At 49.8% G+C, this 59,115-nt stretch overlaps 3 protein-coding genes across 12 annotated transcripts; 2 read left to right on the forward strand and 1 right to left on the reverse strand.

The window, feature by feature from the left end:
* Window positions 1–505: 505 nt before the first annotated feature.
* Window positions 506–6,708, forward strand: RFX5 (regulatory factor X5). 6 transcript variants are annotated; one of them, XM_059138011.1, is made up of 10 exons: window positions 506–662; window positions 1,543–1,671; window positions 1,933–1,966; window positions 2,609–2,691; window positions 2,953–3,072; window positions 3,268–3,387; window positions 3,526–3,607; window positions 3,868–4,069; window positions 4,311–4,411; window positions 4,554–6,708. In XM_059138011.1, the coding sequence occupies exons 2-10, from the start codon at window positions 1,556–1,558 to the stop codon at window positions 5,544–5,546; spliced, it is 1,851 nt and encodes a 616-aa protein (XP_058993994.1). In that variant the 5' UTR covers window positions 506–662; window positions 1,543–1,555; the 3' UTR covers window positions 5,547–6,708. The 6 variants fall into 6 exon arrangements, with proteins under 6 accessions (XP_058993994.1, XP_058993995.1, XP_058993993.1 ...); XM_059138012.1 differs by having other exon boundaries at window positions 622–722; XM_059138009.1 differs by lacking the exon at window positions 506–662 and adding an exon at window positions 758–928.
* Window positions 6,709–15,508: 8,800 nt separating this feature from the next.
* PI4KB (phosphatidylinositol 4-kinase beta) lies at window positions 15,509–43,254 on the forward strand. Of its 3 annotated transcripts, none has more exons than XM_059138006.1 (12): window positions 15,509–15,903; window positions 23,750–24,686; window positions 29,060–29,104; window positions 31,503–31,730; window positions 33,848–34,075; window positions 35,651–35,760; window positions 36,283–36,387; window positions 36,590–36,713; window positions 37,746–38,011; window positions 40,736–40,868; window positions 41,115–41,235; window positions 42,375–43,254. In XM_059138006.1, exons 2-12 carry the CDS (start codon window positions 23,778–23,780, stop codon window positions 42,554–42,556), a joined length of 2,451 nt encoding a protein of 816 aa, XP_058993989.1. In that variant the 5' UTR covers window positions 15,509–15,903; window positions 23,750–23,777; the 3' UTR covers window positions 42,557–43,254. The 3 variants fall into 3 exon arrangements, with proteins under 3 accessions (XP_058993989.1, XP_058993990.1, XP_058993991.1); XM_059138008.1 differs by having other exon boundaries at window positions 15,521–15,903; window positions 37,860–38,011; XM_059138007.1 differs by lacking the exon at window positions 29,060–29,104 and having other exon boundaries at window positions 15,511–15,903.
* Window positions 43,255–43,498: 244 nt separating this feature from the next.
* ZNF687 (zinc finger protein 687) lies at window positions 43,499–52,855 on the reverse strand. 3 transcript variants are annotated; one of them, XM_059138004.1, is made up of 9 exons: window positions 52,718–52,855; window positions 46,942–49,067; window positions 46,643–46,821; window positions 46,096–46,272; window positions 45,845–46,007; window positions 45,358–45,690; window positions 45,155–45,267; window positions 44,775–44,916; window positions 43,499–44,629 (listed from the first exon to the last, which is right to left on the reverse strand). In XM_059138004.1, the coding sequence occupies exons 2-9, from the start codon at window positions 49,048–49,050 to the stop codon at window positions 44,132–44,134; spliced, it is 3,714 nt and encodes a 1,237-aa protein (XP_058993987.1). In that variant the 5' UTR covers window positions 49,051–49,067; window positions 52,718–52,855; the 3' UTR covers window positions 43,499–44,131. The 3 variants fall into 3 exon arrangements, with proteins under 3 accessions (XP_058993987.1, XP_058993985.1, XP_058993988.1); XM_059138002.1 differs by lacking the exon at window positions 52,718–52,855 and adding an exon at window positions 52,046–52,188; XM_059138005.1 differs by lacking the exon at window positions 52,718–52,855 and adding an exon at window positions 51,841–51,932.
* Between the last annotated feature and the right edge of the window lie 6,260 nt (window positions 52,856–59,115).

Below are 59,115 nucleotides of genomic sequence, written 5' to 3' on the forward strand. Positions count from 1 at the left end.
AGAGGAACGTAAGCCTGTGTTTACAGATTTGTTGTGGAGAGCCAGTATGCTGTGATGACGGCGGGGCGGGGGGCCGAGGGTGGAGTGCTCAAGTTGTTTTCATCAAAAGGAGGTTATATGAGCTTACAGCGAAACTCCATTACTACTACCCATAATTTTCTAGCTTTTTTTTTTTTTTTTTTTTTTTTTTTTTTAAATCATCCGTTGATTTTCTTCCAGTAGCTCTGACGACCGAAGGCAAAACAAACCCGGAAGGAGAGGGCAAAGGAAAAGAAAGCTCCAAAGCGAGCCCTAGCGCCCGGTCTTTCGTCCTGCGGTCCCTTTAAGAGAAGAATCTCTTGGGACCGGCAGTCCCAACCGACCCCAGTTTTAACCGAAACCTAACCCGGACTTCCCCCTCTTCACTCAAATAAGACCAACTTTGGATTTTCCCTCCCCTATTGACCAATCAGAATCTGTTACCAGGCAGACTTTAGCTGCCGCCGGTGCGAGCCCGGCGCCTTCTGGCTCCGGGTGGCAGCAATAACCAATGAGAGAGCAGGTCGTCCGAGTATCTAGGCAGATCAGGACTGTTCCAGCCATTCAGAAAAAAGAAAATAAAGCAACGCACAAGCCGGCTGGGCCAGGACCGTGGGCTGGGCTGGAGTGAAGGTGGCTACGAGGTAGTTTCTCTTTCTCCCTTACCTTTATTGTTGCTTGTGTTGGAAGGCGACTGTTCAAAGGTAGGGAGGGGGCAGTATGAGTTGGGAGGACAGCAGAAAAAGATTTTGGCTGTATTTTCAACAGCTCCTTCACCCATGTGCACGTGCCCTGAATTTGGGACCCCGTTCCCCCAACCGGGTTTCCTACGCCCAGCCCAGGAGTTCGCCGCCCTGAACGCCCCCACCTTGCAGCAACGCGGGACTGATTGCAGGGGGAAGGGAAGGAGGTGGGGGTGCGCCTCAGGATGGGAGGTTGAGGAAGATGACGTAGGGATCGGCGACGTGGGGAGGGGGAGCGGCGGGGGAAGCCGTGGCGAGATTAAGTACTGAGAACTTGGGCCCGGTGTTTTCCAAGGCTGGAAGGGCAGAATATGTTCGTATCCTTTCTGACCGCCCAGGAAAATTCAGGCGTGAGGAGTAGCTTAGAGAATTGAAGAACTTTGCTTTGTGGTTGTTATTGTTTTTATTATTATTATTATTTTTTTTTTTTTTCTTAAGGGGATGAGGGCAGCGGGGTCAGAGGCAGAAACGGACCTGTCTAACGTCGACTTCCGTTCCCCCTATCTCTTCCTTTTCAGTTTTCCATATTTAGGAGACTGCAGAAAGATGGGGCAGATAGAATGGGGATGGCAAAGATCTCTTTGAGTATATGTGGGCATGGAGAAGTAATGGGATAATTTCTAATTTTTGGAGAAGGCAAGTGATAAAAAAAAAAACCACTGAGGCAATTCAGAGCCTTTCTTTCTGTTTCTCTGTGTTTCTGGGTAGGGAGATAAGTGCCCCTGGGGCCTCCAGGGAAAGAGAGGTTAAATTTTCATGCCTGGTCTCCTCTCAATTCTAGCCCTCATGCCGGGATGGCAGAAGATGAACCCGATGCTAAGAGCCCCAAGACTGGGGGAAGGGCCCCCTCAGGTAGTACTGAGGCGGGAGAACCCACCACCCTTCTTCAGAGGCTCCGAGGTACCATTTCGTAAGTACTCATCTCCACCTCCAAATCTTGCTCCAGAACCGTAGCACTTCCTCTGTAGATGAATTGCCTCTCTCTGAGCAAGTGCATTCTTCATGAATGATTCTTCATCATTCTGGAAGATTCAACATTCATGAAAGATTCTCCATTATGGGAATTGTTTCTGAGCACCTATTAAGCATCTCATCCCTCTTCCTCTCCCTAACAATAAGACACCAGAGAAAATCTTGTGTATGACCTCCAGCTTTCTCCTCTTTCCCACAGCAAGGCTGTGCAGAACAAAGTCGAGGGAATCCTGGTAAGTATTTTTGGGCAGAGGGCAATAGAGAGGTGGACTTGCAGGGAATGAGGATGATGAAGATAGGAGTAACTGAAAGGCCTATGTGGGACAGGCAGTATAGTCTTCCCCGTCAGAAGGTAACTGGCTTTGCGACTCATTGCCAGTTTGACCTTGAGCATCTTACTTCATCTGTCTGTGACCCGTTGTGTAGGTGCTCAGTAGGCATAATATCAAAGCAGATCCCTGCCACTCCTTCTCTCAACAAGGTAGCTCACTAGAGCACTCCTTGTGCACAGTGAACACAGAGCCCCAAATCACTTCTGGGACGCCTGGGTGGCTCAGTTGATTGAGCAGCTGCCTTTGGCTCAGGTCATGATCCCGGTGTCCTGGGATCGAGTCCCACATCAGGCTCCTTGCTCGGCAGGGAGCCTGCTTCTCCCTCTGCCTCTGCCTGCCATTCTGTATGTCTGTGCTCGCTCTCTCTCCCTCTCTCGCTGACAAATAAATAAAATCTTTAAAAAAAAAAATCACTTCTAAGGTCCTTTTTTTAGTCTGACGGTCTCTAAGACAGCTAGACTTTGGGGGAAGGATTAGAAGATCCTATCTTACATCCTTCTTGGCCTCATTTTTTCTTCTGCCTCTCTCTTCCTCCTACCTCAGCAAGATGTACAGAAATTCTCAGACAACGACAAGCTGTATCTCTACCTTCAGCTCCCCTCAGGGCCTAGTACTGGAGACAAAAGGTAGGTTTGGTGTTAGAGTTTAAGATAGCAGAGGGTTCTGCTTCTTAAAGGGAGGCTCACTGGGATGGGGCTGGGTGAATAGGAATCCTCATGACAGCTGCCTTGGTGAGAAGAGTAGTCCCTGTCCTGCCCTGGTTTACCAGGAAAAGCTGGATTCTGGGCAAAGTGATTTGGTCCAGCACTGCTGAAGCGGTGGTCTGGATAGAACTACGACAACCCTTAGGATCTGAGTAAAGCTTGTCCCTTTCACTTCTCTTGCAGCTCAGAGCCAAGTACACTCAGCAATGAGGAGTACATGTATGCCTACAGGTGGATCCGCAACCACCTAGAGGAGCATACTGACACCTGTTTGCCAAAGCAAAGTGTTTATGATGCCTATCGGTGGGTGAAGGGGGGGTGGTGTGTGGGTTGGCGGGCATAGGACTACCCCCTCACCTCTGGAGAGCTCCCTGCCTTGACAGAGTCTGGCTTCTTAAAGGGTTTCCCAAACCTGATGCCAGGGACCCTCCGAATCTAACCATGACCTCCTTCTCTGAGTGTCTTCCCACTCTGCATTCCCCCTAACCATTCACTCAGGAAGTACTGTGAGAGCCTCGCCTGTTGCCGCCCACTCAGCACAGCCAACTTTGGCAAAATCATCAGAGAGATCTTCCCTGACATCAAGGCCCGAAGGCTTGGTGGCCGGGGCCAGTCCAAGTATCCTTGAATGGAGAGGTGGGGTTGGAGGACCCAGGGAAGAAAAATTAGGGTGTGGAGGGCCAGGAGTGGGAACAGCCTAGCCTTCCCACGGGTCTTGGAGATCCCCATTGTTGGCTGCTCTTTAACTTGCCTCAGATATTGCTACAGTGGCATACGAAGGAAGACCTTGGTTTCAATGCCACCCTTGCCTGGACTTGACCTGAAGAGCTCTGACAGTGTAAGTAACAACCAACCCTCCCATCGTACTTTTCTCTCCAAGGTGTGGGCTGACACAGCCTAGGTCATTCTGCACATAACTTCTGGTACATAAGATATGCCCTTCCACGTACCCTATGGCTCAGGCAGAGGACGAATAGAATTTGTGGGTTTCTGGGATGAGTTACTCCCATATCCAGTCTAGTCTTAACTAGGGTTGACCCTAGTGTCTGAAGGGGGCCAAATTTGGAGTGTGAGTGGGCATGTCCTTCCCCACTGCAGCCAGAAATGGGCCCAGAAGTAACCCCAGCACCTCGGGATGAGCTGGTGGAGGCAGCCTGCGCTCTGACCTGTGACTGGGCAGAACGGATCCTGAAACGGTCCTTCAGTTCCATCGTTGAGGTTGCCCGCTTCCTGCTGCAGCAGCATCTCATCTCTGCCCGATCTGCGCATGCCCATGTGCTCAAGGCCATGGGGCTCACTGGTGGGTGGAGACCCTCACATGTCCCAAGAAACTCTCAGCCACTTTCAACCTCATAGGCCCTCCCACCTACTCAGACAGAGACACCTTGCATTTGTCTTCTGTTCCTAGTGACCCTTATGGGAATTGGGATGTGCCTTAGACTGCCTTCTTCCCCCTTCTCCACCCGTCAGTCAGGCTGTCCTCTCCTGACCATTGTTTCCTCCTCACCCTCGCCCTATTACCTTTTCCCGCACCTCTGCAGAAGACGATGAACATGCCCCTCGGGAGCGGTCATCTAAATCCAAGAATGGTGTGGAGAGCTTAGAAGGTGGAGCCCCTAAGAAACCAGAGAGAGCAGCCCAGGTAAGGAGGTTAAGGCCCCTGACCTTACTGCCCTGGGCTGGGGGCTTGGTATCCTCTTTCCTCTATTTTCTTACCCTCCTGTGTCTGTGTTCGCTCCAACATCTAGGCTTCCCATTTACTGTGTCCTCTCTTTACCTTTTAGCCCACTAGGGAGCTGGAAGCCCGGGCTGGGGCTGGCACCCCTGCACGCGGTGAGCGGAAGAAGAGTGTAGTGGAGAGCCCAGCCCCAGCAGCCAATAACCCACAGGTTAATGCCCTGGTGGCCCGGCTGCCTCTGCTCCTTCCCCGGGCCCCTCGCTCACTTCTTCCGCCAATCAGAGTCTCTCCACCCATCCTGGCCCCCAAGCTTTCTTCAGGCCTGAAAGTGGCTACGTTGCCTCTGCCCAGTAGGGCCGGGGGGCCCCAGGCAGCTATGCCGATCATTAACATGATCTTACCGACTGTTCCTGCTTTGCCCGGACCCGGACCCGGACCCGGGCCTGGGCAAGCCCTGCCTGGGGCGCTCGCTCAGCCGCAGGGCCCAGAGAACAGGGAAGCAGGCATAGGTGGTGACCCGGGACCCCATGACAAGGGTGTCAAGAGGACAGCTGAAGTACCTGTGAGTGAGGCCATTAGGCAAGATCCACCTGCTAAAGCCGCAAAGCTGGATAGAGAGGATACAGGAAGCGATGCCAAAAGAAAACGGGGGCGCCCTCGAAAAAAATCAGGTGGAAGTAAGGAAAGGAACTCCCCCCCTGACAAATCAGCTGCCATGGACTCGGCCCAGTCCCCGAGGTTACCACAGGAGACGTGGGCCTCTGGAGGGGAAAGCAACTCAACTGGAGGGTCAGGGAGGCCAGGGCCAGTGGGAGAGGCTGAGAAGGGAATGGTGCTTGCCCAGGGTCAGGAAGAGGGTGCTGTTGCCAGAGGAGGAAGGGGCCCCAGTTCCCGGCATGCCAAAGAAGCGGAAGATAAAATTCCTCTGGTCACCTCAAAAGTGAGTGTCATCAAGGGCAGTAGAAGCCAAAAGGAAGCTCTTCATTTGGTGAAGGGCGAGGTAGACACCGAAACACAGGGTAATAATGACTTAAAGGGGCACAGGCTTCAAAATTCCTTATTCCACGAGGGGAAAGACCCCAAAGCAACACCCCCATGATAGGTATGTGGCAGAGAGTGTTTATAAACACACTAATTCTGCCTGCCTAGTAGAGGCCCCTCTCTGCACTTGCTTCTCGTTTGGCTCTCCTTTTCCTAAGAGAATTCATTCTCATGTCCAGACAGCTGAGGCACCCTGTCTTGCACAGTGTCCGGCTCCTGCTTCTGACCTTTCCAGCTCAATACCCTTGGCTTTAGAGTCACTGATAAATCTGTCGTGACTGTCTTAACCTGGATCTCTGGGCTATCCTGCGGAAAGATAGGGATGGAGTTAAGTATGATGAATGTATAGGTTAGGAATCTTTTCGTTTTAAAACGTAAAAAAAAAAGAAAAGAAAAAGAATAACCTAACTTTATTTTAAAAATAAAGACTTACGGGCTCAACCTAAATGGCAAGTCCAGAGGTGGTACTGGCTCCCAGAAAAGCTGATGCCTGGCTCAGTGTGTCTCTAAACACCTGATTGATTTCCCCTCCCTGCTGCTACCTTCTGTAGGATCATCTTAAACCTGGGCCACCTAGTGGCTGCCAGAACTCCTGGGGTTACACGTTCTCTCCTTTATATCCAACCAGAAAGGGGATGGGGGGGCGGGGGTGGTGATCTTTTGCCTGGCATCCTAGCATAGCCTTAAAATGGACTCTGATTAGGCCAGGCTGGGTCACATGCTGATCCTTAGCCAATCACTGTGGCCAGAAAGATGGGGTATACTAATTTGCTCTTTCTACATCAGGGGCGGGCTGGGATCAGCCTCAGCATCACACAGGTCTCTAAAATGACAACTGTCACGGGCAGTTCTTGAGGAGACAGCTGACCCCTGGCCAATACCAGGAAGTCCGTGTGGTTTTAGCTTGGTGAGGCTGGGATCAGCAACACCTGTTTACGTTTCCCCTCACTGTCTTGCATTTTCCTTACTGCAGCTGTAGCCTCTTCCCTCTTGCAGGCTCAGAAGGAATGAGAGGGAAGTCACTCTCCTTTAGGGACTATCTCTTTCATCTCCTTTAGATGACTATCCCTTACATTTCAGAGATGGAGATCCTTCCCTTTCCTGTTTCTGAATGTTTTCTCCTCATTCTGCTTCCCTATCCCCTGACCCTACAGCCACTTTCACCAAGTGGAGTGAAAGATTTCTTTCCTAGTCATTTTATTAAATCCATTCTGTATCCACCAGGTGTCAGTGTCTTGTCATACATGTGTCAGGATTTCAGCCAGGGTTGTGGGGCTTAGGCTAGGTATGCGGCAGGAGGGAGCTCTGCACAGCAGCCGGCACCAGGAAGAAGGGAACCCAGACACTATCCTTCGAAAAGCAGTAAACCATCCGATATTTACTGAGGACCTACGTGGTCTTCTGCATAAAGGTAGCTTCCGTCGGGGAATCTCGACTCTGCCCAGGAAACAGGTTTGCTTTCAGGGAGACTTCACTCATTTGTTTTCACCACAGCAGATTTTTAAAGATTATAATATGTAATATTTGGTATCTATAAAGGATATATTTAACATGAATAAATTATGAAACATAATATTAAATGAATATCTTTGGCCCATCACCCAACTTATACATTAAAACATTAGAAGTACCATTGAGTTTCTTGTATTCATACCCAGTCCTATCCCACTGCCTCTCCCTAGAGGTAACCACTGTCCTTAATTTTGTGTTAAGTTGCCTGTGTTACACACACACACACACACACACACACACATGTGTATATATTTAACCATATATGTATAATATTCTTTAAAAATTATTGTTCAGTTTTGCTTTAGCTTTACAAAAATTTTATACTCTAATAGTGCCCTGAAGTTTTCTTTTTTTCACTTAACATTATTTCTAAGATTCATCTATGTTGTAAATAGCTGTAAACCAGTGTAGTACCCCAGCAAGTACATAAGCCACAAGTTATTTATACATTCACCTATTAATGGACATTTGGGTTGTATCCAATTTCCTGCTATTCCAAACAATGCTGCTATGAACATTCTTGTATCTGTTAGTGCCCTTTTTGAAGGAAGATTTCTAAAAAGGTTTCCAAGATGGTTCATTTGGTCTGTACACCCTCTGAGTTGGGGACTGTTCCCTCTTTTCTAATTCTCTGGAAGAACTGACATCAGATTGAGATGAGCTGTCCCTTGACAGTTTGGCAAAACAGCTATCAAACCTATCTTTGCCTAGCATTTCTTTTTGAGAAAGATTTTAACCATCAATTAAATTTCTTTAATAATTATAGGCTGTCTGGCCTTCCAGTTTCTTTTTGAGTCAATTTTGGTTGTTTTTCTGGGATTTTGTGCATTTTCTGTCCTTTTTAAAAATGAAAAATTTTTTTTTCGCCTCTGCTCTCTGGGCAGTTATGTGCTTCTATCCATTTCTACTATTTACTTTCACCTTCTTATTTCCTCCTCATCAATTACACCAGAAATGTGCTATTTTACTTGTTTATGTAGCTACTACTTTGGTCTTTGACAATCTTCTCCCTTGTGTATTGTTTTCCATTTCATTAACTATGGATATTATAATATTTCCTTCTTCTGCTTTCTTTAGATGAATTTTATGTTCTTCCATAACATCTTAATTTTGACACTTATCTAATTTTCAAGCTCTGTTTTTTTACTGTAAGTTTTTAAGGACCTGTTTCTCTACATTCCCCCAATATATTTTTTTTTGCTGTATTTTGATTATAACTTCACCCTAAGAATATTTAAATTACCTGTATGACTTTTTAAATTTATGAGTTATTTAGAAAAACAGTGTCTGGTTATTTAAAAGTCTATCCTTTTTATATCCATTTTCAGCTTAACCCATTTGTGCTCAGAGATGTGGTGCTCTGATACTAAACCTTTTAAATTTGTTGGGATTATATTTCTGTAATCCTGGCTTGATATCTAAATGGTTTGTTTTCTGCTCACTCTTGCCTGTGGTAGTTCATTTCCTTGTATATTCTCCATTTGGGGATTTTGAGCTTATATTTTGTTAAACTTAGTCTATGGTAATTCAGAGAGCCTAAATTGGGGGTACTTTCCTCCAAAGAGGATCTGCATTTGCTTGTGCCAGGAGTCAAATGATGCTCCTGACCTGGGACTGTGTGAGCCCCTCAGGAATCTCAGTTCAATCCGGCAATCCCAGGTTTTCTCCTGTTCTGTGGCTAGGCCCAGGGCCTAGCGCCTGTTTTACAAAACTGATACTGGCATTTGACCCCAAGGCAAACCTGTTGCTCCTCCTGCATGTTGCTCATCTTTCCTATAGGTTTCAGCTTAATGTTATTTTTTTTTCTTCCTTTTGTGATTTCTCTTACTTTCTAATGAGCCCAGCAATGTGTTAAACATTATGTTTCTTGTAATTTATCCAGGCTCAACTTGTATTTTAATGGGAGAGCCCTTTCTCTTCCCCAGGCTGCCAGAAATAGGCACTACTGCAGTTTTTATATTTTCCTTCTTGTTTTTTAAGTTCCAGGAACTTACTAGAAGCCAACTGACATAGGCTTGACTTCAAGTCAATAATGATCACAGCACAGTGGAAACCTAACAGTTATGTTAGCTTTAAGCACAGAGAGCTGTGGGGGCCCAGAGGAATAGCATATAGGTTGGACAGGGATCAGTAAAGATGAGTAGGAGTTAGCTAGACAAATCTAACTCATAAGGACAGGACAACATAAGACATATGGTAAAAAGAGTTAAATCATAGTACTTATTCTGTGTAAGAGCTACGGTTCAGAGAGATCACTTTGGGCTGAATAATTTGGGAAGGTTTCATGGAAAAGATATGCTTAAGCATATGCTTAGGCATATCTTAAGCCTTTAAGGTATGTGGAGCGTAGGTGAAAAAGGGGAAGACATTCCAGGAAAAGCAGGGGTCAGGGGATGTGAGATGTAGAGATGTGACTAAAGGCATAGCAGAACAACTCCCCCACCCCAGGATGGAGATCTGGCAGGCAGAAGGGGTGTCTATAAACAACACTGAGAAGTCAACTTGAAGAACACACAACCATTATTATAGGTATCTGTGGACTGAATGAATGGATGAAAGGTATAAAGTCTCCATTAGAGGATGAACTAACTGGAATCAGAAGGAACAAGGCAGGCAGATGGTTCCATGTGGAAGGAGAAGAGGGACTGGGCCGGGTTGCTGACACATTAGAAGTGACAGGTATACAGGAAAATAAAACCACTGGTGTTAGAATAGATGGAAGCATCCAAGGAAACATAGTCCTTACCTTGGTTGAGCCTGAGGATGTATCCATTCATTCTGGGAGACCAACCCACCCGAGGATTTGAAATTTACATGTTGGGTGGGTTTTTTTTTTTTTTTTAAGTTTATTTTTTTATTTTTTTTTTTTTAGTAATCTCTGCACCCAGTGTGGGGCTCAAACTCATAACCCCAAGATCAAGAGCCGCATGCTCTTCTGACTGAGCCAGCCAGTACCTGGCCCCCTACCATGAGGTTTTTAAGTAACCTATTTTTAAAACCTATTTTAAAAATCTAACATGAAGAGCGCCTGGCTGGCTCAGTTGGAAAAGTATGCAACTCTTGACCTTGGGGTTTTGAGCTCAACTCCCACACTGGGTGTAGAGATTACTTAAATTATGTAAGTAAATAAAACTTGAAAGAAATCTAGTATGAAACAAGTTTTTGTAGTTTAGGCAATCTTCAGTTTACTAGATTAAAGGTTTGGGGACTACCTGCTGCTTCCTCTCTACCATACCTTATTCTCTCCCCAGGACCCTACTCTGTACTTCTATGACCTCACCCACCAAGTGTCATTTTTTTTTTTAATTTTAGCCCTATCATAAGTTGAAGATAATTTATAACTTACTAAAATTGAAATAATCATTTACTATTAAACCAAGACAAGCTATACATGAATAAATGAACTCACTATTTTTGTGGATAATAAGCAGCTTTCTTCAGAAATGAAAGCAAATGCCACATTCACTCATATACTAAACAGAGGACTAATGTCATTTTATATTTGTCTAAGTGTTTCATCTCACGTTATGGTTCCTCAGTAGGCCTATTCCTTCTTTGCCTAGGATTGTCCTGCTGGCTTTATACCATGAGATAAAGCTAAGCACAACATATATAATGTATTATTTAAGAAATGTTCATGAGAAGGTATTTGTTTGCTGGAAAGAGCATGAATTCAGTTCACATCTTCGCTTTACTACTTATGATCTCGAACATTTATTTAGTCGTTTTTCAAACTGTAGATTGCAACCCATTCGTGGGTTGTGACACTGATTTCGAAGGATGCAAAACAAGGGAAGAAAAAACACATGTTTGCAAAAAAAGAAATTAAATAGAATAGAAAATATCAGAATGCATTGCATATAGTTAGGGTATTATTTCATGAAACCTTTATTTCAGTGAAGACACATTTGTGTGTTCCTCAGTGATCATGATATAAGATGTATTTTTTATTGTGGGTTGAAATAAAAAAAAAAAACAACTTGACCATTCTGAAGCTCAGTCTCCATAAAATGGTATATCTCTTTCACAGGATTGTAATGAGGAATAAATGAAGTAATGTTTGCTTTCATACACAGTAGAGGGTTGGGCAGTAACTGCTGGCTTCTTTTTTTTTTTTTTTTTTTTTTTTTTTTTTTTTTTTTTTTTTTTTTTTTTTAAAGATTTTATTTATTTATTTGACAGAGAGAAATCACAAGTACACTGAGAGGCAGGCAGAGAGAGAGAGAGAAGGAAGCAGGCTCCCTGCTGAGCAGAGAGCCCGACGCGGGACTTGATCCCAGGACCCTGAGATCATGACCTGAGCCGAAGGCAGCGGCTTAACCCACTGAGCCACCCAGGCGCCCCAACTGCTGGCTTCTTATCTTTTCTCTGAAAAAAACTCCAGGGGCGCCTGGGAGACTCAGTTAAGCATTGGACTCTTGATTTCAGCTTAGATCAGGATCTCAGGGTCCTTAGATGGAGACCGCGTTGGGCTCTGTACTCAGTGCAGAGTCTGCTTGTCCCTCACTCTCTCTGCTTTTCCCCCAGTTCCCCGCTGCTCACACTCTCTAAAACAAATAAATAAAATCTTTAAAAAATAAATAAAAATAGGTTCAGCGTGGTGAGGAGTTTTAGAGAATATCATAAATATCATGCTTTTAATTTAATATAGGGAACAAAGATAGCATTCAGTGTTATAATCTGACAATTGAGATCAAGAAAAGAAAAGCAAGTAGGAAGAAGAAAAACTAGTCAAAATCTTTACTTAATATTTTTAATTTATTAATTCATTTATGAAAAATAACTTTCCCCAAACCAAAATAAAGTCAGTTAGACAGTTGGCATTGTTTTACATTTTTGGAAATCCCTTTAATGCCCCACTGGATTCTCATATCTGCTTCTGCATTCCATCTGTTGCTATATCAACAAACATAATTTTTTCTCCATGTGGTAGAAACTAAGGATACGGCTAGAATACGAAGATTAATCCTATCCTGTCTTGAGTTTAGACCAGAGGGGTTTGGAAACTTCTAGAAACAAAGAATGAGTGAATGAGTAGGTGAGTGAGTAAATAAATAAATGAGTGAATCAATCTCTAGAAAAAGAAAGACCAAATCATACAGAGATGCAAAGAAATTCACATTTGAGCCCTTAGAGCTATAAACACAGACACTCAATACTCTTTTGCTTAATATTGTGTTTGTGAGGGGAGGACAGGGGAGGTCTCACTTGGTTAATAAAGGTCTTAATAGGTGCACATGGGTGATTCATGTAGTTAATCATCTAACTCTTTTTAAGGTTTTATTTATTTAATTGACAGAGAAACACAGCAAGAGAGGGAACACAAGCAGGGGGAATGGGAGAGGGAGAAGCAGGCTTCCCTAATTCACGGCTTGATCCCAGGATCTGGGGATTATGACCTGAGCTGAAGGCAGAGGCTTAATGACTGAGCCACCCAGATGCTCCAGCATCCAACTTTTGATTTCAACTCAGGTCACGATCTCAGGGCTGTGAGATCAAGTCCGCATAGGGCTCTGCACCGGACATGGAGCCTGCCTAAGATTTTTTCTCTCCCTGTCCCTCTACCCCTCCACCACGCCTCTCCCCCTCTAAAAAAATAATAAAGGACTTAATAACTGTCTGTGGCTATAAAAAGTTCCTACTTAAAGTTTCAGCAGAGATGTTCCTGAAATCTTGTTTTGTTGTTGTTGGAAAATAAACAATTTCCTACTATAAAAAGTAGGGCTTTCCCATCCCTTTCCACAATGTTTCAAAAACTGGCCTTAAGGGACGCCTGGGTGGCTCAGCTCCTTAAGTGTCTGACTTCCACCGGGGTCATGGTCTTGGGGTCCTGGGATGGAGCCCCATGTCCAGCTCCGCACTCAGCAGGGAGTCTACTTCTCCCTCTGTCCTCCGCCCCCACTCATTCTCTCACTCTCTTTCAAATAAAAAAATAAAATCTTTTTTAAAAAAGATTTTATTTATTTGTCAGATAGAGAGAGAGACAGAGTATAAGCAGGGGGAGCAGCAGGCAGAGGGAGAAGCAGGCTCCCCACTGAACAGTGAGCCTCATGCAGGATTCAATCCCAGGACCACCAACTGAGCCAAAGGCAGGTGCTTAACTGACTGAGCCACCCAGGCGTGTCTAAATAAATAAAATCTTTAAAAAAGAAAGAAAGAAAAAAAGGAAAGAAAGGGCCTGGAAGGGAGGAATATGTGATACTTTAAACTCTAGGCTAAAGCAGGATCATTATCTCTTGACCCTGACAGCAGATTGGGAGCTGGCCACAAGTTATAGGACCTGACAGGTGGACTGGTGATTCCTGCTCCAGACCAGTGGTGACAAATTCAAACTATCTTTGGCACTCTTGCCCACTTTCTCTGCTCATCTTTCACTACTGTACTCCCGCTTTAACCTAGTTTATCAGCTTTCCCTCTCCTCATGATTCAAGCAAATTCCTGTATTTCTATTCTTCAACATACAATTTTTTAGTCTTCAGAATGCTCTCTCCTCTTTTTTGTTCTGCTGGATCCTGCCCAATATTTCTTCTAATACTTGGTTTGCAGTATTTTTCAGAGGTCTTCCACACATTCATTCGCCATATACTGAGTGGCTAGGCCTTCTGTATTAATCATGCTCCTTTTTTTAAGATTTTATTTATTTATTTGACAGAGAGAGAGGTCACAAGTTTGCAGAAAGGCAGGCAGACAGGGGTGTAGGGTGGGGGGCGGGGGACAGGCTTCCCGTTGAGCAGAGAGCCGGATGTGGGGCTCTATCTCAGGACCCTGAGATCATGACCTGAACGGAAGGCAGAGGCTTAACCAACTGAGCCACCCACGTGCCCCTAATCATGCTACTACTTTTTATTCTGCCTCCCTTTTGCCTCCATGTACTTTTATCTTTTAAAAGATTTTATTTATTTGACAGAGATCACAAGATCACAAGTAGGCAGAGGGGCAGGTGGGGCATGGGGGGGGGGAATAGGCTCCCTGCTGAGCACAAAGCCCAATGCAGGGCTGGATCCCAGGACCCTGGGATCATGACCAGAGCAGAAGGCAGAGGCTTTAACCGGCTGAGCCACCCAGGTGCCCTGCTTCCATGCATTCTTAAAATTTCTTCTTTAATTTCCTGATTATTCTGGAAATTCATTCTATTCTGCCTTCACATTAAATACAAAAGCAGGGATGCCTGTGGCTCAGTCCGTTGAGCCGCAGGGAGCCTGCTTCTCTCTCTGCCTCTGCCTGCCACTCTGCCAACTTGTGGGCGCTCGCTCTCTCTCTCTCTCTCTCCCCATCTCTGATAAATAAATAAATAAAATCTTTTTAAAAAGCAGAATGTCATAACAACCTTGTCTTCAAAAAACAAAACAAAAGCAGTGACCCTTTTCTTTCATCGTTCTATATTATTGTCCCAATAATAGTAATGTAGTGCTATGGCTGTAAAGTGCTATGGCTGTAATCTGTATTCCCTTTTAATCCTCACAAAACCCTGTAAAGTGTTAATATTCATGGATCCACTTTGCAGACATAGAAACTGAGGTTCAAAGAGGTTACTTCAGTCCTCCCAAATCAAACAGACCTTAAGTGGCAGGGAAGGTGGCATCCACCTTCCCTGGGCTAGCCTTAGAAATCTAGCCTCAACGTTAATATTAAGTAAAGCCCTATGAGGATTGGGACAGAGATTCTGAGGGAGAGGGCTCCCAATCAATAATACTGACAAATACACAAAACTCAAACCACAGGTCCAGCTTCAGGGCGTGTTTTTATTTGTTTAGCTGTACATGGTTTGTTCTTGTTTGGAAGAAGGGGTTACGGTCACTCACCTCTCCCGACCTTGCGCTGGCTCTGTCCAGCCCCTTCCTGGAGGAATCGACGTCCGGAGGCTGGAGGCCAAAGCCTACCCAGGTAGGCGGTGACCTCGGAGGCAGCACCACGGCCTCGAGTCGCGCCGCTAACGGCGAAAGACTGACGCGGTTGGACCGCGCCATTCTCGAAGCGATAAGGGGCGTAATCTTGGCAGCGTCCTTAAACATGAGTACGAAAAGGGTGGTGAGGGTAACCATCTTCCCCGCCCGCTCTTTCTCTTTCTCCGCTCCCCGCCGGGCCTGCCATCCCACAGCCTAATTTACTAAGAGAGTCTTGTGGAATAGGCGGGGTGGGGGGGAAGCCACTCACAGCAATTATGGTTACTTGGTTGCTAACACAAACTGGCTCATTTACATATAATTTGCATATTCGGGTACTTATGGAAGTACCGGACGTGTCTGTACTTCCTTTCTAACAGGGCACCCGCACCCGCCTACGGACCTGCCGGTCTCCGCTCTAGGACAGCAGCCCCTTTCCCTTATCCAGTAAATTTTACTACCTTCTGGGTTCCCTAGCCTCGCAAACGCTACCTCTTAACCTCACGAACATTGGCCCCTCCTCCCACCCGTAGGATCCTCCCTTCATCCTCTCCTCCCTCCCCAGCTTCCAAACGCGTCTTCCCCGCCCCCTTTTCTATTTCTGAACAGGCATGTTCGAGGCAGCTTACCCGACTCCTTAGATTGCTATGGGATTGGTAGGGTCCTGAGCGTCTGAGAAACAGAAAGGCATATCCCAAGAAGGGTTGCTGGGACTCACAAGAAGAATTGAGCCCTTCTGGGATTTTTTTTTTTTTTTTTTGTGGGGGTGTCTCGCTTTTGCGGAGGGAAGGCGAGGAGGCTGGGCGGCCGGGTCCAACTTGAGGCAGTGCGAAGGCCCCCTCAGGCGGCGCCGAGGGCAGCCCCTAAGCTGGGGCTTGGCTCAGCCTCCGCGGCCGCTGTCAGGGAAGCGCAGGCGGCCAATGGAACCCGGGAGCGGCCGCTGCTGCTGAGGCGGCGGTGTCGGCAGCCCGACCCCGACCGCCCGTACCCCCTCCGTGGGGGGGGGGAGGTCCCCAGGAGGTAAGCGACCCCTACCCCGTTAGTCCTCCTGGCCCTGTGAGTTGTGGGGGGGAGTCCCTCTCCCACCCTGTCCCGCGCAGCCTGCCCCCGCCCCCACACTTGGGTTTAACTACAAAACTGCCCCCTGGGTGGCAGCTGCACCCCGGTGCCTTCTCCACCCTTTCTCCTCAAGTCTAGGGTCTCCTCTGCTTTTTTGGCTTCCTCTTCTGATTAGCTCCTCCCTCCGCCCCGGGATCTCCCCCTCCCCCTTATTCCTGTTGCCTCCGTCCCGAATTATTTCTCCTAAGTCACTAGCCCTTTTCACATCAGGGTCCCTTTTGTAATGTCCATCCTTGTTTGCCCTTCCTCGTTATCTGTGTTGCTGCCCCCAAACCTTTGCCACAGCCTTCGCCTTCATCCCTTTTCCTATTTTTGCCCCTCTCCTCTTGTCTCCGTGCAGCGCCAGCACTGGATCCCATTTCCCTGAGCTCTCTTCCCTGTGGCCCTTATTCCTCTGTTTCTGATTCCATTACCTCACCCAGCTTCTAGCTTCCAAGAATTGCCTGTTCCTCTCCCCTTAAGGAATCTCGGGCCCTCATTGTCATTCCCAAAGTAATATTGACACTGTACTTTGACTTTAATCCTTATCCTTCTCTAGAGTCCTTTATGATCCCTGTAACTTTCTGTTGCTTCCCTTTCCCCCATCCTCAGTACCCCAACCTCTGGAGGTTTGTTCCCATAGAAAAGATCTGACAGTGCCTCTTCCTATTCAGGATTTCCATCTCTGGCACCTTGTCTCTTGAGTTCAAGGATTTTGCTAATCCTGTGATCCTTGGTTCTGCTTTCCCTATGGTCTTTATGTGTTTTCTGTCACATTCATTATCTCTACATATCACTTATTTCAGGATCAGCTAAACCTTGAACTAAGAAGAAAATATGTTGAGAGGACAGACAGGGGGAGGGGGAAGCCTCAGCTGTTTCACTCAGGCTTTTCTGGACAGAAGTGTGTTTCTGAAGGATGGAGTAAGTTTTGAAGTTCATATCAGGTTACACTTTGTTGACTACCCAGGATCAGCCACTAGGAGGGATGAACAGGCCTGCATGGAGACTGTGTGAGATTGTGAGAAATTTTGTTTTGGATTATTTGATTTTAGGCTTGTCCTTAAGAGATCACTGAGTAGAGTGTCTTCCAGATCTACAAGGAGTCAATTTACTGTCTGTGGCTTACTGGAATAGTTTTGGTTGATTCCATAAGGGCTTAGGCCTAGGGTGGAGTTGGGGGTAACTGGAAAAAGGATCTAAGACATTAGAAAGAGCTTGGACATTCAAAATCAGGACTCCTGGGTTCAGCATGTGACTTCCTCAGTTGACCTCTAGAGTGACCTTTTTGGTAGAAGGACCCACTCTGTAGGCATCAGTGCAGTAATAGGCTACTTGTAGGATGTGGGTTGGGGAAAATTAGACTTGGTTTATTTGTTTACAAAACATTCTGAGTTTCACAGATGAAGGGCTTTTTTTTTTTTTTTTTTTTAAGATTGTATTTGTTTATTTGACAGACACAGAGAGAGAGATCACAAGTAGGCAGAGAGGCAGGCAGAGAGAGGGGGAAGCAGGCTCCCCACTGAGCAGAGAGCCCGATGCGGGACTCCATCCCAGGACCCCGAGATCATGACCTGAGGCTAAGGCAGAGGCTTTAACCCACTGAGCCACCCAGGCACCTGCAAAAGGCATTTCTTAGTAGTGGTTTAGCTGACCTGAGAGGTTTTCCTTCATTATGATCTCTCTATTGGGTCTTTCTAGTCAACAGCTGTGGTAGTAAGGCTATTTGAAAGACAGGCTCCAGGCCTGTTTCCTTTGTCTGCCTTGCCTTTTTTCTCCACTACATGAAGTTGATGACCACCTGTGCTGTTCCTCTTGGACTTGATCCATAACTCCAGATTCTATAGGTGGAAAGCGTGTTTGTGGGAAAGCCTTTTGAGGAAAACGGCTAGAAAAGAGAACTTGGAGTGAAGCGGGGCTCAGGAAACTAGTTGCTCTCTGGTATGCCATGTCTCTCTTGGCCTGTGATAGTGAAGAGGGCATGTGAAGTTGCATTTATCTTCCAACTCTAGGTCTTTTTGGATGTAATCATACTTCCTCTTCTCACTTCTCCCTTGTCTCTCTCTTAACTGTTACCCAGGGTGCAGTCTCCTCATTCTCCTCCTTTTTAGGAGCAGTTTCACTCCTTGGAAACATCCCCAAAGAGAAATTGTATTTCCCCTAGTTTCCCTGCTTCATTCTCAGAGCTGGGTCCATACTGCATGAGAACATGTTTGCTGAAAGCCATCCAAAGCAGCAAATTGAGATTCTTTGATTTGGGGAAGAAGTTTGGGAGGAACCTTTCAGTAACTGGCATGAGACAAGAGAGGGCCTAGTACAAGCACATTTGGGGCTTGCTGCAGGGAGGAATAGTTCAGAGCGAGGTGAATGCACAGGTTACTTTCTTTGCCATCTCTCTGTTTCAGCAGGGGCTCCCAGAGCTGGCTTGGGCTGTCTGACTGGATCTGCTTATATCAGCTCCCATGGCCCTTCACAGAGACTTCTCAGCTTGATTCAATATTGACTTAACTACCCTGAGACCACTGCCTTCCCTGCCTTTCTGCTGCTAGCTCGAGAATGCCCTCTTCCCTGATGCTAGTCCCCCACTGGGGCCTCGGGGAAGCATTCACGTGATTCCTGCTAGGACCTGAGCCTACTTCCTATTTGGCCCCAAGTTTTATGAGGAAAAAGTAGTACTTGATCTTCACTTTGTCCATTGAGGTCAAGGGGGAAAAATGAGCTGAGACCCTTTTAACAAAAGGTTTGAGTTAGACTTTGAGATATGAGGAGGAACTTCTCAACAGCTGAACAAGCAGCCTAAGGTGATGCTCTTTGGAAGAGCAACTTCTTTTTAAAAATTATCATCAAAGGTGGGGTGCCTGGCTGGCTCAGTTGGTGGAGCACAGAACTCTTGATCTCTGATTTGTAAGTTCAAGCCCCATGATGAGTGTAGAGATTACTTAAAAAAATAAAATCTTTAAAAGAAAATTATTATCAAAGGCAAACATGCACCTGGTAATAAATCCAATGGTACCTAAGAGTTTGTGGTGAAATCAGCAGTCCCTTTCCATTCTGCCCAGTCCTCCTTTAGAGTGAACATCTTAATTATCTCCATGTTTATTTCTGAAGTTTATCACCTAGCATTGGATAAAATGCTTGTGCCTCTATTTCTTGATTTTTTTATTTATTAATTGTTACAAAAGAAGAGTGAACATTAGAGGATTTATACTTCTTATTTATATAATTGTCATTATTATTTATTAGCAGCCCGTGTAATTTTAGATAACATATGTGAACTTCTCTTTCTTTTCCATGAACTCGTAACAGCCTCTTTTAACTATCCACCTTGTAGGATGAAGATAGTGGCTTCACTATCCTTTTTTCCAACTCATACGATCCATCTCAAAGGGAGGAAAATTGAGCTTGCCTATCTGCTTGGAAATCAGATGATCTCTTAAGACAATTCCATGAAAGTACAGGAACCTTTAAAAACACGAGGATTTGTCTGAACCAATTCATAATTTTTCTAGTCCCCCAAGAAGGGAATGGTCATTAGCCTGGTGGGGGGATTGATTTGGGGCTTTCTGCTATCTTGTCTCAGCAGAGATCAATCCAGGAAACCCTTTAATGGAGATCAGTGGGGGGTTGGAGGGCTCTTTGCCTGGAATCTTTTGAGGTGATGAGAAACAGAAAGCCAGGTTAAACGTCCCCCTCCCTAGAGTTTTTGCAGACATTTACTTAAATGCTAAGTCATACAGAACACAAGCATGTAGACCTTCTCTGTCCTCTGTAGCCACTGCTGTGCTCAGCCCTAAACAGCCCCCTGATGCATGGATGAGGATTCCCTGCATTACCCAGACAGTTAGCTGTGGAGCCCGACCAGTTTACTCCTCCGCTCCCAACCCAGTGCCTAGAAGCCAGCTGCTAGGCTGGGGTGGGGAAGGACTCTAAGGGTTCCTTCATCATCCAATTGGAAGACCAGTTTAGGCTCCCAATGTGAAATGTGAAGCCTCAGTTGTTTGAATGTTCTTGAGAGCATAAGAGCCATCTGATATGAAAGGTTTGGATTGTCGTCTTTTTTCCTGTTTTCTTGCAAGGGGAAGGATGATGAATATAGGACCTCTTCCTTTTTTCTTTTGCTTTCTAGTCTTTTCGCTTTCTTTAGAATGGTTCCTTACCAAAGCTATATTGTCTTTGCTTTTGAAAATGAATGAATTGATGTTGAAGATTGTATCAGGACTTAGGTGTTGGAGAATCCCTTTCCTATTTCTTATTGTCTAAATTGGCAAGTCAACACCTCCTCTCCCCATGACTTGTTTCAGATATAGCCAATCCTTGAGGCTCAGGAAGGCAAGGGAAGTCCAGCTCCAATTTGGTAGTTTCTAGTGGCAGAGCCACTAGAGAGGAGTCCAGCTTCCCTGCATCTCTTGACACCATCTGGTTCCCTGGGGAATAAGAACTGTGAGATAGGGGTCTGTTCAGTGGAAAATTCCCCTGAGTGCTGTGATGTGGGATTCCTGGCTAAGCTCTGGGATAAGAAATAATAATAATAATAATAATAATAATAATGGCATCCTTCCCTCCCCTCCTGGTGCCAGTAATAATCCCAGTAGTGATCAGTTGAGGCAGGCATCTGCTGAGGATCCTGGGAGGTCTGAGGTGCTGTATATGGGAGGCTATCTGAACTTCATGTCCCTTGGAAGTTTTGAAAAGTGGATTTCAGGAGCTTTTGATAACTTGGAAGTCTCTGGAGTAGAGGGAAGGGGAAAGATTTGCCAAGCATAGAGACACTGAGGGAGAAATAAAAGCTGGTTGTGTAAAATGACTGAGGCTATCATGTGAGTTTTTCAGCAAACCTAAAAGGTGGTGGTCTCAGTTGAATTAGAATGACCCACTGGTGCAGAGTGCTTTGCAGAGTTGTGGCAAGGAGTGATTAAAGCTTTCTTATTATTTCTGTGTAACCTAAAGTTGGCAAGTAGAGACAGCTTCACATAGGCAGCCATGCTGGTTCTACTACTCAGAGGGCTCTGCCTAATTTTAGGAGAGAGCATGATGAACGAGTTGCCAAATTTTTACTGATACCAAGCTTAAGCTGCATCAGAGAAATTAAATTCAGGGATGCGAACTTCTTGTTTGACAGAGTGGGGAGAAAGATAAACTGAAGTAGCCTTATTTGGTGATCTCTGAGAACAGAAGAATCCCCCATCTGTCTTCCTGCAAGACTTTAATAGTGACTGCTGGGAGGCAGGGAGCTAGACTATAGTATGGGCAGAGTAGAGTAACTGACTTTTTTTTTTTTTAAGATTTTATTTATTCATTAGAGAGAGCGCAAGTAGTCAGAGCAGCAGACAGAGGGAAAGGGAGAAGCAGACTCTTTGCTGAGCAGAGAGCCTGATGCAGGGCTCGAACCCAGGACCCAGGGATCGTGACCTGAGCCCAGGGCAGCCCCTTAACCAACTAAGCCACCCAGGTGCCCCTGAGATTAACTGACTCTTAACATTTCAGAGGTGCAAGAAGAGGCACTGGAAGGGTGGTGGTGGGAAATGGGGCTTCCTGCAGTGATTAGAGAATTTGTATCTCAAGCCTCCTTTCACCAACCCAAAGTTATATGCACCCAGCCTTGCATCAAAGGCAACGTCACTAATAGTTGGAAACTACCTGCGTTTCAGCTCCACAATAGATTCTGCCTTCCTATTGCTCACACTCTTGAGTTAATCTTAGATTCACTCTCATTTGTGTTTTTGTGAAAAAGCCTCTGAGCCTGTTGTTGACTATAGTCAGGCTCTGGAGCTGGGTTGATCTGACATCAACAATGTGCCTCTCCCAGTCTTTGCTTTGAAATTTCCTTCTGTTCTACTATTCTAATCCAAATTTGGTGGGGCTCAGGAGAATCGTCCTAGGAGGGCAGTGGCTTTTGTCAGCAATGTTCTCTCACCCCAGAGAGGGATTCTTGGTGATGTGATACCTGTTCCTCCCTGTTCTTTGGATGTTAAAGACCCATGAGCTCTAGCTGAATTCTTTTTGCCTTCTTCCAGCCTTTCTAGTTCTTAGGCTGTGTGTATGGTAATGGAGAAAGTAGTGTTGGGGGTAGGAGAGGGGTGTCATGGGAGATTCTTAGACAACAGGTTTTTGGGAGATTCTTAGACAACAAGTGTAACTCTGATTGACTTATTTCCTTATAAACAGTGTATGTGTGTGCACACACACACTCGTACACATACACACTGTTTCCTGATTTGTTAGGTGATTAGGATTCACCTAATATTTATTGAGTACTACTGCGTGCCAAGGACTGCGCTAGATCCTACACTCATGAAGTTTTCCCGCACAGCAGTAATAAGAAGCAGTAATAAGATGTGTTTTTCCCATTTTGCAGTTGAGGAAACAAACTCAGAAGATATATGCTTTGCGTAAGTTTACACATCTGATAATGGCAGAGCTAGGATCTTGAATCCCAGCACATTTGACTCCAAGTTCAGGAGTCTATCCACTATAACTAACTGCTACAGCACAAGAGAAAGGGGGAATGACGTCATGAAGCCAGACAAGCAAAGAATGGCACACTTCAGCAGGGGTGTTGATGGTTGTTTTAGAACTGTTTTCTTCTGGGACGCCTGGGTGGCTCAGTTGGTTAAGCAGCTGCCTTCGGCTCAGGTCATGATCCCAGCGTCCTGGGATCGAGTCCCACATCGGGCTCCTTGCTCCACGGGGAGCCTGCTTCTCCCTCTGACTCTGCCTTCCACTCTGCCTGTGCTCGCTCTCACTCTCTCTCTGACAAATAAATAAATAAAATCTTTAAAAAAAAAAAAAAAAAAGAACTGTTTTCTTCTCAGTGAAGCCTGGATGTTATTTGCTGGCCCTTATTCCTTGGGAACTTTGAGTATGAAGGGAAGGTAAGAAAGTATCTGTGTCTAGAAAAACACATCAGGACTTGGATACGGAGGGGGGCATCTGGCTGGCTCAGTCGGAAGAGCATGGGACTCTTTTTTTTTTTTTTAAGATTTTATTTGTCCATTTGACAGACAGAGATCACAAGCAGGCAGAGAGACAGGCAAAGAGAGAGAGGAGGAAGCAGGCTCCCTGCTGAGTAGAGAGCCCGACTCGGGGCTCGATCCCAGGACCCTGGGATCATGACCTGAGCCGAAGGCAAGGCCCTAACCCACTGAGCCACCCAGGCGCCCCAGCATGGGACTCTTGATCTCAGGATCTTGAGTTCCATCGAGCCCCACATTGGGTGTAGAGATTACTTAAATAAAAATAAACCTTAAAAAAAAAAAGACTTTGATACCAAATGGAGGTGAGAGATGCTTAGTACCTGTGTCTGGAGTGTTAGAGGAGTAAAGAAATACGATTTAAAGAGGAAAAGAGACAGGTATTGGCAGGCATGTCAAGAGAAACCACAAGACCACAAAGATAGAAAAGCATTTGAAGAATGAGAGACAAGGGAATAAGACCAGAATTGCTTCCCAGTGTACCTGAAGAATTTGTAAACCTATGTAAACATAACATATAAAGCAGCATTTTGCAAATGCAAGTTAGGAACAGAGGCTAAGCGGATAGCTAAGTGCAGAAGGAGGGGAGAGTACTGTGGTGATCAGCAGTGGAGGTAGTCAGGGAAGGCTTCCTGGGAGATGACTTCTCATCTGATTTTGAAGGAGTCTAAGAAGACAAAAGAGAGGAGGGGCCTGGGAAGGTTTCATGGTGGGTGAAAGGAAGACCGGAGGATGCACTACTAACCATTATGTATGTGTCTCCCTTTCTGTCCCTTTCTCCCTCCTTCCTCCTATAGCTTGGAAGCTTGAAGTCTGGCTGTGGCCATGGGAGACATGGTGGTGGAACCTGCCCCGCTGAAGCCAACTTCTGAGCCCACTCCTAGCCCGCCAGAGAATAATGGGGGTTCCTTGCTAGGCGTCATCACAGAGGGGGTCGGGGAACTATCAGTGATTGACCCTGAGGTGGCCCAGAAGGCCTGCCAGGAGGTGCTGGAGCAAGTCAAGCTTTTGCATGGAGGCATGGCCATATCTAACACAGATACCCCACTGGAGTTGGTCAATGGGGATGTTTTGGACAATGCGATCCGTTGCTTGGACGATCCACCTGCCCAGATAAGGGAGGAGGAAGATGAAATGGGGGCCACTGTGGCCTCGAACACAGCCAAAGGAGCAAGGAGGCGGCGGCAGAACAACTCTGCCAAACAATCCTGGCTGCTGAGGCTATTTGAGTCAAAACTATTTGACATCTCCATGGCCATTTCATACCTGTACAACTCCAAGGAGCCTGGAGTACAAGCCTACATTGGCAACCGGCTTTTCTGCTTTCGCAATGAGGATGTGGATTTCTATCTGCCCCAGTTGCTTAACATGTACATCCACATGGATGAGGACGTGGGTGACGCCATCAAGCCCTACATAGTCCATCGCTGCCGCCAGAGCATTAACTTTTCCCTCCAGTGCGCCCTGTTGCTTGGGGCCTACTCTTCAGACATGCACATTTCCACTCAGCGACACTCCCGTGGGACCAAGCTCCGGAAGCTGATCCTCTCAGATGAGCTGAAGCCAGCTCACCGGAAGAGGGAGCTGCCCTCCTTGAGCCCAGCCCCTGACATGGGGCTGTCTCCCTCTAAGAGGACTCACCAGCGCTCTAAGTCCGATGCCACCGCCAGCATAAGTCTCAGCAGCAACCTGAAACGAACAGCCAGCAACCCTAAAGTGGAAAATGAGGATGAGGTAAAATGCCTGGGAGGGGCAGCAGGGCAAGATGGCATGGAGACAGGATGTCTGACATATAGTTCCTCTGTCCTTTTCTCTCCTTCCCTCTGTTTCATTTCACTGATAAAAGCATGGGATGTCAGAGTGGAAAAAGACCTTAGAAATCATGTATCCTGTCTCATTTTACAGAGGAAGAACTCAGAGACCTAGAGAGATAGAAGTGACTTGCCTTGCTAACAGCAAGGCTTATAATCCTGACTCTGTCTAGTTGTTTTTACTCAACTTCACTGCCGTTCCATTAACCACCTACTTACTGAGAACGGTGGCAGAGACCCTTTCCACCCTGACTTGAGACCTGGGATAACTACCAGAACCTCTCAGAATAGCAGCCCTCAGGGAGGAAAAGGGATGGTGTGTGTGCTGGGGGGAAGGGTATAAATAGAGCCTTAACTTCATTCTCCTGGTCACTCCTCCTCATAATCCTCTGCCCCACTTTCCAAAGATCCTGCTTTTTGTTGACTTAAGAATAAGGTTCCTTCCCTGTCACTGAGGTGTCTGCAGAATGCCCTCATCCCTGCCTTTCCTCGGGGAAGGGATATCTTAGCATTTGGGAGAAGCACAAAGGGAAGAGGGAACCGGTCTTGGTGTAGAGGAAATCTTGGGCATGTCCAGAGACTAGTCAGAGACCTGAAAGCTGGAAAGAAGAGGAGGCCACAGGAGCATTTGGGGGTGTCCAGAGCAGGGAGGAGATAAGCACATCAGAAGGTTATGCCCACCTTCCATTCCATATCTGGACTGATAGCTTGGAAGTTGCCGCTGGACAATTGTCAGTGACCTGGTGTCCCAGCCAGACAATGATGCCCCAGTCCCCCCTCTGACTCACCACTGGCCCAGCTCTCATCCTGGCTGCCAGCCCAGCCTGGGAAAGAAGGGAGAAAAGAACAAGGAATTTGCACTTGTTGGAAAATGCATGTTGCTGTGGTGGTGGCATCTACCCCATGGGGCACATAACCCACCTACAGTTTTGATACAATGGGACTTCTTTTCAGCTTCTTTGAATCTGAGTGACCAGGGAAGGGAAAAAGCAGGACAGAGGGAGACTACAGAGCTTGCTTTCTGGGAAATTTCGGGTTTTGTTAGGATAATAATAGTGAAGCTAAAAGAGCTGACATGTTTTGGGCTCCTCTTAAGTTCGAAGTGTCGTGCCAAGTACTTAACGTTTCACCCTCAACAGTCTTAGGAGACAGGAATTATTTTACCAATGAAGAGACAAGCTTAGAGAGGTGAGGTGATTTGCCCAGCGTCCCTCAGCTGAGCCTCACATCAGGTGTTGCTCTTAATCATTCAGCTGAGCCATCTTGCTTATTTCTCAGCATCTGCATTCCCAAGTCCTCAGATATCCACTTGGGGAAGAATGGCCTAAGCCCATCTAGGTTTCCACAATTCCCTGCACAGGCAGAAGAGCACAGACGTTCTCAGAACCAAAATGGACCATTTTCTTTTCTGGTTGAGCTTGCAGGGAAGTTCAGAGTCATGAGGGAGGTTGTTGCAGAACAAGAAGAATCATTGACATCTGGTGGGACTAAGATCCTGAAGGGTTGGGGGCCCCTTCTCTTGGGGTCAAGCCTGTAGCAGTATATGTGTGGCAGCTGCAAGTGAGCCCCTTGGTGCCTCCTGTCAGGCATGGCTTTTCTCTATACTCACTTGGTAGTTGCTATCTTAGGACCAGAAAAGCTGAAGCCTCGGGCCTACTCAGTGCTGGTCCTTGGTCCCTCTTCCTTGGATCTAACTCCTTCCGAGGATGGGATTATAGGTGACTATGAGACACAGGTATTATGTGAGGTATTCTGTGAATTCTTTGCTAAATCCTCTGGGGTGGCTTCTCTGGCTGCCATTCTTCCCTTATCATGGATTATTAGATCCAGGAAAGGAAGGAGATACCAGATCCCTAGGCATTCCTGGCTTATCTGATGCCAGCAGAATGAGATACCTCAATCCACTGTGTGTTCTTAGGAAACGTGAGAGCAGGAGTGAGGGAATAAATATGAATATCTCTGGGGTCTGAGCATTGGAGTCTTCAGCACAGAGGTCTGTCCGAACCCCTCTGGCAGTTTGAGGATAGGTCTGTCAAGGCTTTTGTTCCCCACATACCAAGGGAATTGGTTTTCCTCCTCCTGCTCCTCCTTCTCCCCTGTTATGCAACATTCATTCACACATGCCAGAGGCAGTGAGGGATGAAGGATGAAGTGCAGCTCTTCCCTCCGAGAATTTGTAATGTGGAGACCCCATTTTATCTACAAGTCCATGTAGTGTGTATACTGAAACTTTACAGAATTTATCTGGTGGAGTTTTTGACTCTCTTGAAAGCTGTTTCCTGCATATAAGGAGGAAGTCTACAGTTTACTAAACAAAGCACATCATTATCTAAGGAGAAGTTCTGGAGGATAAAGTGAGGCCACTGAGAAGAGGCCCCTGCTCACGTAGCTCTCTTCCTGCCCAGAGTCTTCCTGCATGGTCCATTTCTGCCCAGATCTCACATGGAGGTTCTGTTTTCTTTTAATGACGGATCTTTCACATTCTCCACAAGCCAAGGACTCTAGCACAGATTTCTCCCAGCCCCCACTGTTTCAGCCCCCGAAGCCTGCTGCTTCAAAGCAGATTTTGTCAGCCTAATTGGAGTAGTCTGCTCAGGTAGTCTTTCTTCCCATTAGTAGCCAAATGGTAAACATTTTGACCTAGAATGGGGGTCCAGGGAGCAGAGATGATTTAGCTACCGCCCCACCCCCTGCCCCACATCACGACACTCGAGTAGATCAGCTCTGGCTTTTCAGGACTATAACCTTTGTACAGAGAAATCTGTTGAGCGTCACACTTGAAGCCCCAGTGGGCCTTCCAGCCTGATGTGGTGTGATGTCAGCTTCTTGGCCTCAGCTTTTCTCCTGGAGCTGACTCAGTATGAGTGACTCAAGCCTACAGCGTAGGAGAGAGGAAAGGATCATAATATACCTCCCTTCCCCCAAGGCTACTAATGAGTCAGCCAGGCCCTGTCTGTGGAAGAATCAACTGGAGCATTGCCTGCTGTTCCTTCCCCAACCACCTCATGGATAGAAATTGAACCACTAAGTCCGAATAGGCCCTGACCTCCTCACTGCCTGAGTTCTTCCTCCCATCTCTCGCCAAAGCAGAGGAGTTGTTGCCTTGAGATAGTATTTGGCCTGCCTTCTCCAAGTGCCCCTCTTCTCAGATTCTTCGAGGAATATCCTGACTATAGGACCTCCAGCTAGAAGAGAATGTAAACTGTGGAATAGAATTAAGTAGATGCTTGAAATGCTGATTGGAGAGTAGAAGCTCAGTGACAACTGCCCTCCTGCCCTGGGAGCTCCCAGGACTCTAAGTCCAGGCCCCTGTCCTCCTGCCATCTGTGCATGCATATTGCCACCTTCTCCCTGCCCTGGGAGACCTTGGCAGACAGAACTCAGATTGGGCCCATGCACAAGCTGCAGTAGAGCTGCTGGTGGCAAGTGTGATCACCAGCCCTTTTCCAGTAAGACACGGCTGGGTGAGACTCAGATAAATCTCCTAGGCTGGAACCTGGACATTTGCTGCCCTGCTGCTCAGCTTTCTCAGGTAGATGGAGCTAGGTCCAGCTCCCCAGCTTATGTCCAAAAATTGTAATGTACTGAGTGTGGCATGAAACAGATAGGAAGCCTGGGGAGGTTAAGTAGATAGGAGAGTTAGCCATCTTTTACACCTAGCAACACCTAGCCCAGAAGTCTCATGCTGTGGATCTGGGGTGTCCCTTCTCACATGGCTCAAGATTGGGACTGGTCTTCCCAGGATGATAATGAGGCTGGTTGGAAAGGAGACACCCCTGGTACTGAAGTTTAGTTCTTTGACTTCCACCCCAACATTTGCAAGAAGCTGGAGGAATGCAGGCATTCCAGTATGGGGGGCCATGCAGCTTGTTAAATTCAGTTTCTTTGTGGCGGCTTCACAGAGAAGGGTTTGGTTGGGAGCATGTGAATGGCTGAAGAGAAAGGAGGCAGCTAGGCGGTGCACTTACTGCCCTGAGGCACCCAGTTGTAGGGTATGTCCTCGAGGGAGAGCTTGGTGCAGGCCAGGAGAGAAGGGGAGAAAGTGAAAAGCCCAGGCCCTCTGTCTCTTCAGCCCTTCTGACCCTATGATCTGAGCCAGCCCTCCAGCATCTCCCACAAGTTTCAAGAATTTGGGCAAGTGGTGTTTCTGGGTTGACTTTCTCTCATTAAAGCAGCCAGACAGAGATACACGAGAGAAGCAGTTGCAATCCAAGTTGGAGCTAAATTCTTTGCCTTTGTCTCTCTCCCCTCCCTCCCTGCCTTTCCTCCTCCCCTTGTCCTCTGGCCCTTTCCCAGGAGCTCTCCTCCAGCACCGAGAGTATTGATAATTCATTCAGTTCCGTAAGTGGGGCCAGGCTGGGACTGGGTGGCAGGCTCCCCTCTGTGGCCGCATTTCCTCTCCGTCCCCAGGTCTTCTGAGTCCCCAGGCCAAGGCTGGAGTTAAAAGGTGCCTTTTCTTCCTGGGAGATCAGCCCTTCCCTCCCAGGACTCCCCAGCCTGGAGGAGTCCCCTGCCCTTTGTCACCAGTGCCTTGAGCCTAGGCTTAGTCCGGCTCAATCCTTCTCCCTGATGGAGCTGGGATGCAGTGCGACTCAGTCCTCAGTTCTGGGTCTCTAGAGCAATCAGCTGGGAGAGAGGTAGAATTTACCCCTGGACTGGAATCAAGAACTGCTTGGCAGAAACCCCCGGGATCCTATTTCTCCCACCCAGAACCCTTTCCCCATGGTTTCTGCCATCAGACCATCAAATATTTATTTGGTTCTTCTAAATGCTAGGTGCTGTGCTGGGGAGCAGACCCCAAAAGCAAACAGGATTTGGCCTGAAGGAAAGTTTTACCTGCCTACAGCCAGTTTTCTTTTTTAGTTTCAACCATCCTTCTTCTAGGTCTGAGTTCTTCCCTTTCCCAGCTCACTGCCCAGGAGGTTCCTTAATCCGCATTCTCCTTTCTTGTTCCCTCTGGACATAACCCCTGACCCTCTGGTCCCACAGGGTCTCAGACCTTGTTGCTGGGCAGAGACGTGAGAGGAAATGCTGGACCCTCTGGGAGTTTGGATGATTTTTTTACATTTTCTTTTTTATTTATCTACCCAATCAGTTTTCTCCCTTCTATGCGGTTCCCCTTTCAATCATGATTCCTATCTCCTCCCATGTGGCAGAGCCTCTCTCAAGGCCTGGGGTCACATCTCCAACATGCTGAAGGAACATAGCTCCCCCCCTTACCCAAATGCTCCTTTGAGGATGGGAAGGAATTCTGCCTTTTCTTATCTGAGTTGAATATGAATTGGTTAGGGTGGAGGGTCCTTGGAACAGTGACCATTTGCCACCTGAGTGGATAGATTAGGGATCAGGATAAATGAAGGAGTGAGTTTCCAAATTTCCTCTTCCTTTCTTTTGCTTTCTCCATGAGGCCCCTGGGATATTTCCAGGGACCACAAAAGCCCAGTTCTGCTGTCTTCTTTTCTTGATCTCTTTTCAACCCTGTCTCCCAAGGGCAGCCCCATTTGATTCCCCATACCCTGTTTCATTATTATGTGGGACCCTGAGCCAGTGCCCAGTGAGGCAGAGGCTGAGAAATGAGCTGTTCCTTTGAACCTTGGCTCTTTGCATATGCAGAGATGGACCCTGGTCCTACCCATCTTTCAAAAAGAAGTTCTTTTTTTGCAGTGTGAGGGTAGAAATTCTCAGTTCTTAGGAAACTAAGCAGGACCCACAGAGAGGGAGAGAAAGACCTGGTGAGTGAAATGCTGTTTTTTATAAGAAAAGGAAATACTGTTCTTACCTAGCTGAGGGGAGCTGGGATAGGGATGCTGGTGGTTACCTTGATGAAGTACCCCAAATGGTAGGACTTAGGCTCTGAAAAGGGCTCTTCTTTGTGTCCATCTTTCCCCCCACCCTCATCTCACTGCCCAGACGGACTTTGCCCTCTCTGGGAATGATGAAGTGCCCAGCCTGAGGAGCCAAGCTCATAGTAGTAAGTTAATATGGGGAGCCTGTCCCTGAGAGGTAGGGAGAGAGGACCCAAGGAGGAACCACTGAAGGAGACAGACCTTCAGGGCCCTTGTCAAGGGCTGACAGGAGCTATTGCTTTCTCCACCCACTCCCCACACCTACCTCCCTCTGTCTGCTTTTTCTGTCCGGGTTGATTGTTCCCTCATTAACACAGAGTCTGCTCATCCCCTTCAGATCTCCTGCATGTGCACTGACACCTTGTCAGAGATTGTAGGATGGATAGGGGGATGCTGTGAAAGGTAACAAAAGTTATTTGAATGGATTAAGTCCTTCTTTGAAAGGAGTTGTAGGGACTTAGAGTGCCCCTCCCTAGTTTGGGGCACTGGCAGAGGCCCTCAGCAGAGACTCAGTCCAAGGACCTGGAGATAAGTGAAACGCATCAAGTATAAGCAGCTCTTCTCTCTGGATGTTGTCCCCCCACCCATTTTGAAGCCTTGGGACAGTTCGTAACAAATTCAGGTCCAAAAGAAGAGGGGTACCTCCAGTGACACAGGTTCCCACCCTCCTCACCCTCAAGAATCAGCCTGTGGAGGAGTGTGCTGGCTTTTCTACCTTTGCCCAGCTGATGTTGTCAGGGGTGGAATGGTGGCATGTTCCACCAGTGCTGAAAGATCGCTCCTTCCCTAGCATTCTCCAGACTTTGGGATCCATGGCTAGGAGTGGCTGAGTGGGCGGGCCACTTTTTTTGTGGTTTCTTCACCATCTTTTACTTTGCCCCAACCCCCTATAGCCCGTCAGACTGGCTCCTGAGCGAGAATTCATCAAGTCCCTGATGGCGATTGGCAAGCGGCTGGCCACGCTCCCCACCAAGGAGCAGAAAACACAGAGGCTGATCTCCGAGCTCTCCCTACTCAACCATAAGCTCCCTGCCCGAGTCTGGCTGCCCACTGCCGGCTTTGACCACCACGTGGTCCGTGTGCCCCACACCCAGGCTGTTGTCCTCAACTCCAAGGACAAGGTAGGTGAGCTCTGGCCCATACCCTACTCCCTATTTGACTCTTCTCCTGTGGTTGTCAGGTTCATGCGTGCACCCAGAGATGCTTCACCAACATCCTGGCCTCCACGGTTCATGTGCACACGTCAATCTAGACTTTACCTCAGTGCTGTTGTGATTCTGAGGGCCTTTTTGTCCCCCTTCTTTGGGCCTTGGTTTTCTGGACCAAATCTTTTTTTGTTTTTTGTTTTTTTTTAAAGATTTTATTTATTTTATTTGACAGACAGAGATCACAAGTAGGCAGAGAGGCAGGCAGAGAGAGAGAGAGGAGGAAGCAGGCTCCCTGCTGAGCAGAGAGCCCGATATGGGGCTCGATCCCAGGACCCTGGGATCATGACCTGAGCCGAAGGCAGAGGCTTTAACCCACTGAGCCACCCAGGTGCCCCAAAGAGGCCTAATCTTTTCAGCTTGCCTCTTCTTCCCATGTCTCAGCAGAGAGTTGCTCTCCAGTCTCCTTCCAGCCCTTTGGTAGCTCTTCCCCAGCCCTTCCATAACTCTTAGGCTTTCCAGATACAGTGACAGTGGGAGTAGAGACAGCTCTTATTTCTAAGACCTTTGCTGATCAGAGTGGAAAGGTAGAAGGAGAGAAGGATGCCGGACTCACGTTGGAGAGAATTAGTTGTCTGCTGATTGGAATGAGTACTAATGGTTCAGATTCTTCTTTCAGAAAAGTATTGAGGATTAGAACCCTGCTTGGAGCAGTGCCTAGCTTTTTCCCAGTCTCTGTCTTTGGACAAGCCCCCAGATGGGTTTCTAGGCCTCTCTGAAAGTGGTAATTGATAGTTTTACCCGAGTATATCATCTGTACATGTTGAAGCTCAGCTGGAACTTTTTTTTTTTTAAGATTCTATTTATTCGGGTCACCTGGGTGGTTTAGTGTGTTAAAGCCTCTGCCTTCGGCTCAGGTTAGGATCGAGCCCCACATCGGGCTCTCTGCTCAGCAGGGAGCCTGCTTCCCCTTTCTCTCTGCCTGCCTCTCTGCCTGTCTTTTTTATTTTTTATTTATTTTTTTATTTTTTTATTTTTTTTTTTTTTTTTTAAGATTTTATTTATTTGTCAGAGACAGAGGGAGAGAGAGCGAGTGAGCACAGGCAGACAGAGAGGCAGGCAGAGGCAGAGGGAGAAGCAGGCTCCCTGCCGAGCAAGGAGCCCAATGTGGGACTCGATCCCAGGACCCCGGGATCATGACCTGAGCCGAAGGCAGCTGCTTAACCAACTGAGCCACCCAGACGTCCCTCTGCCTGTCTTTTTTTAAAAAAAGATTCTATTTATTTATTTGACAGAGAGAGACAGCAAGAAAGGGAACACAAGCAGAGGGGGGGTGGGAGAGGGAGAATTGGGCTTCCCACTGAGCAGGGAGCACAATGCGGGGCTCAATCCCAGGACCCTGGGATCATGACCCAAGCCAAAAGCAAATGCTCAACTGACTGAGCCACCCAGGGACCCCATCAGCTGAAACTTTTTTTTTTTTTAAGATTTTCTTTATTTGAGAGAGATTGAGAGAATGAATCAGAGGAGGGGCAGAGGGAGAGCAATGTGGGACTTGATCCCAGGAGTCTGGGATCATGACCTGAACTTGAAGGCAGGCACTTAACCACCTGAGCACCCCTGGCACCCATTGGCTGAAACATTTTATTTTATTTTATTTTATTTATTTATTTTTAATATTTTATTTATTTATTCGACAGAGAGAGATTACAAGTAGGCAGAGAGGCAGGCAGAGAGAGAGGAGGAAGCAGGCTCCCTGCTGAGCAGAGAGCCCGATGCAGGACTCGATCCCAGGACCCTGAGATCATGACCTGAGCCGAAGGCAGCGGCTTAACCCACTGAGCCACCCAGGCGCCCCCTTGGCTGAAACATTTTAAAGACATATGCACTCTCTTGCCCAAATTCTTGAAATGTATGTTCATAGGACAAGTTCCTGCCCTGAATGTGGTGTTCATAGTATCAAGGGACTGACAGGTGAGGGCTGGAGCTGGGAGTGGACAGCTGGAAGGACTGTGTCAGCTGAGTTGAGATTTGGGGCATGGTGGTGGAGGGAAGTTGGAAATACTGTTCTCACATACACACTGCTCTTCCAGGCTCCCTACCTGATCTATGTGGAAGTCCTTGAATGTGAAAACTTTGACACCACCACGGTCCCCGCCCGGATACCCGAGAACCGAATTCGGAGCACACGGTCGGTGGAGAACCTGCCCGAATGTGGTATCACTCATGAGCAGCGGGCAGGCAGCTTCAGCACTGTGCCCAACTATGATAACGATGACGAGGCCTGGTCGGTGGATGACATCGGCGAGCTACAGGTGGAGGTGAGGGAGCTCCCGGGAGGTGGTACTGGGGCCCAGCACCCGTTCTCCAGGAACTTTCACTGTATTTGAGACAAGGCAACACACCCTGAGGCAGGCTGAGGCAAGTGCCTGTGGGGACGAGGGGGAAAGCTCTGAACACCACTAGTCTGGAATATTCACATAGTCTGGAGCTCACTTTCCTGCAGAAGGAATTTAGGTTAAATATAAGGATGAACTTCTAAGCCCAAGGGAGTGAGAGAAACTTAAAATGTTTCTTGAATATCTGCTATGTAAAGTTGTCTGAGGAAAGTAGAGAATAAGTCATACATTCATTCCTTCAAGAATTGTTTATAGAGAGCCTTCTTTATGCCAGCCTGGAGTACTGTGGACTAGTGAACAAGATGGCCCCTGCCACAAGGAGTTCATGACTTAAAGAGAAAGCGAACAAAGCCAGTTAGCAGGTAGCTGTAGTATGGTGAGATCCAGGTTGTGCTGGGTCATTATGCCACCCCTGAGGGTGGGGATAGGATGATCTCCAGACTTGGGCCTGGGCACACCTTAAGTGATTCCCTGAGGAGCAGATAATGTCGGCAGGGCCCTGAAGATGGGTAGGAATTCGCTGGACAGAGCATTTCCTGCAGAGGGAATAGCAGATGTGCAGACTGGAGAACAAGACAGCTCAGCTCGTTTGAGGAACCAAAGGACAACATTACCTGTGGCTGTGATGTGCAGTGTGGGTGAGAAGTGGTGAAGAAGGAGGCTGGAAAGGTTGGCGTGAGCCAGATTGTAGGAAGGATTCTGTCAACTATGGAAGGAGATTTGGACTTGGTACTGAGGTTGTGAAGAGCCAGAGCTGCATTTTATGTAGGACTGTGACACAAGCAGATGTCACTTTGTGAAGACATACTCTGTCCTTGAGCTTGCAGTCCAGTTAGGCAGATTGGATGCAGACATTTAAGGCAAAAAAATCTGTTTCCAGGATATACAACAAGACAGTGTGCAGTAAGTGATCTGCTCCGGAGGAAGAAAGGAAGGGCCTTGCTGTGGACCCTGGGGTCTGTTGGAATATTTTGTATTTGAGAGAGTTGGGAAGATTAGACTGAATGGCTGAGACTGAAGAAATGGTCAGAGGGTCCTAGTGGTGGACCCTGCAGGAGAAGGGAGCTGTATCCAGGGAAAACTCATAGTAGAAGGCCGAAAGTACAGCTTTCTCTGGAGGTCGTGACAGTGGTGTGCAAACCTGAGCACACTGGGGATCTTCTGGAGAACTTGTTACAAACCCATTCCTGGTAATTCTGCTTCAGACGGATGGTGGGATATGGTAATCTGTCTTGTAGCAGCATCCCAGGTGATCCTGATGAGGTAGTTTACACTTAGGGAAGCATTGCTGTAAGGCCCGTGTGAGTGCCCAGGCATTTGGTATCCAAGTGGTGAGGATGGCGTGGAAGCAGGGCAGGCCTTCTGGAACAGAGTCCAGAAGTTGGGGGGCTGTCATGATGCAGAGGCGACAGCAAGCGTGCAAAGTGACTGGAGGAGCAGGTGACGGAAGTGAGCCTGTGTTTGGCGCTTCTGACCTGTGGTCCCCTGCTCTCCCAGCTCCCTGAAGTGCACACCAACAGCTGTGACAACATTTCCCAGTTCTCTGTGGACAGCATCACCAGCCAGGAGAGCAAGGAGCCTGTGTTCATAGCAGCAGGGGACATCCGGTATGGCCAGACTGCCCTGCCCCGCGTTCCTCCTCCTTCTCAGGCACTGCCTGTCTCTGTCCTTTCCTGTCTGTCAGCCTCTCTTTCCCTCTTCTCTCTCCTTACTCCATCCTTGTCCTGAGGCCACCAAAATTGAGGCAGTGAAGGTACAGGTTGAAAAATTACTGGGCTACCACAGAAGGAAGTTACATTTAAGAGAACTCCATAGGGAGTAGCATTTCTTGGAGTGGGTCTGAGGATTACATGTATCAGAATCAAGGGAGAGGGAGGAGAGCTTGCTGGAGATGCAGATGTGGAGCCACACCTGATCTGAATCAGAGTCTCTGTCCAGAAATGGGGAGGGCCTAGTAACCTGCATTACAACATGAATGCAGAACACCAGATTAGCAAAACTCTCAGCCCAGGTTTCTATCTTTGTGTGCCCAGAATCAAGGAAGGAGTGCAGGAAATGCCGGCATAGACAGGGACATGAGGCTCTGGGGTTACCTCCTCCAAGCAAATGATACAGTTTCTTCCTGCTAGACGGAGGCTCTCGGAGCAGCTGGCTCACACCCCCACAGCCTTCAGACGAGACCCGGAAGACCCTTCTGCTGTTGCTCTCAAAGAGCCCTGGCAGGAGAAAGTAAGGTGAGTTGGATGGGTGTGGTTTCCAAAGCTTGGAGGTGGCCTTAGGTACTCACTGCCCCATCTGTCTTGTCCGCCAGTCTCTCCCAAACTATCAGGCTCCCAGGCGTCTGAGTCCTTGCCTTGTGGGAAGTTTGATTTGGACTTCAGGCGGAAAGCAAGTTCTGTCCTCCACCTTTGACACCTTTTGTTTCTTTCTTCACAGGCGAATCAGAGAGGGCTCCCCATATGGCCACCTCCCCAATTGGCGGCTCCTGTCAGTCATCGTCAAGTGTGGGGATGATCTTCGACAGGAGCTCCTGGCCTTCCAGGTGTTGAAGCAACTGCAGGTAAGAGAGGCAGGGAGGAGAAAGGGGAACTCGGCCCAGCTGAGGTGAGCATGCAGGTTGTTCCACAAGTTGTTCCACGGGGAGCTCTGCTAGGGACCAGCTTCCTACCCAGGTTTAAACTAGATGCAGACCCTGCACCGTTCCTGGCTTACGTCCCCAGGAACTACAGCCACAAGAACAGCTCCACAGCGACCCCTCGTGGCCCTTTTGTGACCTGCTCCTGCTGTGATCTCTGAACTCTGGGAGGCTAGATTTGTCCTTTTAGTCTAACTGGTCTGTGGCAGCTGGTTTGCAGGGTGCGGAGATGTTGATCCCCTGAACCTTTGGACTGGTTGCCTGCAAGCAACTTTACTTGTCAATCCTATTCTTTCTATAAATACTGTCGCTTTTTTTTTTTTTTTTTTTTTTTTTTTTTTTATTTTTTTGAAGATTTTATTTATTTATTTGACAGAGAGAGATCACAAGTAGGCAAAGAGTCAGGCAGAGAGAGAGAGGAGGAAGCAGACTCCCTGCTGAGCAGAGAGCCCGATGCGGGACTTGATCCCAGGATCCCGAGATCATGACCTGAGCCAAAGGCAGCGGCTTAACCCACTGAGCCACCCAGGCACCCTACTGTCGCTTTTTTAAGAGGATTTCTTTGGACCTAAATCCTTTCCTGTTTTCTTCGTATTATTTGAATTTGGATTAATGGCTCACATTCTCTAGGCCTGTGAGGTGTCAGTGTGGTTTCCTGTCCTCCCTGCCTTTTGGGGGCTTTCTACCTATACGATGTCTTTCTAACGTACTTCCCTATATCTTGTCGCACCCTGGGGCACGAGGGGCAGAGAGGTGAAGGAGGAGCAAGGGTTTGAGCAAGGGCTTGTCTCAGAACTCCCTGGTCCTCAGGGGGATCGATGGGTTTTACTCACTTGATGACCTGGAATCCAAGGCCACAAGGATAGGAACTGTTCGTGGTTGCAGACAGAGGGGGATTTTTGCCTCCTCCCCTAGTTCGGAAAGATGATAGTTGTGTGCCTCTGTGTCTCCTCACAGTCCATTTGGGAACAGGAGCGAGTGCCCCTGTGGATCAAGCCATACAAGATCCTTGTGATTTCTGCTGACAGTGGCATGATTGAACCTGTAGTCAACGCTGTGTCCATTCACCAGGTGAAGAAGCAGTCCCAGCTCTCCTTGCTTGATTACTTCCTGCAGGAGCACGGCAGTTACACCACTGAGGCATTCCTCAGTGCACAGCGCAATTTTGTACAAAGTTGTGCTGGCTATTGCTTGGTCTGCTACCTACTGCAAGTGAAGGACAGGTGGGTGAACTCCTTATCCTAACCTCATCCCTTTGTGAGAGTTCTCACTTATCTCTTCACCACCTCCCATTGCCTAGATATAAAAGTGGAATGAACTACACATTTTAAGCAGAGACGTGTTTGTGTGCCGTTAAGCAGTGAGGCAGACCAGTTAGTGCCAGGGTACAGGGGCAGAGAGGTGAAGGAGGAGCAAGGGTTTGAGCAAGGCTGATGAGAACAGAGACACCTGTGAGGGGAAGGACGCTCCAGGTGAGAAGGCAGCTCAGGGTGCTGGAAGATCAGGCTACCCTGCCAGGCTGGTAAGCAGGCAGTGGCTCCGCTCTGTAGGAGAGCTGAGGTCAGGTGAGAAGGGCAGTGGATATGAATCTGAGGAGCTTTATTTTGTAGGCAGAGGAGTGATGAGAGCCAGCCTGTGTTTAGTGACTGCCCCCAGGACTCAGAGGGTGAGAGTGGGTGTACCTGGGTCTTCCACAAAGCAGGAGGTCCTGAGGCCTGGCCCGATGGTAGCGGCCGCCCGCAGAGCAGAAAAGAGAAGATGGGTATGAGGAACAATGCTGGATGTACAGTTGTGCTCCCAGCCCTGAACTCTCCTTCTTGTTCCAACATGTGAATTTCAAAACTTTTAAGTATCTCTTGTTTTGCCCAGAGCTGTCATTTCTTCCGATATCACATTGACCTTTGTGAGCTCCAGCTTCATATATAGGTGAGCACGTCAGACAGAATGATACCACCTGGGGTCTTGCTTTCTAAGACCATCTCCAGAGAGTGACTCAGGGTCAGTGTCTTGAGTGCTCCTGTGAGTCGTGCCTCTCACCAGGCAGAGGGCAGCCTCCTGAAAAGGCCGAGACGCGGTGGCCTGTGCTCCTTCGGTTCCTAGTGACATGGCAGCACATGCAGACCTAACTCACAGGTCTGCATATCAGAAATCTAGTTATCGGTTAAGTGCCTGCCATTCTTATATGAAAACCCTGTCAGGCAGACATTTCCTTGTGAGGGAAGTAAGGGCCGGGGAGCTTTCAAGACCTGTGGTTATTCTCCACTGCCCGCCCTGTAAATGAGCCCGGCAGCAGCTCTGTATGCACAGGCTGACGGGAAATGTAACTGTTGATAAGGAGTTTGGTTGCAAGCTTTAGATTGTCCCTGAAGAAGCAGGGTTTTGAATCTAGGGCCAACGGAGCCTAGACCTGAGCCCCAGATTGAGTAAGTGGGTGGCATGGAGGCAGGGGCTAGTCAGGCCTCTGGGCTTTCCTGTAGAAAACCAGTATGTTGGGAAGGTTAGAGTCCGTCCCTTCAAAGAGGGGGATGGTACTGCAGCTGATAGACCTTTTATAATAACTTGGAGAAAGAACAGATGTGGTGAAGCCAGGAATGGAATCTGCCAGTGGAAAGAAGTGGCAACAGTGAACGGGCCTCAGACTGGAATCAGGTGGGGGGTCTCCTTAACTGCTTCAGGATGAGTCCCAAACAACTTTGCAGCTGGAGCTAACACCAGCTAACACCAGGAGAGAAGCTGCCCCTCCATAGCCTTGGGACCTTGTGTACAAAAGTCACTTTTCCACCCCCAGCCTCTGTTTCGTCACCTGTAAAATGAGACGTTGGACGAGGACATCTAGAACCTTTCTTACTCCCAGGATTGTGTCCTTGTTGGTAAATTTGCCATGCTTTCCCCAAGGGGAAAGGACTGAGTAGGGACTGGTTCTCTCTCCATCCCCCTCTTCTGGCCAGACCAAACCTAGAGAAGGTGGCTTCAGACCTGGGGCTCTTAGCCTAACAAAGCCTCTCTTGACACAGAGGCTGTCTCTTATGCTGAATGGGCCAGTCTCACATGCTTAGCATTTTAAAGATTTTATTTATTTACTTGACAGAGCGAGATCACAAGTAGGCAGAGAGAGAGAGAGAGAGAGAAGGAAGCAGGCTCCCTGCCAAGCAGAGAGCCCGATGCAGGACTCGATCCCAGGACCCTGAGATCATGACCTGAGCCGAAGGCAGAGGCTTAACCCACTGAGCCACCCAGGTGCCCATCACATGCTTAGCATTTTAATTGTTCTTTCTTCTGCTGGCCATTCATGTGGGAATCACAAAGACCTGGGGTTTATCTCCCTCTAACTCTTCTTCCTGCAGCTTCCCCCTAGTAATTGCTTCCTGAGATTTTTAACATAAGTGATCTTATGGAATGGTTAATGCCTACTCCTCTACTCCTTGGAGCCCCCACACAGTAATTAACATTTAAACTCCACCCAGCCGGCTCTCTTGTGGAGGGTCTCTGCTCTGCAGCAGGCTGACAGGAATTACCAGTAAAACTCAGGTAAGCAAGTTAAGAGTGGAGGCCTCCCACTGAGCTGAGGGCTTGGCCTCTGAGAGGATTGGCTAGAACTAGAGTCCTTCCCTTGCTTCCAGGTTCTCTACTCGGGATTAGTTTGGTTCCTAGAAGCATGCTTTTTAGAAAATGGAAATATTCTTAAACTGGTTTTAAGTTGTTAACAATGACAATTTCAACAAAATCATAATGATGGCAATTTCAGACCCCAGAGCCTTTGACAGCAGTTTACTTTTCTGATTTTCCTTCTTTGCTCTGATTAGCATTAGGTCATGAGAGGTAGGCAGCAACAAACTTGGCAGGAAGCTCACTTAACCTGGTATCACATGGCCGGGGTGTTGCAGCTTGAGGCCCCTGCCTCAGTCAGACTGACGACTGCCTCTTTCTCTCCTCTGCCCCCTCCTCAGACACAATGGAAACATCCTTTTGGATGCAGAAGGCCACATCATCCACATCGACTTTGGCTTCATCCTGTCCAGCTCACCCCGAAACCTGGGCTTTGAGACGTCAGCCTTTAAGCTGACCACAGAGTTTGTGGACGTGAGTCAGGAAGGAGAGGTGCCTCACTGTGTTCTTTCTCTATCATGGGAGAGGGAGCTGTGGGCTCCCCCCAAATTAGGGACCAACAGAACAGAAATGGCAGCGAGTCATGGTGAGGATAGGTGTCCTGGGAGGCTTCCTGCCTGATAGGAGAGTGGGGAAGTTGGAGTTTGGCATGTTTGCCCCTATGGAGGAAGTCCTGGCTGGCTTGTGAACCCCCGTGCACACATACATCTCCCTTTGCAGGTGATGGGGGGCCTGGATGGTGACATGTTCAACTACTACAAGATGTTGATGCTGCAGGGGCTGATCGCTGCTCGGAAGCACATGGATAAAGTGGTGCAGATCGTGGAGATCATGCAGCAGGGTGAGTGGGGAAGAGGCCTTGTGTTTGGGGACAGGGCAGTGCCCACAGTGCTTCAGGTTTCCCACTTGATGTTGAGGCCCCAGGGCATGGAACCTCCAAAAAGTGGATTCCACCTCAAGACTGGGGACAGTGTTTCCTAGGGGGTGCCATTTCATTTGTCCTTTGGGAGTCCTCCTGACTCCTGACGGAGCTGGGTCCCAGGGATGGGAGAGGTTGGGGGGGGTACACACTGCGGAAACTATCCCTTAGGCACCCTCAAGGAGAGAACAGCTCCATCTCCAGTCTCCTGGTCCCTGTCTCCCCATCCCTTGTCCACCTGATTTTTTGTTTCCTTCCATCCCTCTGGCTCTGCTCTTTGCCAGCCCCGGTGTTTCCAGTAACCACTTGCCTCCCTATTGGCCCTTGACCACTGACAGCCCTGTCCCCAGTGCCCCTTCGCTGTCCCCATACTTACTCCCCCCTGTGAGCTTAAAGTATTTCCTCTCCACTCTTCTTGATCTATTCTCCCTGAGCCATTTCCTCACTGCCTTGCAACCTAGAGTCTCTTCTCTCCGAGCTCTTTCGGGTCCTCGTCTCCATTCCCCCCTCCTCAAGGCTGCCATGTACACTTGGGCTAAGCTGCCAGTCTCCTCCTCCTCCTCCCCCCATCCCTGCCCCCATCCCACAGGTTGTCGCCGTTGCTCGGGAGCATCCCCGTCTGGCCCCGTGATGACGGTGGCCCAGGTCATCTGTGAGTGTCAGACGTAGCATAGGCAGAGGCCTGCAACCAGATAAGTGCCCAGCTCAGGGCCCATTCCCCAGACCCTCTTCCCAACTTTCCCTCCGGGTCCTGAGACTCTGCTCCCTCTGCCCTTCCAGGGAGGCGGGGGGGTGGTGGGCAGTGTAGTGCCAGCCCTCTCCCCCTCTGCCCTCACACCCTTCCCTAGAGGGGCTTAGGAGTATGGGATGAAGACAGGGCCCCCCCCCCAACTCCGGCTTCTCTTCCCAGGCAGAACTGCACCCACGGTCAGGGAGCTCTCTGATGTGGGAGGGAAGGGGCGCTTCAGACACCCCCAGTTCTGTATTAGCCGCTGTGGCTGCTACCACTGCCCCTCCCCACTTTGCACTCCATAACCCTGTGCCCTCCCCGCTTCCCCCAGGTTCTCAGCTTCCTTGCTTCCATGGCTCCAGCACCATCCGCAACCTCAAAGAGCGGTTCCACATGAGCATGACTGAGGAGCAGCTCCAGCTGCTGGTGGAACAGATGGTGGATGGCAGCATGCGCTCTATCACCACCAAACTCTATGACGGCTTCCAGTACCTCACCAATGGCATCATGTGACACCCTCCTCCTCAGGCCCAGGAGTGGTGGGGGATTCAGGGGACCCTCCCTGGGAGGGCCCTTGTCTGAGAAACCCCAAACCAGGAAACCCCACCCACGGGCAATGGAAGGCAAGAAATACAGAGGATCATGTGGTAACTGTAAAGCTTGCGGGCAGTGGGGGCGGGGAGGGAGAGCCAGCTGTGGGGCCAACTTGCCGGGGCTTCCCTGCCCCCAGTGGTGTCATTGTCACCATCTGATCAGACTGCGAGACTCACCGCGGCTCCAGAGAACAGAGGTGATAGATGTTATTAGGGGCACCAGGGGCCTGCCTTCTCACCAGGGTCCAAGAGGTTCTTTCTACAGGCCATCCCTCCTCTGTTCTGGGTCCCATGAGTGGAGGGAGGAGGAAGAGTAGGTTCTTGGTACTTGGGACTTGATCCTGTGGTTGGCCTCTGGCTGTGCTGCTGCCCAACTCTATCCCCTCCCAGCGACTGGCCTAGGCCGAGTTCCCTTGTTATAGGTGGGCTCTGGCGTAGGGTCCTGCACCTACAGAGGTTCCCCATCCCAGGGGCGGGAAGGGAGGGATCACAACCCCTCTAGTGGATGAGGCTATTGGCCTGGTCACAGGGAATTCCTTGGCCTGATCCCTTTCCCACACCCAGGGAAATAGCTCTCAACTTTTAATTTTTGTTTGAAATAAAGTCCTTAGTTAGCCATCTGTGTCATTTCTGGTTGTTTTGTTTTGTTTTTTTCAGGACTTGGGGGGTAGGTGAGGAGTAAGAGCAGATGCCTCAGTGTCCTGGATGCCAAAGGCAGAGAACTGGGTTGAGGAAGACTTGCTCTTTCCCTGCCTGTCTCAGTCAGTGTCACCTTGTCTTGGGAATGGCCTCCCCAACTTTGACTCTTGCCCTCTCCCTGCCAAGCGCACAATGTTAGGTCACATAAAAAGAGAAGCCTGAATGGGGATTAAACCACGAGCAGTTTTAATGGTCTGGTTTTCTCCCTCCCATTTCCCCACTGTTAGTATTATTATTACTACAAGAATAAAGGATTCCTGAGAGCCTGTCTCCCTCCTCTCCCTCAGGCCCCCCCTGACAGGACTCGTCCCTACCAAGCCCCCCCTGGATTTTTTGGGTTAGAAAAAAAAAAAGAAATGAAAGGCACTGCAGGGGTGGGGTGGGGGGCTCAAGTGCCAGAGAGTTGGAGGTGCAGGGGCAGGGCCAGGCCCTTGAGGGTTGAGAAGCGTCCTGAGGGCCCCAGCAGAGGCCTTCCCTGGGCCCAGCTAACTGGCCTAGGAAAGGCCCTCCTCCCACCCCAACCCACTTTGGGGTCTGCAGCAAGAGGATAATTAGTGTTGGGCTCAGAAAGGAGGAATGGAAGGCCCACTCTACTAGGACCCAAGGGCCAAACCCAAAGGGGAGATTGCAAATCACTATAATCCTCAAAAGCCTGTTGTGTTTGGGGGTTAGAGGAGAGGAGCTGAACAAAACGTGAATTAGAGTGAAATCCCTAGCCTGGGGACAACAGCAGCAGCAGTGACCCAGACTCCCAACAAAGAGGGAGGGGAGGAGGCCAGTCAGTCCAAGTTTGGGCCTAGTTGTCCCCACTGCCCCCTTGCCGGGCCCTGATGAATGCCATGCCATGTGTGCGGAAATGGGTCTTGAGGTTGAGCGGGCTGTCACAGCTCTTGCCACAGACCTTACAGGTCAGCGGGCCTCCAGAAGCAGGCAAGGGAGACTCTCCACCCTCTGGGTCAGACCTCAGTGGAGGAGGGGCCTCTTCTTCCCCATCACCCAGGCCCAGGGCACTGGCATTACCCGCACCCCGTTTCTTCTTGTGGCTGATGAAACGGTGCCTGCTCAGAGAGCCAGGGGAGGCGAAGCACAAGCCGCAGTCGAGGCACTGCTGGGCACCACCATCCACCCTCAAGCCCACCATGAGGCTCTGCTCCACTGAATCGCTGCTCCGGTAGCGCAGGGGGCCATGGCCTCCAGAGCCAGGCCCACCCCTAGGGGACTTGGCTGGAGGTGTCGTGCTGTCTGGCTCTTCACTACAAGAGTCAGAGGACTGGCGGCGTTTCCGTCCTGGCCCCTGGCAATGAGAGGGAAGAAATTAGGCCTCCCTATCACCCCACACTGACCCTGGCACCCTTGCCTTGCTTCCTGAGGCCAGGGCCTAAAACCCTGCAGTTTCCTAGTCCCATAGCCCCGAAAGAGCAGGCCGGGCTTCTGCCTACCTGGGCTCTGGCACTGGGGCCCCGAGCCAGGGTGCTCCCCCGGCCAGGGGACTGGGCCCCGAGCGGCAAGCCATGCCGGACCTGGACATGCTTCTCCAGGATCAGGCGGCTGCTGAAGGTGCGCTTTCCCTCTGTGCAATACCTACAGGGGGAGAGTAGGTAGCTTGGGTGCCGGGAGAACAGCCCAAAGACCAAGGCCTGTGGCTTGAGGTTGCAGGGTTTCCCAGAGCAGAGGGAGGCCTCAACCTTTGGTCCATTCACACAAGTCACAAATGGAAGGTGCTCAGTGGGGCTGGGGACATGGGGTAGGCAGGTGACTCGCTGCTCAGAAAGAGGAAGGGGACGCGGAGGGGAGGTGTGGATGAAGGGGCGAAAGTTACCTGCATGGGTAAACTCGTTTGATACCCTCGTGATTGACCCTGACATGGCGTCTCAGGCTGGGGGCGGAACAGAAGGAGCGCTCACACAGGCGACAGGGAAACTTTTTCACTGACTATGAGAGCAGAGGGTAGGGAACCTCAGAGCCAGGCTCTAAGACCCCCCACCCCCACAGCCACCCAGACCAAGGGGACACCCCACTCACCTTGCCATGCTCTTTCTTCATGTGAGCCACATACTCATCTCGCTCAGGAAACCAGGAGTGACAAAGGCCACAGGTCCAGCCTCCAGGGCCCCCACCCCCACCCTTGATGCCTTTGTTCCCTAGTTCCCGTCGGGGCCGTTTGGTCGCACGAGGGGGCTCAGGAGAGCTGGGCAGTTCTTCCTCTTCTGAGGATGAAGACGATTCCTCAGTAGGGGCAGCTGCTCCTCCCCGGGACACAGCCAAGTCCTCAGGCTCAGCCTTAGGGGTCATGAGGGCACCTGCACCCCCTTTCCCAGCCGTCTCCTCCCCGGGGCGCCCAGACTGATGGGTGTTCTGTGAGAGGAAGACAAGGGGGTGTCCACTGTGGGGGAGGGCCTGGCTCTGCTGAAGGCCTCATTGCTCCCCTACCCCCACTCCGAGGGTTATGACACCCCAGCCCCAGGTCACCACAGCGAAGCACCCCACCTCTGTCCCTTAACTCCTATACCTTAAGATGTTCCAGCATGGTCCTTTTTTGGGCAAAAAGCAGAGGACAAGATGGGCACTTAAAGACACTGACACGCTGGGGCAACAGATGCTGGTCGAAGTGTGAGGAGAGGAGGGGTTTGTGAGTGAAGACTGTGTCACACATGGCGCACTTGTAGATCATCCTGTGTGGGTGGAGAGGACAGTGCAGACACCCTGCTCATCAGGGCCCCAAGCCCGCTCCAGCCCACCCTACTCCCTGCCAGGTCTCACTTGGCTTGCTGCGTGTGGAAGCTGGGATGCTGGGTGTACAGGTGGGCATGGGCGCTGGGCGCAGACTTGAAGGCCATGGGGCAGATGGGGCACTTATGGAAAACCTCGCAGTGCGACGTCTGGATGTGGGACTTGATGGAGTTCACGCCCCCGAACACCACCGCACAGCTGGGGCACCTAAGGGGCAGGGGGCGCAGAGGTGAGGCAGGGCATCTCTGGCCCGTACCCCAGCCTTGTCCTGGGAACTGCTGGACTCCAGAGCTGATCGACAGCAGTGGTGCATGACCAAGGTGGGGACAGGATGGGTATGCAGACCCTGCCCCTTGATGGAGGCCAATGGAGGTCGAACTGGAGCTCTCCCTGCTAACCATGGGGGGAGGACACAGATCTCACACTGGGGTTCAGCAGGAGAGAGGGGGCTCTCCCTGACAGGCCAGCCAGAAGGCTGGCACTGGGACACAGGGGGCCATGAGGTGCTAGAGGGGTAGGAGGCTGGGGAGGGGCGCGGAGGATCAGTGGCGAGGCCACGGTGAGAGGCAGGCGGCACCTGTATCCCACACGGCGAGACAGATGTAGACAGGCCTCCCGCAGGTGGGTCTGAAAATTGGCTTGCAGGAAGTTGCCCCCACACTCAGGGCAGACGTGGGGAGGCCGGTTCTTATGCATGCGCTGGTGGGCACTGAAGCTGCAGCGGTTGGGGAGCATCATGGGGCAGGTCGGGCACACCTGTCGAGGAGGTTCAAAGGCCGGTCAGTGAGGAGTGGTACAACCCCCCAACACCTTCCCAGATCCTACTCCCACAGCTTCGGGATCTACCCCTGGGAGGGGCCAGAGGAGAACACTCACAGTGCTGTTGGCTCCCGGGGCAGAGGGCCCGAGCTGCTGGAAGTGGGCAGCCATGCCGGCCTTGTCCCGGCACTGCTCCTTGCACTCCAGGCAGCGAAAGCACGTGTAGGCTGAGGTGGCAGGGGCGGCAGGCGGCTCAGACGAGAGTGGCAGCACTGGGGCCTCAGCAGCAACCACAGTGATGGCGGCGGCGATGGCGGCCCCATCACCCTTGCCCAACGCAGGCAAGGCGGGAGGTCCGAGGGCTGGTGGGACAGCCAGCAGGGGCGTGATGTCCGGCTGGCCCACCATCTGGTCCAGGGCGACAGGCTTCATGACCAGGTGCGAGCACTGCATGACGAGCCCTTTGTCCTTGTGCTCTCGGGCGTGCAGCAGCAGGCTGCATTTGTTGAAAAAGACGAGGCGACGGGCACAGTGGTTGCAGGTGACCTCGATGCGCATGCTCCGGCGGTCGTAGTGCCGCGCCAGACTCTTCTCCAGTGAGAAGGCGTCCCCACACTCAAGGCAGCGATAGCCCGTTGGAGGCAGGGCCAGCCCAGCCTCAGCTGGTGGACTCAGGTTGGGCCGGTAGGCAGGCAGCAGGTTCTTGCTGTTGAGGATCTTGTTGAAGGCCTCCACCAGACTGGACTGCGTCCGCGAGATCACGGTGCCACCCCCAGCCCCTGGCCCAGTGGCCGGCTTGGAAGGCTGCACCATCACCACGGAGGCACCATTCACCTTCTGCCCCCCAGTCCCCAGCCCTGTCCGCCCCTCCACCTTGGGCAGCGCTTGGGGCACGAGCCCTAGCACATTCTTAGCCATCGTCTTAGGGCTGGTGGCAGCGCCCCCAGGCAGAACCACAGCTTTTCGGGCCACGCTGGCAGCCATCAGCATGGCGGTACTGGCGTTCTGGATGGTGGCCACAGGCAGCACGGTGCCCTTTAGCCTTGTGCCATCCCCCAGCTGGACGCTCACTACCTTCGGACCCTCAGGGGTCGAGGTTGCAGGGGACAGCTTCAGGAGGCCAGCCTCAGCCAGGAGGGTCCCCTCAGCCAAGGGGGTAGGAGGATCGGGGTCTGAGGGGACCCGGGTTACCGTCCTTGTGATATTCCCGCAGGAGGTCTTAATGGTCTTGATCCGCACCTTGAGAGGCCTCGAGGAGCTAGAAGAGGCAGGGGAGTCATTGCTGTCCTCATCTGCAGCCTCAGCTCCACTGGAGGGACTCTGGGGACTTTCAGGGGAAGGCTTATCCACTGGCCCCTCCTCTTCTTCTTCCTTCAGGGGCTGACAGCGGGGCACTTTGGGGGAGGCAGCAGGGCTCTGATGCCCTGGAGACTGCTTAAAGAAGGACAACCCAGCAACCTGGGAAGGCGAGGCACCGGCAGAAATGCCGGAGGCCTCGGGGCTCACACCAGAGCCAATTCCGGCTAGGCCCTGAGGATGAAGGGGGCTGCAGCTATCTTGCTTCATGGTCCCCAGTGGTGGAGGAGAACCAGGTGGCAGCAAGTCTGGGCCATTCTCCCGGGACAGCTCAAAGGGAGAGGGGAAAGGAGGTGAGGTCATGGTCCCTTCCCGAGGTGGGGAGGGTGCAGAGGGAGGGTGGGGGTCTGGGTGCTCCCCTGGCTCGGGCCCAAAATGAGCAAAGAGGTCCAAAGGAGCTTTGCCTTCCATGGCTTTTTCTTTCCAGGTACCCCCACTGGGAGGAGCTGGAGAGTGGGGTGTACCTGGAAGAGAGGACTCAGGGCCCCCAAAACCATTTTGCATCAGATGAGGCCCCACAGGTACTTCCTTAGTCACCCCCTCAGCCCGGGTCCCCTCGCCTCCTGAACTCCCAGCTGGGGACTCAGGCTGCTCAGGACACACAGTGTTCTTGACAATAACGCTGACTGCTGAGATGTCTGGTGGTGGCAGGCCATGATCAGAGGCCTGGGCTGGAACCTCGGCGCCATCTCTGGCAGCTGCTGCCGTTGCTTCTCCAGAGTCCACTCCTACACTGGGTTCTGGCTTTCCTGGGCCATCAGGCCCTTCGTTTTCTTCTGGCCCAGAGTGGATGGCTTCATTTGTGTCAATATCGGGGATGTCAAAGGCAGCGAGGAGGTCATCAAAATCAGGGGTCTTCATGTCCCCCATGGCAGCAGGTCCCAGACCTGATAAAAAAGGAAGGAAATAGCAAGAAACTGAGCCCTCTGGAGGCAAGAACCCTGGCCCTCCTCCCTCAGGATCTCCATATTTATCCTCTCAGGACCATGCACAGTCTGAATTGGCTACACTTTTACCACAGCACAAATCCTAGAGCTGCTGGAGACACCTGGTTTGCCAAACCCTAAAACTGAAATGTAGGTTAGGCACACATTCCAGGGAAGACACCAAGATAGAGAGAAAGCAGAAGAAAAGGAACTTCTGAGAGACAAGGGTTATAGAGACGGCGGGAGTTCAGTGAACATCTTGGTTAAAACCACCTTGGGCCCCTCCTATGCCCAGCACAGAACCCATCAATTAATCAATACCACTATTAAGGAGGAAGAATGTACACAATGCTCTGGGTCTTAGGGCTCATTCATGGCAGCGTGGGATCCATTCATAATTCTTCATGGATCTTCTGGGTATCCACCAGAGATCTGAAAGGCCATGTGTACGAAGGGACAGTAACTTAAGCAAAGATGAAGAAATGATTCTAGTTCCAGCTGCATCAACAGCCTGATGTCCACCACCTTACCTCTGAGAGGGGAGGCAAGTAACCACATCACAGGGTGATTCTGAGCATGATATGAATCATAACCCTGAGAATCAGAACCCAGAATAGGATTGATTATTACAGCTGGGACAAACAAGGACATGTCAGGTCAAGGAGGAGCTGGGAAGGAGTACGCACTGGGAATCTAGGCCTGGGGTCAGATACAAAGGTCAGGGGTCAAGTCCAGGGACTTGGGGACATCACTGGCACCTGGAGATCTAGCCTGGTTAACAAGAAATGGACTCAGGGAAATCACCCAAGAGACCAAGATGGAAAGAATAAGACACAGGAACAGAAAGAGACAAAAAGAAAAAGACAGGGGAAAACCGTGACAGCAGCAGCCTGGTCACAAGGGCCCCAGCCTAGGCCTCTCCCGTCACAAACACCTGCCGCTAGCTCACCTACCTTCCCCAGAGTGCCTCTGCCCTCCCAAGGCCCTCCAGGGGCCAGCCCCTCCTCTCTCCCTCCCTCCCCATCTTGCTCTCTCAGGGCCAAACTCCAGGGTAACTTATCCAGCAGGGCTGCCACAAAGGGGAAAAGCCAAGCCCCCTCATCCCTGTCATTCCAATTGCTCTGAGCTCCTAACTCACACTCCTCATCCTTTTCATTTTCCTTGGCAACACCAGTCCAGGAAGTCTTGCCCAACCCCAACCTGGCCCAGTGCTTGAGCCCACCACACACACACACACACCCCCCACAAAATGCATGTGGCATTAACCAATATGGCCAGTCCGGAGCTTGTGGGGGACCCAGATCTGTTCCTCACCAGTTCCCTCCCCTCCCCCGGTGTTTCTAGATCTAGGAAGAAAAAACTGAAAAAGTCTCTGTCACTACACATTCTCTGCCCAGGATGCAAGCCATTTCTCAGGGCCAATTCTCTCACCTCCTGCCAGCCTTTAGACCGAGAAACTGGAGATAGTCCCAGCAGGTGGCAGCTGGCAATGCTGGGACGAAGGTAGGGTGGAGGAAGAGGGTACCAACAAGAGGAAGAAAAGGAAGTTTCCCCTCACCAGCCCCTACTTAATTTTGCAGTCTCTGGGTTTAAACAAAGCCCTCCACCCTTTGCCTCTGGCCTGATGAAGAACTAGGGCCCTCCCTCCTCTGCCTGCTTCTCTCCCCACCAGGAGAAACCCGAGCTACCTTCCACCCCGGCCCTCGGAAAAGTGGGCTGGTGGTGGACTAGGGGAAAACATCTGCCCACTCGCCCTCCCCAAGCAACTCCCCCCTCGGCGTCCAAGTGACTTAGAGGACATGTGATAGCCAGGAGCGGACAGTCCAGCAAGCAGCAGAAGCTCAAGGCCGAAGAGGCTTCCCCCACCCCACAGCCGGCCGAGGCCTTTCTGCGGCTGCTGTGCCCAGACTCTCCGGCTCCGGCCCTCCCCCCTTTCCTTTGCTCTTCCCCAAAAGCCAAAGGAAGGGACTGAACAGGAAGAGGGTGAAACTGGCCTGGGTCGGGAGGGGATTCCACTGCTCTTTGCCTGGACGGGGGCCTGCAGAGCAGGGCGAAGGGCCGGCGGCCGGGGGCGATTAGGCTGCCGCCAAGCTGGGCAGCGGGCGGAATTAAGTCCCTGCCATCTGCCGAGGGCCTGCGCCGGGAGCATGTCCGGGGTTACGGGGAGGGGGCGGGGTGTACAGAAAAGAAGCCACTGGAGAAACTGAGGCGCACCGCGCTTCTCTCGCTCCCACCGGCGTGAGAAGGGAAGGACCGGCCCCGGCCAGGCCAGGCCCCTGGGGAGCTGCCGCGCAGCACCTCCCCGCCCAGGACTTTACCGGAGTAGGGGAGGCGCTTGGAAAGAAAGGAGTGGGGAGGGGACGGTCTCTGCGTGACTCGCAGCTCTCCGACCGGGGTCTGTCCCAACTCCGACCTCCTCCCCTCCCGTCCCGGCGCGGCAGCCTCCTCCTCCCGCAGACTCCCGCGGCTCCCTCGAGACTGAGAAGTGATCCGAAGGCGCGCGGCGGCCCGGGGCACGAGCCCGAGTCCGGCCCGGGCCCGGACGCTGACCCGCGCCTAATCGGGGTGCAGGCTCCGCTCCGGCCTGGCCCAGCTGCCCCGCCCCCGCCCCCTAACATGGACACCATTTTAGGTCGCGACATCCCGCAACCACCAGTCACCGGGCCGTGCTTCGGACGCCTCTTGGACTCGGGGCGCCAGGACTTGGGGACCCCGACCCTCCCTCCACGTTTACCCGGCTAGGGACTGTGCTTTCAACAGGCTGGGAGTTTCGCCCATCCGCCTCAAGGGATGGAGGGAGCGAAGGGGCCTTCCTAGAAGCCACCCCAGGGGGGCGGCGCGGAGAAGGGGGTAGTTGACCAAGTGGGGGAGGGGCGGGGGTATTTACCCGCCCCCCAGGGGGCGGGGCCAAGGGCGGGTATTACCCCAAGCGCGCTTACTTGTTCCACTCCAAGTAGGGGCCGAGACCCGGCGGTCTCTACCCTGCTCCCACGGCCACCGCCGCCGCCGCCGCCCTCCCCGAGGCTGCCGCTACTTCCTGCTTCTCTCCCGTTTGGCCTCCCCCTCCTTCAGCTCCCTTCGCGTTCCAGGTCTGGGCTGCCCGCTTCCGCACTCGCCATTGGCCAACACCCCCGTCCTTCAGCACTGCGCCCCTCCCAGGGCCGCACTGGATTGGCCGTAAGCACTGCCGCTCGGAACTAGCCCCGCACAGTCCTCCCGGCCTCATTGGGCAAGGAGCCTAGTCCTTCTGAAGATGCCTCTCCCCATTGGTTGTGCCGGGCCCACCTGCCCCATCAGGGCATCTCAAAAACGACTGGCTTCCGCTACTGTCGCTTAGAAAAAAGCCAATCTGATCCCCGGCTTTCCCTCTAGAGGCGGGGACTATCCCAGGTGCGTCTCCGCCCCCTCACTCCCTATTGGCCGCAATCTTTGAAGCCCGCAGTTCACTTATGCAAATTAAAAGAACTCTCAGCTTCTATTTGGTGGGCACTTTGAGAAGAACCTTGCCGACTCTGAACGAAGCCCGGATGCGTAGATCCGTTTGCTCTGTTTTCTCAAGCTAAACCCCAGTGTCAGTCATGCTGTGCAGAAGTCACAAAATGGGACGTTACCCAAAACATTACGTCATCTGGTTGACCAGTTCCTTGCCGTTTTCCCACTGTCTAAATCGTCCTATAATCTAGGTGGATGGGGTTCTCGCGCGACCAGTTCCTGGGCGATGGCGTCACCCGCACCTTCTCCCTCTGCAGGAGGGCTTGCAGGAGGGTCAGGATTAGTTAGGAGTGTGGAAGGAACCGGCACCTGGAGCCCGGGACGGCCCTGCAGACCGGAAGTGGAGGAGAGGTGACGTTAGAGAGCTGGCGTGGCCTGAGCCATTTCCAAAGGGATCTTAAAGCGGTATGCTGGTAAGCTTTCTAAGCACGCAGATAGGGTGTGAGCCGGCTCTCGCTTCCATTTCCCATTTAAGAGCTCTCCTTTTCCCCCGCCCCCAGCACGGGGTGGGGGGGTGGAGTCGAAGCCGGTTTTCCCGCGCTTTGTTGCCACGCCCCTGGAGGCGGGGGAAGGGGAGGGGATGTTCGGCTGCAGAGTTCCGAGGATAATCGGAATACATCGTGCAAACCCGGCTCCCCCCCCTCCCCCCCCCCCCCCGGCGCGTACGGGTCTCTGGTTTGCGAATCTCCACAGTTTGCGGCGCTCGAAACTGTTCACCACTGGAATGCGGATAATTAAAAGTGGTCCTGGGGCGCTTGGGTGGATCAATGGGTTAATGTCTTCGCCTTCGGCTCAGGTCATGATCTCGGGTCCTGGGATGGAGCCCCGCACCGGGTTCTCTGCTCGCTTGCTTCCACCTCTATTTCTGCTTGCCTCTCTGCCTACTTGTGATCTCTGTCAAATAAATTAAAGAAAATCTTTTAAAAAAGAAATAAAAGTGGTCCTGTAACCCTGTCCAGGGTTCACTGGACCTCTGGACCTATGGATCGAGAACTCTCCGGCGCACCCTGAGAGCATGCATGAGTAATGGCGACGATATTAAAATGTGAATCCGAGCCTCTGGGAGGAAATCTTGGGAAATCTGTGGTTCCATCGGACAAGTCGCTCGACCTCCCTGAACCGGTTTTCACATGGGTAAAATGGGGATTGTAATACCAACCGACAGGATTGTTTTTGTGAGGATTAAACGCATGTAATGGACCTGGGCGGTTCGGTGGGTTAAGCGTCTGCCTTCAGCTTCGGTAAAGGGTCTTGGGGATCGAGTCCCGTGTGGGCTCTCTGTTCAGCGGGAATCCTGCTTCTTCCCGACCGTCTGCCCCTTCTCCCCGCTCGTGCTCTCTTTCTCAAATAAATAAAGTTAAAAAAAAAAAAAAAGTTTAGAACGTAAAGTGCTTTGTAAAGTGATGGGCAGATGGAATTAGTGGCCCCCTTTCTGCCACCTTCTTGTTGGAGGTTTGCCTGCAGTTACTCCGGCTCCTAACGCTCTTAGACCTCTGAACAACTAACTACAGTAGCTTCCTGGATGTGGCTAACTGGCATTCTGTTCCCTCCTCTGCATCTTCCTGGGTGGAATAATAGTTATTACTGATGCACACGTACTGTGTGTGGGACCCATTCATTATAAGAACTTCATGTATATTGAGGCGCCTGGGTGGCTCAGTGGGTTCAAGCTTCTGCTTTTGGCTCGGGTCATGATCTCAGGGTCCTGGGATGGAGCCCCACATCGGGCTCTCTGCCCATCAGGGAGACAGCCCCCCAACCCGCGCCCACCTTAAAAAAAAAAAAAAAAAAAAAAAAAAAAAGAACTTCATGTATTTTAATTTACATAATCCTTACCGCAACCGCATGGGGGAGGTATTAATATTATCTCCATTTTACCGCGGAGGAAACTGTGGCACGACAGGTTAGGTTAGGTATTAACCAAGGTCAAAGGCAGTGGAGTTGAAATTCTAAGGCTCTAGAAAGCTAAACACTGTTTCACAGATTACTTTGGCCAGGAGAGTTCTGAATAAGAGTTTGTTCTTCAATTAGAGGCACTATTCACTTACTTAAATTTTTTTTTTTAAGATTTTATTTATTTATTTGACAGACAGAGATCACAAGTAGGCAGAGAGGCAGGCAGAGAGAGGAAGGGAAGCAGGCTCCCTGCTGAGCAGAGAGCCTGATGTGGGACTTGATGGATCCCACTGGGTGGCTCAGTGGGTTAAAGCCTCTGTCTTTGGCTCAGGTCATGATCTCGGGTCCTGGGATCAAGTCCCACATCAGGCTCTCTGCTCAGTGCGGAGCCTGCTTCCCTCTCTTTTTCTGCCTGCTTCTCTGCGTGCTTGTGATCTCTCTCTCTGTCAAATAAATAAATAAAATCTTTAAAAATAATAATAATACATCAATATTAGTTCATTAATTGCAACAAATGTACCATACTAATGCAAGATGTTAATAATGGGGAAACTAGGGAGAAGGAAGTACACGGTAACTATAATTTCTACTCAATTTTTCCATAAACCTAAAACTGCTTTAAGAAATAATCTATTAATCTGTTTTTAATGTGAAAAATAAAGCAGGGAAGGAGGATAGGAAATGTAGGAGGGCTGCAATTTTAGATAGGACAGACAGTAAACGCCTTTTGGAGAAGGTGGCATTTAAGTAACGGCTGAAAGTTAGTGAGTGAGCCATGCAGCTATTTGCATAGCTATCTGTGAGAACATTCCAGAAAGAGTAAATACTAGAGCTTGAGGTGGGAGTGTGTTCCGGAGGGGGAAGGGAGTGGGAGGAATGGATCAGGTCATGGGATACCTTGGGGGCTATTGGAAAGTGTTTTTTTCTCAGAGTGACGTTGGAAGGAGACATGACATGGGCACCTGAGTGGCACAGTCCTTGGGCATCTGCCTTCGGCTCAGGTCATGATCCCAGAGTCCTCGGCTCAAGTCTGGCATTGGGCTCCCCACTCGGCAGGAAGCCTGCTTCTCCCTCTCCCATTCCCCCTGCTTGTGTTCCCTTTCTCGCTCTCTCTCTCTCTGTCAAATAAATTAATTAAATATTTAAAAAAAAAAAAAAGATAAAGGAGGGGCGCCTGGGTGGCTCAGTGGGTTAATGCCTCTGCCTTTGACTCAAGTCATGATCCCAGGGTCCTGGGATCAAGCCCCGCATCGGGCTCTCTGTTCTGCAGGGAGCCTGCTTCCTCCTCTCTCTCTGCCTGCCTCTCTGCCTACTTGTGATCTCTGTCTGTCAAATAAATAAATAAAATCTTAAAAAAAAAAAAGAAGGGGCACCTGGGTGGCTCAGTGGGTTAAGCCGCTGCCTTCGGCTCGGGTCATGATCTCAGGGTCCTGGGATCGAGTCCCGCATCGGGCTCTCTGCTCAGCAGGGAGCCTGCTTCCCTCTCTCACTCTCTGCCTGCCTCTCTTCCTACTTGTGATCTCTCTCTGTCAAATAAATAAATAAAATCTTAAAAAAAAAAAAAAAAAAGAAAAGATAAAGGAAGGAGATGTAACATAGTGGCCTGACTTACTTTTGGGTTGGATGTGCAGGGAAATGCAAATCAAAACCACAATAAGATATCACCTGTCAGAATGGCTAAAATAAAAAACACAAGAAACAACAAGTCTTTTTTTTTTTTTTTAAGATTTTATTTATTTATTTGACAGAGAGAGATCACAAGTAGGAAGAGAGGCAGGCAGAGAGTGAGAGAGGGAAGCAGGCTCCCTGCTGAGCAGAGAGCCCGATGCGGGACTCGATCCCAGGACCCTGAGATCATGACCTGAGCCGAAGGCAGCGGCGTAACCCACTGAGCCACCCAGGCGCCCAAGAAACAACAAGTCTTAATGCAGATGTGGAGAAATAGGAACCCTCATGCAGTGTTTGTGGGAATCCAGACTGGTGCAGCCACTGTGGAAAACAGTATGGAGGTTTCTCAAAAAGTTAGAACTACCCTATGATCCAGTAATCACACTACTGGGTATTTACCCAAAGGATATAAAAACACTAATTCAGAGGGATATACAAACACCCTATGCTTATTGTGGCATTATTTACAGGAGCCAAATTATGGAAGCAACCTAAATGTCCACTGACAGAGGAATGGATAAAGAAGACGTGGCATATACGTACAGTGGAATATTATTCAGCCATAAAAAAAGAATGAAATCTTGCTGTTTGCAATGACATCAATGGATCTAAAGAGTATAACGCTAAACAAAATAAGCCAGAAAAAGACAAATACCATATAATTTCATTCATACATGAAATTGAAGAAACAAAACAAATGAGCGGGGTGGCGGGGGAGACAAACCAAAAACCAGACTCTTAACTACAGAGAACAAACTGATGGTTAACAGAGGGGAGGTGGGTTGAGGGATGGATAAAATAGGCGGTAGGGATTAAGGAGTGCACTTGTGATGAGCACCAAGTAATATATGGAGGTGTCAAATCACTCCATTGTACACCTGAAACAAATACAACACTGTTAATTACCCTGTAATTAAAAATTTAAAAAGAAAAATTTGTCTAAATAAATAAAACTTTTTTAAGAAAAGGGTTTTATTTGTTTGTCAGAGAGAGGAGAGCACAAGCAAGAGGGGGAGTGGCAGGCAGAAGGAGAAGCAGTCTCCCCACTGAACTAGGAGCCTGATGCAGGACTTGATCTGAAAGACCCGCGGATCCCCTTACCCAAGAATCCAACACTGCCACTGGATGCAATCAGCAAGAGGTTCTTTATTGTTACGCAGGCGCCTGCGGGTGGTCAGCAGCTCCTGCTAGCTGAGCACACCCGGCTGGGGTGGTGCCGGGTTTTTAGAGACAGGTACAAACAAGTTTTGGGTGGGGCGCAACTGATTGGTTGACAGTTAGAACTTTTGAAAAAGGCATACGTGGAGTTTGCTGATTGGCTTTGGGGACCCGCGCGCAGGAAGAGAGAGGCGGGAAGGGGGAACAAGCTGATTGGTTCTGAGGGCCCACGCGCGGGAGGAGAGAGGCAGGGAGGGGGAACAAGAAGGGGGAAGGTAGGAATGCCATCATGGCGTCTTCTATTATTTCTATAAGCCAAGCAGTTACAGAAGGGCAAAAGAGCAATTAATAAGCAATTAATAACCTAATTTACGCCTAAAAGCCAGCGGTTCACAGAAAAGCAAACAAGCGGTTAGTTATCCTATCTATCTTCTAGGGGAGGGGTTTTTCATTGGGGTTTTTCAGATCCTAGGACACTGGGATCAAAACCGAGCTGAAGGCAGACGCTTAACCAACTGAGCCACCCAGGTGCCCCAAAACTTCATTTTTAAAAAGATGGATGTGGGGTATGAGAAAAAGAAATTCAAAACATTGAGACCTGAGGAAGTACAATGATGTTGCCAATTAAAAAAAAAAATTTTTTTTTGGGACGCCTGAGCGGCTCAGTGGGTTAAGCCGCTGCCTTCAGATCAGGTCATGATCTCAGGGTCCTGGGATCAAGTCCCGCATCAGGCTCTCTGCTCGGAAGCAGGGAGCCTGCTTTCCCCTCTGTCTCTCTGCCTACCTCTCTGCCTACTTGTCTTCCCTCTCTCTCTCTGTCAAATAAAAAAATTAAAAAAAAAAAACACAAAATGTCTAAAAAAAATAAAATAAAATAAAAAAATAAAAAAAAAATTTAAGTAGACTCCACAACTAACATGGGGCTTGAACTCACAACCCTGAGACTACGAGTCACATGCTCTATTGACTTAGCCAGCCAGGTACACCTGGTGTTGCCATTTCATGAGCTGGGAATGCTACCAGGAGAAGCCCATTTCAGGGCAAGGTCAACAGCTTGATTTCAGTCATGGTCAATCATATGACACTTCCAAGTGGAGATACAAATTTGGGTGTCATCAGCTTATAGATACTATTTAAAGTCCTGGTTAGAATGTGTGAGTTCACCAAGGGAATGCATGAGTTCTCCAAGGGACTGTATGAAGATAAAAAAGAAGGGGCACCTGGGTGGCTCAGTGGATTAAAGCCTCTGCCTTCAGCTCAGGCCAGGATCCCAGGGTCCTGGGATGGAGCCCCGCATCTCACTGTCTGCTCAGCAGGGAGCCTGCTCCCTGCCCCCCCAACTACTTGTGATCTGTCTGTCAAATAAATAAATAAAATATTAAAAAAAAAGAAAGAAAAGAAAAAAGTCCAAGGACCGAGCCATAGGGAACTCCAGAGTCTGAAGGTCAGGGCAATAGGGGAACCAGTAAAATGGACTGAGAGAACCTGGGAAGAAGACAAAGAGAGGGTGCCTTGATGGCTCAGCAGGTGGAGTATGAAGCTTGTTTGTTTGTTTGTTAGTTTAAAATTTTATTTATTTACTTGAGGGGGAGGGGCGGAGTCTATTTTCTTTTTTAAGATTTTATTTATTTATTTGAGAGAGAGATAGCGAGATAGTATGAGCACAATAAGAGGCTCAGCAGGGAGCCCAATGTGGCGCTCAGTCCCAGGACACTGGGATCATGACCTGAGCCGAAGGCAGATGCTTAATGACTGAGCCACCAGCCAGGGGGAGAGAGTCTTAAGCAGACTCCAA

This window comes from Mustela lutreola, chromosome 10 (assembly GCF_030435805.1).
Source record: "Mustela lutreola isolate mMusLut2 chromosome 10, mMusLut2.pri, whole genome shotgun sequence".
In the NCBI taxonomy this organism is placed as follows: Eukaryota; Metazoa; Chordata; class Mammalia; order Carnivora; family Mustelidae; genus Mustela; species Mustela lutreola.

Bases quoted from the DNA above. Each gene is read 5' to 3' on its own strand.
- RFX5 (XM_059138009.1), top strand. From the start codon at position 798: ATGTGCACGTGCCCTGAATTTGGGACCCCGTTCCCCCAACCGGGTTTC. The intron at 929-1,542 runs GTGGGGGTGCGC...TCTCAATTCTAG, and splicing joins TGCAGGGGGAAGGGAAGGAG to CCCTCATGCCGGGATGGCAG. The intron at 3,388-3,525 runs GTATCCTTGAAT...AACTTGCCTCAG, and splicing joins GGTGGCCGGGGCCAGTCCAA to ATATTGCTACAGTGGCATAC.
- PI4KB (XM_059138006.1), top strand. From the start codon at position 23,778: ATGGGAGACATGGTGGTGGAACCTGCCCCGCTGAAGCCAACTTCTGAG. The intron at 24,687-29,059 runs GTAAAATGCCTG...GCCCTTTCCCAG, and splicing joins AAGTGGAAAATGAGGATGAG to GAGCTCTCCTCCAGCACCGA. The intron at 40,869-41,114 runs GTGAGTCAGGAA...CTCCCTTTGCAG, and splicing joins TGACCACAGAGTTTGTGGAC to GTGATGGGGGGCCTGGATGG.
- ZNF687 (XM_059138004.1), bottom strand. From the start codon at position 49,050: ATGGGGGACATGAAGACCCCTGATTTTGATGACCTCCTCGCTGCCTTT. The intron at 46,822-46,941 runs GTGAGTGTTCTC...CCTCCTCGACAG, and splicing joins CCCCGGGAGCCAACAGCACT to GTGTGCCCGACCTGCCCCAT. The intron at 45,691-45,844 runs GTATAGGAGTTA...TTCCTCTCACAG, and splicing joins CCATGCTGGAACATCTTAAG to AACACCCATCAGTCTGGGCG.